The sequence below is a fragment of the Pinus tabuliformis genome, chromosome X (genome assembly GCF_031772625.1).
Source record: "Pinus tabuliformis cultivar Carrire ecotype Pingquan chromosome X, CPIR1, whole genome shotgun sequence".
In the NCBI taxonomy this organism is placed as follows: domain Eukaryota; kingdom Viridiplantae; phylum Streptophyta; class Pinopsida; order Pinales; family Pinaceae; genus Pinus; species Pinus tabuliformis.
The window spans coordinates 1282301588-1282373676 of NC_142308.1; positions in this window are offsets into that span (position 1 = coordinate 1282301588).

Genomic DNA, 72089 nt, shown 5'->3' on the forward strand with positions numbered 1-72089 from the left:
ATGCGATGGATGGTGTATGATATCCATAAAGTTCCATAAATGGGGTCATTTTTGCTACAATATGGAAGGAAGTGTTATACCACCATTCAACTAGAGGTAACCACTTGACCCATTATGTTTGTTTATCAGATACAAAGAAATGAAGACATCCTTGCAAAGATTTTTTCACTATCTCAGTTTTCCCATTAGATTGAGGATGATAAGATGAGCTATGTGATAATTGAGTACCAAGACAAGAAACTAATTTTGTCCAAAAATTTCCAGTGAAAATGGGATCTTTGTCACTCCCTATAATCTTTGGGTTTCCACGAAGCTTTTGAATTGTTTCCATAAATGCAGTTGAAAATGTACCGGCTTTAAAAGAATGAGATAATGCACAAAAGTGTGCATTCTTGGTAAGTCTATCAACTACCACCATGATGAAACTCTTTCCTTCATACTTGGGTAAACCTATGATAAAATCCATTGAGACCTATTCCCAACGTTGACTTGGAATGGGTAAAGGTTGTAATAGACCCAAGCTATTAGTTGCATCAACTTTATTTTGTTTGAAAACCAAACATTCTGCCAAAACATTTTGAATATCAGATTTAAAGCCATCCCAAAAAAATTCCTTCTTGACCCTATGGTAAGTTTGAGTTCCCTCCTAAGGAAGAGGTGTGTAATTCCAAAAGAATATTTTGTTTGAGTTGGGAATTATTACAAAGATATAAGTGATATTTGTACCATAAGGAATCATTTCTACAACTAAATGTATCAGATGTGCTAGGATCTTGATACAACTTTTGAATGAGTGACCACACCTCTTCATCATTATTGCATTCATCGCTAGCTTCAGTTATCCACTTAGGTTGGATAATACAAATGGCATGAAGCAATGCTTCCACATCCTCATCCTTTCTTGAGAGTGCATCTACAAGAACGTTTTGATTCATTTTTTGTAGATTATTTCAAAGTCATAATCCAACATCTTTGTCACACATTTTCACTGCTCTTCTAAAGATAAGCTTTGTTCGAAATAGTATTTAAGACTATCATGATCTATTTTTACCTTGAAGTTTATTCCCATTATGTAAGGTCGCTATTGCTTTAGTGCATGTAGTATTGCCAAAATTTATTTTGAGTGGATGAATTTAAAAACAAATGGATCTTCCTTCTTACATTAAAACAACACCAATTCCATTTCCCGAGGCATCACATTCCACAATAAAAAAAATTGTGAACTCTGGCACAACTAAGACTGGTGCTTGCAACATTGCCTCTTTAAGATGTTCAAAGGCCTTCGTTGCTTATAGATTCTAAGAAAATGAATATTTATTCAATAATGATGTTAGAGGTGTCACTATTCTCCCATAATTCTTAACAAACTTGCAATAATACCCTGCCAACTCAAGAAATCCTTGCATATGCTTTATGGTTGTGTGGATTTTCCATTCCTTAATGGATTTAATTTTGTTAGGGTCTACCTTAGCATCCTCATGAGATACAATATGACCCAAATATTCCACCTCCTGTACTCCAAAGAAAAATTTGGATATTTTTTCATATAATTATTTCTCCTCCAATAGTTTGAGCACTCTATCAACATGTTGAACATGATCCTTCCAAGACTTGTTGTAGATTAGTATATCATCAAAAAATACTAATCTTTTTCTTTCTAAGGAAGGGTTTGAAAATGGAATTCATTAGACTTTGAAAAGTGGAAGGTGCATTAGTAAGGCAAAAGGCATGACCAAAAATTCATAATAACACTCATGAGTTCTGAACGTTGTTTTAGGAATGTCCTTAGTGTTTATTCTAATTTGATGATATCCTGAACAAAGATCCATATTGGTGAAGTAAATTTCTCCATGTAATCCATCCAACAACTCAACAGGAATGAGAAATTTATCTTTAATAGTGATATTGTTGAGCTCCCTATAATTCGAACACATACACCATTATCCATCCTTCTTGTGCACTGATACTACTAGAGCAGAGAAAGAGCTTTGACTAGGTTGAATTATACTAGCCTCTAGCATTTCTGCAACCATACATTCAATTTCACTCTTTTGGGCATAATTATATCTATAAGGTTTGATGTTTGGAGGAACACTTCTTGGAATAAATGAATAGCATAATCATGATCACAAATAGGTGGGGGGACTTTGGGAGTCTCAAACACATTGTAATGATTGTCTAAGACTTTTTGGAGATTTGGATAAATAGATGATTTCAATGCTTGAACCTCTAGTGAGCATAATTGTGAAATTATGCCTCATTTTTATTTCTCCAGAATATTTTCATGCAATTATATATGATTATATTTCCTAGGTTCCCTGCGATACCCCTTAATTCAACTTCCTTTCCTTCCCAAAAAAATTTCAATAAAATGTCTTGAAAATTTAAAACTATTGTCCCCAAAGATTGTAACCATTGCAATGGAAAGAATTGGACTATTCAATACATATTTCCCCATGGTTAGCTTCATATTATGGCACTTTCCAGAGCAATTTATAGTTCCTCCATTTGAAACCTTCACTTGACACTCTGTGTTATGAAACCAGTTCAAGAAAAGATAGATCAACGCCTTAGAATTCAGCCTCTTCGAGGGGGAAACATCCTTTACATTACATAAATGAACAATTCTTGGATGCTACAAATGAAAAGACCTCCTTTCTATATATAGGAGTCTAAGGGGTCATAACATAATCAGAGCCGACATAACAATAATAATGTAAGGGCACAATAATAACAATAGTGGGCTTCTATGGGGCACAATAGTAACAATATGGGCACTACATGGGTACATCAATATAATAAGTGGGTTGTACTAATAACAATAAGGGGTTACACTAGTAGTATAGGGGCCTAACATGCCCCTCTCCTTCAAAAAGCATTGTCCTCAACGCTTGAGTAGTTCTTGATGCTTATGTATAAAATTCTTGTCCACCCATGTTGAATCTTCAGCGGGTAAGTTCTTCCACTTGATGAGATACTCTGAAATTGATCAATTTCGTAGCTGTCGGGTTCTTGTTTCTATGACTGCTCCAGGTTCCAATATGATTTTTCCTTCCCCTTCAATTTCTAGCAATATTCTTTGAATTGGGATCTTTTGCAACTTTTGAATAAGTGGCCATACTTCTTCATCCTTCTTCCATTCATCCCTTGCTTCATTTATCCAATCTGGTTGGATAATAGAAATAGCACAAAACAATGTTTCCACATCCTTATCCTTGAAGAGTCTTCCCATTTCGTAAGGTCGCCATTTTTTTAGTGCATGTAGTATTGCCAACATTTCCTTCTCATAAATAGCTTTCTTGAGATGTAGCAGTAAAAATACCCAATCAACTACATCAAAACAGTTTTCACTACGATGTTGATTTACTGTTGTTTCGTTTGATTTTGCATCGAAGTGGCGTTATCCTTTAAAATTTGGAGAACTTGTTGTTGATGCTCGATGTGATATTTCACTACTTGAACCTTTTTCTTCTTGATATGTCCTTCTATCTCTAGAGTTTGAGGAGTGGTAATTTCTTCTAATCCTTTACAACATATGGTCGGATTCATTTCAGTATGCTCGATGTGATCTTTCACTTCTTGAACATTTTTCTTCTTGATATGTCCTTCTACCTTGATAGTTTGAGGAGTGGTAATTTTGACCAATGAATTACAAGTTATGGTTGGATTCATTTCTTCCTTCTCGATGTGATCTTTAACTTCTTGCACCTTTTTCTTCTTGATATGCACTTCTATTTTGAGAGTTTGAGGAGAGGTAATTCTTGCCAATGCTTTACAAGATATGGTCTGATTCATTTCTTCTTTCTCTGGGGTGGGGTCCTGGTGTATATCTTCTTCTTTTGATGTTTCTTGATCCTTTTCTTCCTCCTCTTCATATTCTATGTAAAATAATTTCTTCTCAACACACTTATGACCTTTAGTGCATTTGCTATCACAATTGTAACAAAACCCTTTTTCTCTTTTTTCTTCCAATTGTTGTGCTGTAACCCTTGTAGGTTGTGGAAGGCTAGGAGAAACAACACTTCCATCTTTATAGTTGTGAGGGGTATGCTTCTTGGTTTTCATAATTTTGCTTTCCACTGTGTCACAAAACCCTTTTACTCTTTCCAATTGCTGTGGAGTTGCTCTAAAGAAGGTCTCTTTGTATCCTCATAATGTGCTATCATTTCCTCCGTGAAAATTGACCACGTAACACGTTGTTTACGAGAACAAAGCCCTTCATACCATAGAAATTGATCCAGTTCTAAATATGAAGATGCAATACATACCTTTTGTAACAACGGTACACGATGTAGATCAAAATATTGCTCCATCTGAAGTATCCAATTTACCGGATCCTTGCCATCAAACTTCCTCATCTTGCTTTTCCTTGATTTTAGGAGCTCGATCTTGAAACAGCTGTAACTCTGTACTTTCGAATCTTTAAGTTCTGAAATTGCAACCTGTAGTAGTCCTCTATGTTCTCTTTCCAATGCCACCAGTCTGATCCAAATTGGATTCTCCAAGAAAGAGTTATGCACAATCTCCCAAGATGACCTGATTATAGAGTAGTTCAGTAGAGCGAACTTGTACGACATGCCACGAGTCACTGTTTCAACCTTTGGCTCTAAAAAATATATACACGAAACTACAATCTATCCTCTTTCTATACCTTCTTACGATATTTCAATCTGATGCTCAGAGAGAAAGTTATGATGATTTTCCCCAGGTCACCTGTTTGGAATGTAATTCAGGAGTCTACAAAAATACCAACTTCCTCAGATCATATATTCGAAAATATAGCGCGAAAATATCTGAAATTCAGACCCGAGATTCACCGTGATTTCTCCTCAAATGGGTTTTTTTTAGCTTCTGAAAAATCGCAGAAAAATAGTTATAGAAAAAATGCCATGATGACCTGTTTGGAGTAGCGAAACCCTAGAATCCAAAGCTCTGATACCAAATGTTATGAAACCAGTTCAAGAAAAGATAGAAAAGATAGATCAATGCCTTAGAATTCAGCCTCTTCGAGGGGGCAACCTCCTTTACATTACATAAATGAACAATTCTTGGATGATACAAATGAAAAGACCTCCTTTCTATATATAGGAGTCTAAGGGGTCATAACATAATCAGAACCGACATAACAATAATAATGTAAGGGCACAATAATAACAATAGTGGGCTTCTATGGGGCACAATAGTAACAATATGGGCACTACATGGGTACATCAATATAATAAGTGGTTTGTACTAATAACAATAAGGGGTTACACTAGTGGTACAGGGGCCTAACACTCTGGTGCTGGATATAGGAAACAATTCAATTCCTTGGCTATCTTATAATCAATTAAATTATGGGTACTACTCGAATCAATCAACATTGTTACCTTTTTCTTCTTGATATATACTTCTATATTGAGAGTTTGAGGAGTGGTAATTCTTGCCAATTTATTACAAGATATGGTCGGATTCATTTCTTCTTTCCCTGGGATTGGTTCTTGGTGTATATCCTCCTCTTTTGATGTTTCTTACTCCTTTTCTTCATGCTCTTCACAATCTATGTAGAATAGTTTCTTCTCAGCACACTTATGACCTTTAGTGTATTTTCTATCACAACTGTAACAAATCTATTTTTCTCTTTTTTCCTCCAATTTTTGTGGTGGAAACCTTGTAGGTTGTGGAAGAATAGGATCAGCAACACTTCCATCTTTATATTTTTGAGTGGTAGAATTCCTTGTTGCCATAATTTTTCTTTCAACTTTTCTTGCCACCCTGAATGCCTTCTCCAATGAATCAGGTTCCCAAAGGTGAACCTCATGTTGTATGTTATCTTTTAAAGTCCTTATGAAGACATCAATCCTATGCTCCTCTAGAATATCAGTTACCCTAATATTCAATTTTTGGAAGTCTTCAACGTGCTCTTCCATTAAATCCTTTTGATGGAGATTTAGCAATTGGCCAAAGAAGGTGTTTCTCTTTGTATCTTCATAATGTGCTATCCTCCATAAAAATTGACTAGGTGATAAGTGGTTTACAAGAAAAAAGCCATCTATATCATACAAACTGATTGGGTTCTAAATATAAAGATGAAATACATATCTTTTGCGAGGGTTGCACATCTTGTACATCAATTTATTAATCCATCTATAGCATCCATGTTACCAGATCCTTTCCTTAAAAATTACTCATATCTATCTTTGGAATGTGGTGGTTCTTAAACCCCACATTGGACTCTCTATAATAATAATTCATATTCCTTTTTTCCTCATCATTATTTTCACGGACTACCTTGTCACCACCAGGAATCATTTCTTGAAACAACTTTGTCAACCCTTTCAACTTGGCATTCTTCACATCCATTTCTACTAAAAACTTCGATGTGTCCTTTTATACTATCTATGTTGCCTTTTAGTTCATCTTTGGTTGCTCTTTGTGAGAGCGAAATTTGTTGCACTTGGGCCTGTAATTTTGATATATCATGTTGCAATTCTTATTGGGCATGGAATCCCCCCAGGGCATGTTTTGGGGCTTAAAGCCCAAGTTTTGACCAAGTCGTTTTGTAAAAGCTTCGCGAATTGCGAGCGCGGGGTGCGAAATCATAATAGAGTCATAGGGTTGTCCACCCTAGTTCTTGTAATGTAATGTCGGCTGGATAGACCTACCCATGGTTCGTGGACCATGGGATTGTATAAATAAAGTGAGGCTCTAAGTGTATAAGATAACCAATAGAGAAGAGCATGAGAAGTCTAGGTGATTGAGGAAAAGTGTAAAGTGTGTCTTTGGGTCATAGAGTAGGGGAAGGCTCTGCATTTAAGTGCACAGAGGCTAAGTAGTCTGTAGTTGAGTTCACAGGGCAGGTCGAGTCTATAACCATTGAAAGAATCAATAAAGAGAAGTATACCACATTACTGTGCATCTTTTCCTGTTAATATATGATTGGCTATAATTTGCAAGTATACTGTTTATTTGCTGCGTGAACTCATATGAATGTTTTGTATAACTAATTATAACATAAGACATCCAAGTACGCGGAGGTAATAAAGCAGAGCGCAACTCAGAAGCTCCACAACCCCAGGTTAGGGTTGTGCAAGGGCAGTATAATCAGGTGTGAGAAAGAGGGAAGTGCGCGAAGTGACCTGTGCACAGGGACAAATAGTGGGACCAGCTAAACCTCTCAGACATCTCAAGGGTGCAGAAACCTGGTTCTAACACCCTCCCATACTACTTCGGGTGAGACCTCAGTCCGCGCTCCATGGACTAGTGCCGAAAGGGCCAGTTGTATCGGGATTTGTTTGGCTAATTAACTTCAAACCTGGGTAAGGCCCCAACAAGCCAACAAATGGTTCCATTTCTCGGACCGAGATCTAAATAGAGATGTCTGATGTCGTATCACTAGAATCCGACAAAGAAAGGAATTGAAGATTGGTTGGACAGAAATATTCACGAGTTTGCGGTGCAGGAAAACAGGAATCTGCGACTATCAAAGGAAGAGTGGTTAGACTGCTACTTATATACAGAGATCCATGAAATTTTCTTTGCATCCTTCCCCACTGAGTTGTACGAGTGGATCACAAAGCTAGAAGATAGCCAAGGAAGTTGTAAACTCGACAACCCTATTGTGTGGACTAAGGAATTAGTGTGCAGACTAGAAGCATCAGAAGATAATATCATGTGCATTGTCAATCACTGTCTTGATCAAATCATAGGAGGATTCATTACCAAATTCACGGTAGATTCTTCAGTCAGTTATAGCAAGGCGGAATGATACTTCCTCAAAGGACCATGAGGTAAGTACATTAAATCTTTGAACACTTGGATTAAAATGCTACTGGGTGAAAAACAGGTTATGCGAATAAATTGAAGTTTGGGGCTACGCGAAGTGGGAGAATCCATAGAAACGAAGGTAGCATAGAACTAAAAACTAGCCCCTTGATTTCACCTCCACGAGGGGGTGAAGAAGAGCTCACGAAGGTCTCGCCAAGAAGTGCGATCAGTCTGATAAGGCAGAGAATTCTCCACATACCACCCCCGCCCACACCACCGCCAGTTTCACTATCTTCACCCCCATCTTCGCCCATACCACCACCGTCACCACCACAAAGAAGTATGGAAAGTGCGATAAAGCTACCAGCGTTCAAGGGAGTAGGAAACAAACATTCGGACCAGTTTTAGTTTGTGATAAAAGCTATATGGGAAGCACAGGGAGTCATAGTTGACAATATAAAGAAGGCAACATTGGTCAGTGCTTTGAAGGATCACGCACTCACCTGGTACGTTAAGCATTCCAATGACAATTTGAATGCAGGGATCGCGGATATCCAAGCTGCGCTAAATAAAGAATTTAGCAGGCCAAAATCAGAGGCACAGTCAATCATTGGGTTCAAGGAAATCAAAATTCTACCAGGCGAGACCCGTGGGAGTTGGATCAAATATTGAAGTGCACAATTCGCGAAGCGAACATGAAATTAACAAATAGACAACACTACGAATGGTTTGTAGCATCATTAATGCTGCATCTACAAAACATATTGTTACAACAGAGGCTAAGCACTCAGTCCGAGGCCTTGGAGGTCGCGATGAGATTGCACGAGACCCAAATACAAGATCCCAACTTGGGAGTTCAGCAGATTCATGCGCAACTGAAAAACCTGTGCCTTGAGATGTAGAGTTGAAACAATATAGGACAACCTGCCCAGAGATGCGCGATGAGGTATGGTGCGTAAAATGCAAGGGCTAGGGGCATGAAAAGGACCACTTCCCGATGTTCCCAAATTACCTTGCGGGAGGAGGGCCAATTCCATTAAGACTGGAGGCACAAGTAATACCAAGTGCAGCACCTGCACTGTGGTGCATGATTTGTCAAATAGGAGGAAATCATGCTACAAATAATTGCCATCTATTATAGAAGTATACACAAAATTCACAACAGTTGTTTTGTAATTTTTGTAGGTCAGTAGGAAATGATGAGCGCACCTATAGAAGTTATGAGCTGATGATGGATCGAACTCCTCCCTACAGATTTCAGGTTGAAACACAGCCCCTCGATTAAAACGCAGGAATGGCGAGCACTAGATTTCAGGGGCGCATATGAGGTCGAGGTGGAGGGGGACCAGGAAGAGGTCACAGATAGCTAATATGTTACAATTGCGGAGGGCCAGGGTATTATGCCCACGATTGTACGAATCTAACGTGACCATCATGCTTGTATTGTACGTTGTTTGATCATGATATGGAGGACTGTCCCACTCTGATAGTGAGGTTGCACGATAAAGGAGCACTCCAACCTCCCCCGACTCAGAACCTGTAAATGATGAGGTCTGATTTGTGCGAGGAAGACCCTAACGTAAACATCGTGCTCTGGAGTGGAATTACAACAGGGGATGACAAAGGCAAGTAGCTTGAAGAAAGTACCTGGTTTCGTAAGCCTCTAGCAAAGGAACCGAATTTGATTTGGAGGGCGCTAAGGATACCTTCATGAAAGCTAAGATGAGCTTCGTTGATGCCTCCACTTCAGGAAGTAAAGACAGATTGGAGCTGGAAATGGACCCATCGATGCTCACTACATTCTTAAAGACATGTGTGAAGCTACTGTGCGACAACAAGGCTGTAAAGGGGCTGCAAGAACTCATAAATAGATGTGTTGGGAGCATGCTAGGAGAACCGTGCATAGTCCGGAAGCTCGGGAAGCACACGACGCGAATAGGAAGGGAGATGAGATTGACCATGCAAATTGGGGAATATGAGATGGACCAAGTGATTCTGGATCTAGGATTGAATGCGAACGTCCTTTTAAAACAGACATGGGAGTGCATGGGAAGGCCTGTGTTACAATGGTCTCCTATCCAACTACAAATGGCGAACTAGCAAAAGATCCTACCTATGGGGAGATTATAGGGAATCACAATATATATCGAAGGAGCAAGCACGCTAGTAGATTTCGAAGTGATAGAGATTGTTGATGATAGTAATATCTACCCTATGATATTGGGAATAGATTGGGCCACTGACATGAATGGAGTGATAATTCTAAAGGAGCGCAAGATGATCTTTGAGAAAAAATCTCTATGCGTAGTGGTACCTTTAGACCCTGCAGAAGGATCATGCTACACAGAGCTAATGCGTGACTACGACAATGATGATGATCTGGACTACATCTACAAGATAAACGTGTAGGAGAAAGACTGAGTAAATCCAACCACGGATGACTGAATCTAATGGGAACGCAAAAGCTCCTGCACATCAGATTCTAACGAGGAGGTAGAAAAATGGCAGAACCGGTTACACGAGGTAACCACGCTCAACTGTAACATGATGACGAGGTCATAGCAATAGAGGTAAGAGATATGCCTACGTATGATGGGTTAAGCGAGGTGCATGACTTCCTAAACAGATTTGAAAAAGAAGTGTCGGAATAACAGCGCTTCGATGCTCTGAAATGGGTACTATGCGTTATGCTCGCAAGATGCTGGAATACACACCAAAGAAGTTTTGAGGACTGGTGTGAATGCTGAAGGATGATGCGCATGCGATTTTGGAATCCTCCAATGTGATTAATAGACAAAATTGTCGGACAAAATGGCCCGCACACCCACCTATCTAGGTGGATAAAGGCATATGGTGTGAAACCTGCGCCAATGCACACATTCCTCGCGGTAGGAGACATGATCAGTAAGCAGGTGTGGGTAAGGCAATGATGCGAATGACCCCTATGGTTAGGACCATGTGCATAGAAGGATATCCATGCAGAAGACTTTAACAAAGTACATGAAGTGCTCGATAAGGTCCACAATGCGAAGCAGACTAACTGGGACTTGCGCGTACCAACAGTTCTATGGGCTTATTGGACTACGTGCAAGAACCTAACCACGTAGGCACTGCCAAGGCTGGAGTATAAAGAAAATGTTGTAAGCTCTATAGTACATGGAAATCTTAGACCAAACATGATAGCACCGGTAGATACGACAACTCGCGAAACCTTGGAAGAAGAAATCCAACTGGGAATTTCTAGGCTCCAAGAACTTGAAGAAGAAAGGGTACAATTAAGGAAGAAAAGCGCTCTGGTGGATACGGAAGTCAAGAAGCTAGAGGACGAGATAAAGGAAGATTTTCTCGGTAAAAAGACTAGGGTGATAAGGTAGGATGCGCACGATCACGATGATAGGTTTGAGGCCTATTGCCGCAAATTGATCAATCTGATGCCTTGTCTTGGACCGCACATTACTAAGTCAATCGACTAGCGTAGCACATTGCAGATGATAAAGTGAACGATGCCGCCCATAAAAATAAAAGGTGGGTATTTTCCAGGAAACATGATGGATGACAGGATGAAACTTTACACGGGTGGTGCGACCACCTGACTAGTTGAGGGAAGTATAGTCTTAGCACTCCAGGCAGTTGAAAGGAAGCGTGGGACTATAAACTATCCTGCCTGGGAGTTGCGTGATGTTGGAGATGCACGTAGAAGAAAAGAGTCACAAGGTCTGTGACCGCGCATAGGGGGTTGCGCTGCCACACGGGTTGCCTAGGAACTGACCATTGAAGTCATTATTCATGATGGGATGCTCGACTCGAGACCAAGTGGAGTGGGTAGCAGGAATTTAAGACGCGATTTATGGGCACGATTTGGGAAAATCTACCGCCAAGGGAGCATTAATGAACCAGATTTTGGGGGTACAGTTGAATTCAAATTCAAAAAGCATTATAAATTACAAGGGACTGCCCAACCAAAAACACTTGGTCATTTACAAATTTAGCTACTGAGCAGAGCCCTGTTTGTTTTGTGCCGAGTGTTGATTGAGCCCCTGAGTTCGCTAGTGATAGATTTCTGGATGGACACGATGGTAGCAACTGAGGAAGTTATGGAAATAAAAAAAATGACTACCAAAGAGGCCACGTAGGCCCTAACTATTGGGGATGCTCCAGAAGGTGCTGGGATTGTGGCAAAAATCCAGAAATCACTGTGCATGCCAAGACCCAAGAAGGACAAATAAGCAATGGTTCCCGTATGTGTGTCCCTGTAGAACCCGCTGCGCACCAAGCTATAAATAGAAGACAAGGGGAAAGTCGTCACCATAGGGACTGATGAAGAAGAGGAAGTCCTGGAGGACCTAATTATTGAAGAGGATGAAGATGAAGGCATGGAGGAGGAAACTGAGCCTGCACATCCCCCAACAAAGCTGCCCGCCTATGTCACCCCACAGAAAGGGAAGGCTAAAGTGCCCAAGGACCTTGACGAGACCAAGAGCTCACTCTAGTCCTCACTCCTCTAGACAACATTATTTTTGAAGGAACGCACTTGGGACAGATGCCGAGCTTAAAATTTGAAGATTAGGACCTCACTAACCATGAGAAGTTTCCTCACCTTCATACCTTGCACCTCATGAAGCCTAAGCAGAACATTGTGTCAGGGGTTACGAAATTAGAGCCGTGAAAATGGTTGCGCAAAGTGGAAAAGGACGGGCTACTTAACCTGCTCTGGGTGCCGCATTTCCACCGCGCCCCAATAACATTTTTTGTCATCAGGCAGCTGCTCTGCCTGGTGCATGATGGGTGTTTGTGGCTGGAGGAGCTGATCCCCATCATGGTAGACTTGATTCACCACATTACCCGGATCCCATGCAAAGGAGAGGACCCCGCAAACATCTCGGAATGGAAGAGTAGTGACTTGGCCATCGTGGAGGCCATGAAGAAGAAATACAAGCTAGCAAAGAAGAAAAGGGGCTACGCCATATCCAGCATCAACGATAAAGTAGTAAGAGTGGTGACCCAAATATTGGCTGGTAAGGTTATGTGCAAGTGCCACGCGGACGAGGTACCCACGCCAGTGGTAGCAATTGCTGAATAGTGCATAGAGGGGGTCCAGTTTAACTGGTCCGAGTTCCTCTACAAGAATTTCTTGGAGAATTTCCACGAAGCTGAGGAATAGGGCAAAACGTTCCACTATGTATGGCTTCTACTATCCATAGTGCTTGTGGCAGAGGAATTTCCAGAAGATAATCAATTCCCCACAATTGACAGGGATCTGTCGGAGGCCGCGAAGTACTTTTCGCTCTGGGCCACAAAGGATGCCAAGAGGATCCGTGACAGTAAAATATTCTAGGTGTTCATGGAGATGAACCTCAGAATGGGGATCAATCACAAGCCATGGTTGTTGCCCACTATCTACAATAGCTTGCAGATTTTTGTCGAATTTAAAGTGAACATCCATAGCATATACATCAGAGCGTGCAAGGACCCGACCAAACAAGGGAGAAAGCTACCCTTTGTAGCCACAGATGATGTCATCTTTAACGTATTGGAGACATGTCTGCCTGAGTGGCGCGCTCCAGACATCGCAAAGATAGAGAAGTCGACGGCATAGAGGAAGAAATACGAGGCCAAATTGCGCATTACACAATTGGTAAAAAAGAGAAGGAAGGAGGCAGCAGCAGCAGAAGTGTGAGTGGTGTGGGATGCTGCACAGATAACAACTAAACAGGAAAAGTCTGCAGAAGTAACAATAGTGCAGGAGGCAGTCACAAAGGTGTGCGAGTGCCAAACATCGCCTTCATAAGGGTAGGAAGCAGAGGAAGAAGAGGGAGGCATGGACCCACAAACCGTGTCATCACAGTTGAAGTGCCAACACCCAACCAAGCGGATAAGGTCACGCAAGAGGGTCAAGGCATTGAAGTTGTCTATTGACCCAATCACCCTAACCGGGGGTGATCTGCACTACATCGGTGAGACATTGCACGATGTCACCTCCGAGGCCCCCAAAAATTTGATGCAAGAGAACCAGATTATGTTGGGGGCCCTAAGAGTGCAGCTATAGGAGTTGTAGGTGCGCCCTCCCCAGGCTGGTACCCTTTAGACCAGCCTCACAGTCGAAACAACGACAACAGAACAGATGTTGCGTGCTCAGGTGACGAATACTGTAGTGCTGCCAGAAGAGGCACTAGTGACAACACATGAGCCCGATAGGCCTACGGTTAGCACGTTGAAGGGTCTTGACATCAACATGGCTGCACTCCCATGGGAGACCTTATACATTCTGCAGGATGGGATAACTACAGAACTGCAGGCTAGGGAGAGTCGCGCATTGCAAGTCCTCAGCAAGCAGAAAATCAATATGGAACAGTTGAGCTTGCAACGCGACGTAGTGGTGTCACAGAATCGATAGCTGGTACAAGTAATAGATGAGGCTTGTCAAAGCGTCCCGGAGCTGACCATCCCAGCACACACACCAGTACAGGCGCACATCCATAGGTTAGCAGCAGGGGTGCATGAGGTGTGGGAGGAAATGATAAAGGTTCAGCTGGAGCTCAACCTTCATATCACCGAGCTACGGTTAAAGGCGTAGCCATCCACCCCTCTGGAAGTCAGAGAACAGTGTGCCAACGCTATTACAGCGAGACTAGATGAGATTGGCAGTGCAGTGCGATACTGCACCAGCATGTTGGAAGAATCATTTGAGGTCCTCATAAATTTGCATGAGGACCCCAACATCCAGTGCTTAGAGATAGAGGCGTGAGAAATCTAACAACATTATGACAGCGTCAAAGGAACTGCGCATATGGTGGCCCTCACTTAGAGGCTCGCACAGATGAAACAGGCTAAAGCGCTGAAAGAACAGGTGGACGCAGCACGACACAAAGAATCAGTCCTAAAGGTGCGTGTTCAGCCTTGGATCGACGATGCCTTCACCATCACAACAGAAATTGAAAGCAAACTCGCACGCATGCAGGGTATACAAGCACAGATGTAGAGAAGCACTTCTGACACCCGGGTCTCGGAACAACGTATGCAGCAAATACAACAGGCAACAACTTAGTGCGCTACCAACCTTGCAGCAGTTCGAGCAGAGTTGGAAGGACTCCGTGCAAAGATCTCCGCGCCGATAGAGTGACTTGAGGGCAAGTCATGATGTTTGTGTTGGGGGCCTGTTGGGCATGGAATCCCCCCCAAGGCATGTTTTGGGGGTTAAAGCCCAATTTTTGACCAAGTCCTTTTGTAAAAGCTCCGCGAATTGCGAGTTCGGAGTGAAAAATCATAATAGAGTCATAGGGTTGTCTGCCATAGTTTTTGTAATGTCATGTCAACTGGATAGACCTACCCATGGTGCGCAGACCATGGGATTGTATAAATAGAGCAATGCTCTAAGTGTATAAGATAACCAATAGAGAAGAGCATGAGAAGTCTAGGTGATTGAGGAAAAGTGTAAAGTGTCTTTCGGTCGTAGAGTAGGGGAAGGCTCTGCAACTGAGTGTGTAGAGACCAAGTAGTCCATAGCTGAGTGCGCAGGCCAGGTCAAGTCTGTAACCATTGAAAGAATCAATAAAGAGAAGTTTACCACATTACTATGCATCTTTTCCTATGTTAATATATGATTGGGTATAATTTGCAAGTATACAGTTTATTTGCTGTGCGAACTTATATGAATGTTTTGTATAACTAATTATAACATAAGACATCCAAGTACATGAAGGTAATTAACTGGTATAAGAAGATAAATAAGATCTTGTGTAATAGTGCAAAGCACGACTCTAGAAGTGTGAAATCTCCACAACCCTAGGTTAGGGCTATGCAAGGGCAGCGTAATCAAGCATGAGCAACAAATAAGTGCACTAAGTGACCTGCGCACAGGGACAAACAGTGGGACCAGTCGAACCTCTCAGACATCTCAAGGGTACAGAAACCTAGTTCTAGTACCCTCCCATACTACTTCGGGTGAGACCTCAGTCCACACTCTACGGACTATTGCTGAAAGACCCAGTGGTACCGGGATTTGTTTGGCTAGTTAACTCCAAACCTGGGTCAGGCCCCAACAAGCCAAAAATTCTTCCTCTTTATGCATCATAATAGAGCTTTCTGAGGGCTTAATGGGTGTAGATTTTTTTGATTGGGAGCCATTTTAGAACCCAATATTAATATATATGATTCAATATGCCCTTGGAATCACTTCAAACTTATTTTTCAAACAGCGTTTATGCAATTTTAGAAAGAAAATACACACCTTTTTCTTACTTTTAGGAGATCGATCATTAAATGGTTGTATCTTTGTAATTTTGGATCTCCAAGGTCTAAAATTCCCTCCTGTGGTATCCCTATGATTCCTATTTCCAATGCCACAATTCAGAATAATATTGGATTCTTCAAGATAACATTATCTCAAAGCTCCCATAGTGACCTGATTATGGACTAGTTTAGTAGAGTGAACTTGCACGTAATTCCACGTGTCACTGTTTTAACCTTTAGCCTGAAATTGATACACAAGAAACTATATTCAGTTCTCTTTCTATCACGTTTTTACAAAATTCTAATCCAATGCTTGAAGAGAAAGTTATGATGATTTTCCCTTGGTCACTTGTTTGAGACTGAATTATGGAGCATGAAAAAAATCCTACCTTCTTTGGAAGATATGTTAGAAAATATAGCGAACCAATATCTTAAATTCCAACATGAATTTCACCAAGATTTCAGTTCCATGTGGTCGCAATTTCAGCTTCTGAAGCTTCATAGAAAAAAGTTATAGTAAAAATTCCATGATGACCTGTTTGAAGCAGCAAAACCCTAGAATCCAAAGCTCTAATACCAAATGTTATGAAACCAGCTCACAAATAGATAAATCAACGACTTAACAATTATCCTCTTCGAGGGGGAAACCTTGTTTATATTACATAAATGAAAAAATCTTGGATTATACAAATGAACATACCTCCTTTTTATATATAGTATTCTAAGGGGTCACAATATAATCAGAGTTTGCGTAACAATAAGAATGTAAGGGCACAACAATAACAATAATGAACTTCTATGGGGAACAACAATAACAATATGGGGTCTACATCATAAAAACAATAACAATAAGGGGGATACAATAATGATAACAATAAGGGGGATACAATGACCATAACAATAAAGGGGCTACACTAGTATTAAAGGGACCTAACAGGAGAAATCGAGGTCTCAACGGATGATGGTTTAAGGATTACCACCAATGCTGGAACACTTAGTGTAGTTCCAGGAACTCTTCCAAATATGGAAAGAAGATAAAGTATTATGCTAAAGGAAGTGCTCCTTAATGATTTGAAGAGGGATACCTTGAACCTCAAAAAGGAGGTATTCAACCTGTAGTTTTTTAAGGAAGGCCATCAACCAAAGGAACGCTTAGTGTGATTCCAGGATCCTGTTAGAGGAAGTGTTTCTTAATGATTTGGAGAGGGGGATCTTGAACCTGAAAAAAGGGAGGTATGCAACCTACAGTGGTTTAATGATGGCCACCAACCAAAGGCATTCTTAGGGGCTTCTGTGTCTCTAGGTACAACTCTGAATCTAGGTATGACTGTCTCTGGCTTTAAACTCTAGAAACATGTTCGGGTTGTGGCTCAAGCTCGCTGGATGTGTCTTTGAAGCTTGTATATGACCACCAATTACCCCATGTCAGATATAAGGTCAGAAGATGAAGAAAACTTAACTGCAAGATTCTTCAATATTAGAGAAAAAATTCTTTCATATGATTTAAATATCTTCTTGGCTATTGAAACCCATTGCCAAGAAGTGATCCATATAAGATGAATCCTTGTTCTTATAGGAGGCTTGTTTATGAACAATTTTTTTGAAGAATGAGTATGCTGACCATAATTCTTACATGAGTTAAAATCAAAACAATGATCTTTCACATGGCCAACTTGGTCACAATGTTGGAATTTTACAATATTTTGTTGTGGAGGAGGAGCAGGACATGTGAATATGAACTATCATGCAAAACCCCAGCACTATGAAACTTGATGGGCTTGTAGTATTCTAGAGTGTGAAGATAAACCTCCTTATAATATCTAAGGCTAGTTTTATGCTTGTTGTCGACAAGCTCTTCCCAAGATCTGATGATGGGTTTGGGAAGTGCACACTGAATTTCCGCACTTGCATGCAAGTCTGCTCCTGAAATGGGCATATGGTGGGAGTCAACCTTGACTTTACTGACATGGTCACTTGCTGGTTGCTGATCAGTGTTTGTTTCAACCTTAAATGGAGGATTTTTTTGAACAAAACTATGTTCAAAATGATGTCTTTTTTGTTGTAACTCATCTCGTTATAGTGATAATTCTAGCAAAGAAAATTCTATCGTGTCTTGTGCATTTTGGAGACATAATTGAACATCAAAGGGAGTGCTCTTTCTAATTTTTATTGTATCATCCATTGTAGAGAGTATCAAAGTGTTAAGTAACTCTAGTATTTCATCAACTTCGACCATTTTCTCCAGTTCAAGTAAAGAGAGAAGCAAAGAAGTTAATAAAAATGGTGATTCTTAGAGTAAGAAAACCAAATGTATTTTCACAATATCTGGGCAATAAAAGCACATGCAAATATAGTTTCCCTGGGTGAAAGGATGAACACTACCTTTGAAAATTTCGTTCCAAGTTTGTATTAACTTGAATAAAGAATTCCTGAACATCACCTGAGTCAAATTCCCCAGAGTTATGGTAAATACCATGCCAATGGTTGAAATCTAGTCTTGTCTATGCCTACACTTGACTATCTCTAAAGCCACAATTAAGGTGAGGTTTAGAGAGCTACCTCGATGAGGAACTCTAATTATCCATGGCACCCTATCTTCAACAGTAAGATTCTCGCTTTTGAATTAGTTGTATAGTTTGGAAAATCAATTCATACCCACTAAATCAAAAAGGGGAAAGGAAAACCTTAATAAGATACACATTTCGAGAAAACAATAAAGTCTCTAAAAACTAGAAACAACCTCTCTTGCTTGTAAAATAAGTCTAGATCCCTCATATTCCCTGGCAAATAAATTCATAATAAATAAGTTCCAATTAGCACATAAAAATAAATTTAAATAAAGAGTAAAGAATTGAGAAAGGATTCTTCCATAGAGAGGTGATGTGATGACTATGTCAGGGTACTGTCCAAGCTCACTGGCAGTAGAGAAACGTTTGTGATTTCTAGGGAGTGACTCCATCGGGGTACTGTCCATGCTTTCTGGTAGCGGAGAAACACTAGAGACATATAACTACAATACCAAAAACATTTACAACTCATATAGCATTATCTAGACCCCTATTCTGAGTCATTAGGAACATCTTTGATTCCATGTTATTGATAAGCCGAGTCGAAGTAGTGAGGAACTTTTGATTCATACTAAAGGTAACATGGAGACATCAGTGGGACCTATGATTTTAGGAAAACACACTCACATGGATCGACTACATCCCAAATTAAGGGAAAGTAGAGACATTGAGGTTCTACCAGTGAATCACCAATTGTTGTAGCTACTGCAACAACCCCCAAAATTTCGACCCTTTCAAAATTTTGGAGCCCCCTAACTAAACTTTTATCATCCAGCTACACCTTAAATCAGTTTCCACATCCTGACAGTAGGAAAAATTCCCTTTAACCCCTAAGAAAAGTCTAAATTTTCAACCTCCAAAGTTCAAGTCTCCCAAAAAATCACGGATCACAAAAATAGACTTACTCAAGGTGAAAAAATCACGACCTGCGACCCCCTTTTCCCAAAGCACACTTTGATTGACCTAAGTTTCCAGGATGCACCATAGTCACATATCTGGCCTCCAACCTTGCGATCCCGGATACTTTGTGACTCCGCGACCTCAAGTCTTAAGGTTGTGAGGTCACGCCATAGTTACAGATATGACCTCCAACCTTGTGATCCCTCCTACCCTGCGACTCTCAAACCTCCAACCTTGAGGTTGCATGGTCGCTAGGTCGTAAGACACATGAATTTTCACTTTACGACTTAAACGAACATGCGCCCTGATGAAATATTTGAGCCTTGCATGTGCAACCAATTCTTATAAATTCTCCCTCGCCCATAGCTCATTTGTTCAGCTGATTAGAGAACTCAAACAACAGAGAGACCTGTTGACTGAGCAATCACCCAAATCCTCTCTAGGTAAGCATCTTTTCCACTTCTTTTATAATCATTTCTCTTTCCATTTGTATTTATCTGGCCTCCAACCCTGCATATTACCTTATGGTAGGGTTTCTCTCCATTTGGGCCATTTTTAAACTCATTTCACCCCAAAAACCCTCCATACCTACTATCTTTCCATTTAGCACCCCATCACATGGGCACTAAGCCTAACCTGAAGCTTATCTCCCCTCCTCTCAGCCACTTATGATTTCCAAGGTTCAGTGAAGTATAATTTCCCATTTCAAGCCACTAAATTCTCCCCAAGCCGCCAAGAGAGCTAAGTCGCATACCAAAAAGGCATGACAAGAAAAAGCCCACAACCTTGTGACCTACCAGAACCTGCAACCTTTTGACCCCCACTACTCTGTGATCTAGCAACCTCTAGTTTCCAAGTGTTTGATCATCTCAGCCTTTGCGACCTCATATGTTGTGCAATTGAGGGACCCTCTTCTATATTGAACTTAGGCCCAAGACTACTTGTCTTATTCCCTGTGTTTCGAAGCTTGTTTTATGGTCTCTCTTTTGATTAATATTATTTATGTCATCATTATCATCTCGGGGCTACTTCTTTGAAATTTCCGGTGACGTCACTCTTGACTTTATATCAATATGCTATTTCTCTGGAGAGATGGTGCTCTAGTGGTTAAGTCATCTCGTAAAAGTGCCGATAGAAGTTTTCAAGAAGTTCCATAGGGATCACCACCACTAATTTACCAAGCATGACATATAACATCAATAACATCTCCAAACTCTCATGGTTTGATATATATTACGAGTTCTCTAAGAAAAACATTCCCTAGGACCAGGAGGATTTTAGGGTATATAATAATATCAAGAAGTCCTAGATTCACAAAGTAGTCATGCATATGCCTATCTTCCAATGTGCATATACCATTGACTATATATTGTAGAATATCGATACAGAGTGTCAGGTTATAAGGAGCCACACAATCGAAGCTTTTGCTGCTATTTCTTCCGCAGAAATTATCATCTACTAAAAGCTACCAGAGAAAGAAGATACCTTTAATACTAGGTGGATGTCAGATTTCCTAGTGGCAATTAAAGACATCCTGAAATCATGGTGGCAAGAGTCATCCAATTTCTAAGTTAAGGCCAATCAAGTTTACGGAATGGAGGGCCTCATGAAGGTCTACCAACTTATGTCAACAATGATGAACCAATTGAATGGAAGGCTGGATATCAATGCCTTTTTGGGGACTTCGGTATCGATCATGTACATTGTTGCTACGAGGGGAACTATTTTCACCTGGGCGAACATTCTAGCTTCATCTATGAATACTAATATACATGTAGCAAAGAACCTGGAGAGGGAAATCCCATTGGAATTCCATATGGCATCACACCTCTTGGATGCAGTGTGCACAAGATGCCATTTTTACAGACGGAGCTATTACTAGAACCCATAGGTGTCATATGCCATGCATATTCATTACAAAATCTTTTGGGACCCAGGGTATAAAGGTATGCATGAAACCACCTCTTAGTCATTCATCGTTCCTTTGTAATACTCTTTAGAGAGGAGGCCCCTTGTATGTCCAAAAGGGATAAAGAGACGATCATTAGAGTGGTAGACTGGTTTTATATCCAAGAGGGAACCTCTATTATAGTTTTCAGCTCATATAAGGTGCCTCATGCTCTCCCTAAGTTTGTAATAGGTAAGATGTTGCTGTAGGAATTTTCCTACCACATGATCATAGGTTTCTCTAAAACACTACACAAAAGCAAGAAAAATCCTTGGTTTGTATTCCCTTTGACTACTGGTGCCTACACCATTGAGAGTTTTAAGGAAGCTTAAATAGAAGCCGAAGAGATGAAGGGATTCTACTTTGTGAACCTGAGTGGCCACAGGTATGATCCTATTGAGAAATGGCAACAAGAAATTCTAGTTTAATTTATTCTTGAATTAAACGGAGAATTAAAATAAAATTCTATTCTCATAACAACTTGTAAATAGTTAATTAAGTTTAACTAACTTAATTAGCTTAGAAATTTCGAATTGGATGTATTTTGGAAGTCATGTAAGTGTTCTCCCTAAGTTTTAGGGGTTCAGTACGAGTTTAAATTGAGTTGGAAATTAGATCACTTAGTTTACTGAGTTAACTTCAGTTAAATTAGTTCTAAATTGTTTTTTGAACTAATAGAGGACTAACAGTCAGTTGGTGCACTAATGCATCCACTAGTGCTACTATAGTTAACTTAAGATTTCCTCATGAGAAACTCATGCATGTCAGTTCCGAGAAAGACCTAGTTGAGACTAGAGTGCAGGGACACTTTATTATCAGTTTTATTATTTACTGAGTTGGATAGCTCATGCATGCAGTCAGTAACTGGACCTAGTTTGGATTGCATAGTTTTGGAATCAATGGATTCCCATTAATATGGGATATTCAACCATAGGAATTGCATAAGGAAATAGGGGCTTGGAGAGATGCAGAATAGGCTAAGGATTTAGCTTGAGCTTGCTTGTGAGTTGAGATTTGATTATACTTGTGCAAGGATTGTTCTTATGAGAATAAGAATTGTATTCTCATATTGGATTTCTGATTAATGAAATATAGATAGTAGGGGTTTTGAGCAGTGGCTTTCCCTAGATACATCTTGTGTTATGTGCCATTGATTTATCTTCTTCTTGTTCATATTGTTTTCATCAATATATTGGCTTCCGCAAGTTTAAAGTAGAAGTATATTCTTGTCCTGTGCTTTAGTAAATTTCACGAGCTTGTGAATCTACAGGATTTTCTACAGATCCCAAGAGGATTATGGTAGCTCAATGTAAGAAAGAAGACTTCAATTGGTCATATGCACACAAAAAATATTGCCATGAGGACAAAGTCAGAAATTGATATAATCATGCCAGAGAACTAGGGGCAAGCAAGCAACAAGAAAAGAGGATGGTTGAGCAGCGACAAGAGAACATAAGCCTACAATCTAGGACAACCCTGCTCAAAAGGAAGAAGAGAAACAAAAGACAATGGAAAAATAGAAAAAACATAAAGGTGATGAACCAGAAGACCCTTTAGATGAGAAAGAAGAAGATGAAGATAATGAAACCCTAGAGGAAAGAAATGTGACTGTTTCTAGGAAGAGGCAATAATCTAGGAGGAAAAGTGAAGAATATTTGAGGTAGTCACAAAAAGCAAGAGACCAACAACCTAAGGATCTCCAACAGTAGCAGTAGGAAGAAGACAGGAAGAGAAAGTGAAAAGGGGAAGAATAATTAAATAAAGAAGAAGAATAATGAAGAGCACGAGTGGCAGAACAAGAAAAGGAAGCAAGGGGAAGAAGAAATTAAGAAAATGAAAGAAGAGGAGGAGCAAGAGATTAAACAAAGGCAGGAAGAAGAGCTCAAAATAAAAAAGGAAAAGAAAGAGAGAGAGCAGAAAAGGATCGAAGAAGAGCAAAAGAGGAAATCTGAGGAAGATAAAAGGAAGTAAGAGGAAGAGGAAACAAAGGAGCAACAAGAAGATCCCAACAAGGAAGCTGAGTTTGATCTCCAACAACAACAACAAAACCAAGAGCCTGATATGTAGGTTGACCATCCTCTATTACATGTTCCTCCATCCACACCCATTACCAGTTAAAACATGCCACTCAAATAATTGGGCATTCTAGATGAGGCAAAGAATGAGGTACTGGACCTCACTAGACTGAATTTTGACTAGGTCAAATGTAAGATCACATAGGAAAGAAGGAAATGATACACTAGGAACCATGTAGAACCACTATCTGTGATAAAAAAAAGGAGATTGTCCTAGATACCACTATGAACCCTGAGATGATCGTGTCAGCTGGAACCGCCTTTGTAACTACTACCAAGCTAAACATGAGAAGGATGAATATATATATTGTAGAGCTCTAGGGAAATCTCTACGGTTCTGAGCAAAGAGTCTCCAAAGAAAAATAATATATAAGAAGGCTAGAGGAGGAGAATAAATCTCTACACCTAACCCACTCAAGCATGGAGTTACAAGCATCCATTAAAGAAGAGGTAACAACTCTCAAAGAAGCCATAACGGTAGTCTATAAAGAGATGTTAAAGCTGCATCAAATTGTATCACCTTTCCCAATCATATAAGCTGATACTAAGGAGAAAACACCCATGCTAAAAGAAGCTACCATGGATATTAAAAACATGCATGATTGGACTATTATATATCTAGGGGCATCAAAAACTCTCCCCACAAAATATTGGATAACCACCCAAAATGACAAGTTATAGGTTAACATCAAGATCCAATCATGGGATAAGCTTGCAAAGGATGTAGATAGGGTCCTGGCCTCATACAAGCATTTGTTCAATGGGTTGGGATCTATAGTTAAAGTACATAATGTCCCTTCCATTGGTGTAGTTGGGGAAATGAGGAAGCGGGAAGAAGTCCTACGTGAAATTTAGGAATTTCTCGATCCTTTCAGACATGCTTCCACTATGGATAACTTGCAGGTAATGAAGGAGACTATTAATTAGTATGTGATAGAACAAATGAAGATATACAACAAGTTGGTAACTTTTTCAAATTAGATCAAGGTCAAGAAGAACACTCTAATACTGGTTGCTTTTGAGTGCCTTCACAAACATGATGAAGAGAAACAAAAGGTGGTTGAAGTGTTTCTTGAATACAAGCTCTGGTGCACATACCTTGTGGAGAAATTGCATATATATGTTCCTAAATTATCTATTATTAAATTATTAGAACAAGACCATTTTTTTTTAATGCATAGAAAAATAGAGACTAGGATAAATTAGATTCTAGCAGGAATATGAAAGGTCATGAGGTAGTTCAATGGTCACGAGTAGACCAAGAGTCACCTTGCTTTCTTTAAATATTCCCTCATGGAATATTGTAAGGGAATTTTACCTTTGGACTCATTTTTTGTGCATATTATTTGGAGAATGAGGATCTTCTAGAGAATGCAAGAAGTGATTGTCTATTTCCATTTATGGATTTGATGGAGATATTGTATAATGGTGCCATGGATATTATCATGTTAATGGATTAAAAGTTCCTATGAGCTTTGGTGTACTATCTCTTCATGTATCTTCATGCCTGTGGGATTTATCTTGTAAAAAATGGATGGTATATGATATGATTACCTTATGCTTATGTTAGTAAACTATTTTATTGAGATTGGAATTGTATCATTTTGGAATGTGTTCTCACTTATGGTTTCAATGTTTAACAATCACGAGCTAGTTCATGATTGCTAAATTTATCTCTTATTGTGTGTGGGTCTTATTTGAAGTCTTGCTAATAATGATTTTCTTATGATTCATGCTTTGAAATTATGTTCTTTCTATTCATGGTATCTATTTTATTGGATGTTCGTTAGTTATTTACCTACATTTGTTGAAGCTGCATTCATTCTCTCTTAAGTGGCATAGTTTTTCGGAGGCAAGCTTTAACCAATGAGATGACAATTGGGCCTAGATATCGAATGGGACTCCTAAACTAAACGATGTAGAGTCTGTTTGGGATTCTACACCGGGGAGGTGCCCTTTCTATTGACGATACATTCCATCCCATCAACAAGTATGTAGGGATTGAAATATGAGTGGTAATGGAAAATGATGCTTAAGGGTGGCTTTATTAAATTATCTGTAATCTACACAAATTCACCACTTTCAATTTTTCTTGGGCCCCAATACTAAGGGAGAACCCATTAACTATCATAGATAGGCTAGAAAAAGTCTACTTTTAGTAGCTTTTGAAGTTCTTCTTTAACTATCTCCTTCAACATTAAAGTCATATGTCGTTGAGGTTGCCTTACAGGTCTTGCATTTTCTTCTAAATAAATATAATGAATGCACGTAGTAGGATGAATACCTTGAATATCAATAATCCCAAGTGAATTATTTGGAATATTCCTCTAACACTTAAATTAATTGATATTCTTAAAATGTTTCCAATGTGGTAGTAATATTTACAATTTTTCCTAGTTCAAGTTCAAGGATTTTAGTTTTTGAATTTACCATTGAATTTATAGGAAAACTAGTTGAATGAATATTGTAAAGAATTCATTATGATATTTTCTTGAAAATTTTGTTTGTTGTCTTATATTGAGTTTTTCTTAACTAGTTTTCAGTATTAGGATTATAAGTGAAGTAATCTAATAAATATTCATTTAATGCATCCCCAAGAAATAACTTGATTAATAGTAAATGATGATTCATTCATTTCTTCTTCTAAATCATTTTTTTCAAGACATGGAAATTGTTCTAATTTATTTAAAGTTTTAGCATGGGTTATAATGTTATTTTCTTACTTTCATTCCCTTTCAAAATTGTATTTTTCCTTGATCTCGAACTAATGAATTCATAGGCTATAGCTAGCCATGGTCTTTCGAGGATGACAGGATGTCCAACCAAGTTAGATTTGGGTTGTAGAATTAAAAAGTATATTGGTATTCCCAAGAATCCAATGAGATTATTAAATATTATATTACACCTTCAAGATTAATCTTTGATCTATCAACTAATTCAATTATTGTGGGTTTTGGTCAAATATTGTGTAAATATAAACTGTGCATTGTATCCATTGTCATTACATTAATTATTGCACCTAAATCAATTAAAGTATTTGATATTAACATATTGTCAATTATAATTGTAACCATTAGAAATTCATAGATCAACATACTTTCCAGTTTCAATTAACATTGACATTAGGCTAGCTAGATTGGAATTGACATGTATTGTAGTAAAATATTTATTTCTCTTCTTAGATTTGAAACAAGATTCTTTAGTTGTATTAGCATATGTTGGATTTTATTTGAGAGATTACAACAAAGGACTTTTAGCAAATATGTTTTCTAATTTATCAAAGAAATCATGCTCAAGGGAAATCATTGGTTTTCCTACAACTAACCTCTCTAGAAAGGGAGGTATTTTAGTAGCTAATGATTGATCCTAATGCACTTTTGTGTTTTTAGATGTTTTTGTGATTTTATCTTTTTATGTGATTGCTGATGTGCCAATTTTACTATAAATTTCATTGAATTCTTATTGTTCTTCTATGATAATAGTGTATTCCTTTTGTAATAAATTTCTTGACCTTAAGTGAATACTATCAATAGAAACAATTGCATATGTGAGAAGTGTTTCTTCTTCTACATTATATACAAGTTTATCCACTTTAGCATTAGGATTTTTCACTAGTTGGGCTAGTGATAGAGTAGGTCTAGGATGAGGTTGATTAGAAGGAAAGTAAAGATATTGCGGTTGGGTTATTTTTGGTATCAAATATTGTTGTTGGAAATTTTGACATGGTTGAGATTGTTGAAAAGGCAGTTGTTGTTGGAATATTCGTTGGGAATATGGTTTATAAGGTTGTTATGGTTGTTAATAGGGTTGTTCATAAGACTGTTGAGTAATATATGGAGGTTGGTTTCCATAAGCGTTTCCTCACCGAACTTGTTGATAAGGGTGTTTCGAATTTTTCTAAGGAGGATAAGCTTGCCATGGCACATGAGTAGTATATGTATTCTATACATATTTTTTATAATAGAGAAATTGTGGATTTGGATATGGAGATGTACTTGTAGGTCAAGGTTTCCAAGGCCTTCTTGGAGGTTCAACATAGTAAAGTGACTCTATTGCTTCACCTTCTCTTCTATTGGTTGCCTTCAGTTATGCAATTGTTGGGAAATTCTCCATTGAATGTTTTTTTGTGCAAATTCCACAAACATTAATACTATCCAAAGGACATTCACATAAAGGATGCTTCTTTCTGCATTTAGGGAAACATATAAAGGGTAATTCATTTTGTTCTTCTTGTATCTTTCTAATTTTCAATGTTTAAATTTGGGAGCCAAGAGTATATAGAAGGCCTATTTTGAAGTTCTCTCATAAATTTCCAAAGTCTTCTTTGGTGACTCCTCCTGAAGTTGACTTAGTTACCTTTGAGAGTGGATCCCTTTTTCCCTTACTTGATTTAGCTCATTTTCTTTAATTTTATCATAAGGTAATTGAGAAATATTTCATGACCCCATAATATTAACTACATATATATATTCATCCCTTATTCCTTTTAAGAGGATTGCTTGTGTAAATTCAAGACTTAGATCACTTTTCTTTGAATTTTGTAGATTATATATAAATATTTCTATGTAAGTATCCATGCTTTGATCTTCTTATTGAATCATCTTAAAAATATATTCTTTAGCATTCCAAGAATGAAATTAAGGTTAATACTTTCTCATGGATGTTTTTTTTCATATCATCCCAATATACTATGGTTGATTCTCCTAATCTCATAAACAATTCTAAAGCCAATCCTTTTAGAGTTGAAATGTATAAACAAATATTTTGAGAATCATTTGTATATCCATATGTGCGACATAAACTATCAAATTCAAAAAAAAATCATTACGGTCTTTAGTAGACATACCGTAGAAGATTATAAGAAAGTAAGGTGGAATTTTCTTCATTTTTACCTTAGCTCCTAAAAATGTTGCTGCAACTAAAATAGGAAACCCAAAAGTAGTTTCATCTTCTTGATCTCCTTCTTTAGTTCCTACTCTTCTTACTCCTACATTTGATTCCCTTTTGTCATGTTCTGCTTTAGATTTTCCTTACCTTTTTTCTTTAATTCTTGTCCATTCTTCTCTTCTTTTTCTTTTTTCTTCGGATACTTCTCATTTATGTTCATGCCTTTCTTCAAATTTTTTCCCCACGTTCTCATTCTCTACTTCCATTTTCCATTTTCCTTCAAACAATTTGGCAATTCTCCATTCCAATCAAGATCTATCCTAATAGTTCTCTAGTCAATTTAGGCTATTTTTCTTATATGTTCTTGGTTCTTCAAAGCGACTAGTTGAGAGATTAATTCACGGCCTTCAAGGTTTTCTTCTTTAGGGATTCTTGTTTCTTCAAACACTGGTTTAGGGATTATTTCTTTAGATATTTCTAGTAAAGGGGTTACTTTTACTTGTTTTTTCTTAGTTTTATGTGCAAATAAACTCTTGTCTTTCCACAAGTGTCAACCTTTTTTTCCTTCGGACTGCTTTTCTTAATTTTCTCAATAGTTTTCTTTTTTTCCAATAGTGGGTGTGATTTTTCCTTCTAAATATTTTTCTCTTCTAGATGTTCATGATACCATTGAAGGATGATTAGTAGTGGGGGATTTCTTTACAAAGATACCTTTTAGATATTTAGATATATAAGAATGCACAAATGAACATTATTGAAACTAAATATAAATCAAATAAGCAAATATAAACATGACTTGGGCTTGCAGATACTCAACTAAAGTGAATGTAGAGGTTCTTACCTCTAATCTTATCACTTCCACTACTCCAAATCCTAAATGTTTATATTTGTGAAAAATAGAAAGTTTGAAGAAAAATGTAAGTCTAACTTAACCCGAAATGTGCTTCCCTGGAAATGTTACCAAAAATGTCACACTAGCTTAAGTACATAACTATGACATAACATTCATATCAATCTAGGTGTTCATAACCATAGAAGCACAATACAATCCATAAAGTTTTAAGCTAGATTAACTGTCACTTCTAGGTTTATTTCTTAAGTTGAAATCAATAACTAGGATTTCTAATGAAAAGTTAAATTTAAATCAAGGAAGCATAAAACAAAACTTCTAAACCAAGCATACTTTCTAGAAATCTAAAACACACTCAAATGCTATAAATCACTAAAATTGAAACAATGATAGAAGGGGTTTTGGTTTAATATATGGGTAATTCACTAGGGCCTCTCTTGTTGATAAAAGCAAGTGGACACTTTAGTATTCATTTAGTTAATATAATATACTTTAGCACAATACTAATTGAAAAGATGAGAATGGACTATGACCTTCTCCATTTATAAGAGTGAAAATGGATGTTCACTCCAGTGTCTTCCACTCATATTCTTAATTAGTATGTAGCTAAATCACTGATCTAGTTTAAGAAAGAAATAAATGACTGAAAGCAATGAACTATGTTGCTAATTAATTTAATGCTAAGTGAAAAGGTTGTCAAAAGGGTTGGGGCCTTTTCCATTGAGAAAGGTGGTGGATGACACTCCTGGTGCTTTGATCTCAACATTTCCAATTAGATTATCCTCATAAGAAACAACTACCCTATGATAAATAAATCCCATAAATAATACTTGATATCATTAAAAATAAACAACAATAAAAAACAAATTATAGATAATAGTTTGGTGGTGAATATACTAGTGAACTCACATAAGTATAGATAACTAATATGAACAAGAAAATTAAAGATATACAAAAAAAAAAGTATGAAAATAAAGATAATATATAGGTAGGTCATATTAACATATACAAAATGAATGAAGAACACATGGAAAGTAGTGCAATAACTTTGGTTTGTGGGGGCCCTCCATGCTTCAACATACACTAAATTGTTTACTAGTAGTTTAAAATTAGAATAATAACATATATTATGTGAAATAAACTTGGAAAAAACTTCAAAATATTGAATTTTGGGCTATAAATATATTTCTCAAAATATTATATTTACAAACTTCTAATTCACTGTTTTCCAAGCACTATTTGCTTGCTTTTATAAGGAAAAATATAACAAGCAACTCAAATATCTTCTTTGTTGTTGATTGAGGCATATTTTGAGGATGCATTTGATCAAATTGGATTTCTTTAGAACTAAAAACATGGATCAAATCAAGAAAAGTTGGATCTAAGTGAAATCTCGAAGTTGTCCTATATTTTCCTCATTGAACTAAGTGCATTGTCTAGGCATTCTAGGATTTATTTTCTGTGAGTGGATGGGAATTCATCCATCTCGAGATATTGATCTTAAAAATCCATTTCTTTAAATTTGCCAAATGTTTTTGCAAGTATCAAAATGAATAATGATTTATGAGACAGTTTTTTGTAAATTCATGTTACAATGTTTTTATTTCATAATTTTTTGAAAATTAAAAATATGCAACAAAATGCTTTAGGGAAAATGTTTATTAAGCCAAATTTGACTAAATGTCATAAAAAAACCTACGTAAAATAGGTTTCTGAAGGTTGAATAAGGTAATATCCATAAAAAAAACTTTTGTCATAAAAGAGGATTGACAAGTTTCTTCTACCTTTGCTAGGTCCACCTGCTACTTCTTCCTTCACCAAGTATAATTCTCCAAAAGCTCGTGCTTGGATATTTGGAGAAGATCTCAAGAGAATTCGAGAAGCCTAAGTTTCTTTGACCATATCTCTAAAATTTTAGTAAATCAAGGTATGGAACTTGAACCACGAGTACATGAAGATATTCTATTTATATTTGCTAATTTTCAGAGTTTGAAACATCCCAAAACAAAAGCTATAGAAAAATGCCCAATTGTCCTATTTGAAGAAGATTTCAGAAACATTCAGGAGACTTAAATTCCTTTGGTCACATCTACGAAATTATAACAAATTAAGGTATAAAATTTGAACCATAGGTAGACAAAGGTATTTTCTATATAGCCCCAGGAGTTAGCTCAATCGATCAAATCAGTGCCTCGCCAATCAGGAGGTCACAGGTTCAATTACAAAAAGATCTTGGGGTCAGGTCAGTAAATAGGCTGAGGAGTGTGACCCCCTTCGGGTGGGGTCCACCCTAGTGTTGATCTGTGGATGTAGCGGATACCTAGTGACCACGGGTATCCATGAACCACAAATGAAAAAAAAGAAGGTATTTTCTATATATTATCCAAGTTTCACAATTTGAAACATAATAGAATAAAAGTTATAGGGAAAATTCGTAACTAACTTGTTTAAAGTATATTTTAGGAGCATTTAGGAAGCTTCAATTCCTTTAACCATAGCTCTAAAATTATAGAAAATCAAAGTCTGAAACTTGAACCATAGGTACATGAAGATATTCTCTATAGCTCCTCTAGGTTTTTGGGTCTAAAAAATCATAGAACAAAAGATATAGCGAAAATTCAAAGATGAATTTTTCACTTCATAAATCTCATTTTTTATTCCACCTTCATACTTCAAGAATCATGCCAAAATATAATCCTTAGCTCCTATAGTGTTTTCACTTTCACTGATGCAGGAGCATCCAACTCAGCAATTTCATTTTATTCTAGTTAACTTAGGGGGTCTTGTGTTTTCAAGGAAGTTGGATTCCTATATCAAATTAATGTAATTATTAATGTTTTGAGTGGTTGGAATAGGAATTAATTAGATATTGTGAGGATATTTGTAAATGCTCTCAAATGTAGGAGAACATGAGTGATGATGAGTGATTAGTGGGAATTGGGAGATTTGGAAGTCAATTGTAAGTCTTAGAGTAGGAGTTGGTTTCGTGATTTTGGGGATTAGAGAGGATCCTTAGGGATTAGTTGAGTCAAAAGTGGACTTAGAAGATATTCAGGATTTAGTCCAGCAAATTAAGGATCTGAACCAAAATTGGTTAATGGAACCTTTTGTATAAATGTAAGCCTAAAAGGCATAGAGTCTGCAGTCAATCATTTAGTCAGTCAGTCAGTTAGGCAGTTAAGCCTACAGACAGGAAAGGAAAGGCCATTGATATAGAAGATCAGGCCAAGAAGAAATCCCTGTGTAAATGTTTGTTTATTAATATAGACAACTCGATTTCTGAGTTTGTGTGATGTGTATTGAGTAATTGAATTATAGATTATGTGTGAACTAGAGTAATTCTGTGTAACATAGGTTGCAGGTGTGCAAAATCAGAGAAGAAGTGCAAAGAAGAGTGTCACAGTTGTACATACATATTGTATTGAAGAAACCTTCAATGTTACAGTGAAGGTATAACTATAAGGTTTCCTAAAACCTAAGGATTTATGAAGGAAGCATAAAGGAATGAAGAAATGAAGTAATAGAACGAAGATCAAGATCAAAACAAGTAAAGACCATATGGCATGAACAAATACGCAGGTAGAAAGCTGCATGGGATATTACACAGTAAGAAACAAAAGAACGTAATAGTGCACAGGAACCATTGGATCAGTCAGATCAACGAACAGAGCAAGGGAGATAGACGACCAAGATTAAGTCGTGCAAATAAAGTGAAGAAGATGAATGGTGGAGATTAAAATCACGTGTCGACAGAAGGGTGGAAAACATGCAGAAGGACAAAGCAGTCTTTGTAAGTCGTAAGCAGTTTTTCACATGCCCTAAAGGTGGAAAGCAGTATTCTAAAATTTCATGCGATTACCCTTAGCGGCTGACATGTAGCACGAGAAAACTACTTTTCTCGTGTGCTCTCGATCTAAAATCAGTCGTGCATGAATTCACGCGAGATTGTGTGATAGCCGTTGGATCAAATGGGGTTGATCAACGGTAGAGATCGACCAAGCTAGTTGGCGAGTGGGTGAAGTGCTAGTCGTTGGATTACACGGGATTGATCAATGGTGGAGATTGGCTAAGCTAGTTGGCGAGCGAACAACGCGATAGCTATTGGATCAGATGAGATAGATCAACGATGGAGATTTGAAGCGTAGGTTGAGCATCGATATACATGCAAAGGTTTGAAGAATGGCAGAAAGGTAAGGTTTTAAGTGTGGGTTATGAAATATTTCTATTATATAATAGAAATAAGTGGTATTAATGTATTATGGTTTAAGTTTGAGTTTTAACCAAAGTCTAAAGACCAGGGTATGGTTGATAAGTCCTGGAGGTGGAAATAACCCAAAGTCGAAACCTGTGGGATAGTTAAATGAATGTTTCCGCATAGAGTTTATTTAAGGAGCCTTAAACCTTGATTTAAGAGAATTTTTCCTAAGTATGGAATTAAAATTACTCAAACATAGTGTGACATGCAATTTTATATGCATACTATGGGTATATGTGGCTTAGGTTGCATCATTTTGGTATTAGAGCAGAACATGGAAATTCTGTGTGTAAGAATTCTTTGAGAAAACTTAGAACAAAGTTATATTTTGAAGGTGTGTATGCATGCAAGAGGAGATCAGATTTTAAATCTGAAAAAAATGGCACACAGAGATAAAGTGTAGCAGAATTTGTAGATGCAAAGGAAATAGAGAACAATCCATTCAAATTGTAGTGAATGGTAGAACAATATCATGCAGAGGTCTTGAAGGTAGTAGCATAAGAAGGTGAGAAGATTGCAGCAACCTAGAGCAAGGAGTGCTCAATTGGTTCCAGAGGGGAGAACCAGAGAGATGCCAAAAGACTGAGCTTAGAGGAGAGAATATTAGTGAGGATGTGTATCAAGAAGGATATTTGTTACTACAAAGGTTTTGTTGTAGCTCAAAAGAATATCATAAAGGCAATTCCAAAGATGATGTGGGTAGAATCACTAAGGGATGAAGAAAGATGGTAAGAATTCTGAGTGAAAGAAGAGGTGACAAGAACCTAGTATTTCATTGTGATTAAAATACAAGAGGACAATTGTGTTCTTAAAAGGTGCAGATCAGTTGAAGCCTGGAAGGAGCATAGAGAAGTGCTCAAATAGGTTCGAGAGAATAGCGAACGAAGTGCTTTCCAAAAGACCAAGTACAGAGGAAAGTTTGGTGAGGTAAGTGGCAGCAGGGAGGACTTGTTGTTGCAAAGGTTTTAATGCAGCTCATAGTAAGTGAGTGAGGAACTCATGAATATAGAGAAGAAGATGACTACTGATAGTCATAACAAAGATAACAAAGGTTCTAAGGAAGACCACAATAGAAGAAAAGTGAAGAAGGAGGATGCCAAGGCAAATGGCAAGAGAATGAGTCAAGAGGAGCGTGAAAAGGAGATTGCAGAGTTAAAAGAACAAGTCAATGTATTAAGTATGCTACTAGAGGAAAACCAAAGACAAGGTTGGGTCTTGAGGAAAAGGGTAGTGAAGTGGTCTAAGTTACAAAGAAGGCTACAGCAAAAGCAAGTGAAGTGGCCAGTGGAAAAACTCAGAGAAGTTGAGTTGGAAATGGAAGTTTTCATTTGTGAAGCAGAATAGGGTGAAGTTCTGGATGAAGATAAACACTGGAGATCTGTGGAAGATATTATGAGTTATTGTGGGAATTCAACACAACAAGGAGATACGATGACTGAAGCATCAAGTGAGACCACACGGTCTTATGTTTCTAAAATTGATAATTTGTGTATGATTGTAGGTATTGCAGGAGAAAAGCAACTTTGTGAAGATGTCTTCAAAATAGATGAAGATCTTGAAGTAAAAGGTGACAAAGAAAATTTATTAGAAGAGGAAAAATTTGACTAGATACAACAGAAAGAGTCTATGGATGAGTTACTTAATGAGAGAAGACAGTGATTTAAAGTTGTCTTAGAGATGGAAGATCAGGATCTTATTCTGATGAAGAACAAATGCAGGAGAACATTAATGTAGATGATGGGGCAAGGATAGATCTTGAAGAAGGTTTACAGAGAGACATCAAGGAAAAGTGTATTGAAGAAGAAGAGAAGGCAGATTTGTCTCAAGACAAAGAAAAGACAATCACAGAATTGAAGAAAGGAGAAGACTATGCGAAAGATTTAGCAAAGGGAGAAAGGACATCTAATGATTTTTCAATAACAAAGGAAGCTATGGAAAATTTTGTAAAATTTCCAAATTCTATTCTAATTGAAATTATTGAGTTATATAGAAAATTAGACTTTCAAAGAAGGGAGTTGGAAAAGCAGAGGATGTATACTAAGGATAAATTGTTGAAAAAGGAAGTGTTGACACCTAATCTTCATGATTGGGTGAATTGTATGTAAATAATTAAATTAGGAATGTGAACAGTCATCGGGAGATGAACTAAATAGTCACTCCCTATTGTATATAACAATGACCTACCTATGGAATAATACACGAATCAGTTTTTGTTTTGTGGAGTTACTGCCTGGCCTGACATGGCATCAGAGCCAGCTCCATTTTTTAGCTCTTATGCTCCTGTAACTCCTTTGTCTGCCATATCCCATCTGTCCTGACATGGTACAGTCCTGAGTTACCTACGCTCTCTGTTCTGTCCATAACGTGCTGCCTCTGCCATATTCCTTTCCAGTGCTGCCTCTGTCCATAACGCGCTGCCTCTGCCATATTCCTTTCCAGTGCTGCCTCTGTCCATAATGCGCTGCCTCTGCCATATTCCTTTCCAGCGCTGCCTCTGTCCATATTCCAAAAAAAAAAAAAACCGATGCTAGGCGCTGTTGCAAACTCGCTATTGACCGCTCGACCTTATGCCTCTGCCTGACCTGCTCGATCTTGGACATATGGGTATCTGGTTTTGTAAATCGTCTCCCATTTTCTCCGTTTTTCAATGAAAACATTGTTGTTACAGTTATTTTTAATATGATGATACAGTTATATGCGTGGTTATGTTATTATCCTGATATGCGTGGTTATGCTAATGGATCTGATATGGAGGATTTTACTTAAGTTTCCATGATTAGCTGTGTCTGAGGAAAATCTATCTAAAACTTGCATTGTCGTTCCTTAAATTTAACGCAAGAATGGCATTGGAAGCGTTTTCACTGTTAAGACAAGCTGGAGTGTTGAGGAATTCCGCTGAGTAAAGTTTTAAAGCATCGCGTATTTATACACGCAAGGCAGTAAAGAATTGGCTGGCCGGCCATGGTGGCGTCCAGATTTAGGAAACCACAAGCTAACTTACAAAAATGAGCTGAATCGTGCAAAGTTGGTGAAAGGAGAATAGCGTGCAAGCTTTGCGAAAGAATTTACAATGGCGAGCGAAGATGACATGGCCATATTTCAATAATTTTCACCACAGTTTTATGATTGTATCAGCACAGAGGGTTAAAAGAGTAATAATTTAATTTTTGTGTGGTAGATGTTAAGACTATGAAGGTGTTTAGCTAACCTTGGTATCACTGAAAAAAAAGGGGCATTGAGCAGAAACAATTTTGCTCAAGATTTTCCTTATTTTATTAGTCATTCTGGATTTAAGGAATACAATATATTGATAATGGTGCATTGAGAAATTCCTTCTTGTCAAGGGCATGGATGCTTGATATATTGTATGAAATAAGGTTGAAATTACAAATGGTGATATTCTATATGGATAAAATATAGTTTTTCTCTTTGCTAGCAGAAGTATTTTTCTATCAGCAGAAATAATATTTTTTACAGAATGCGTTCAATCATATCCATGGTGGGAATAGTTCTCACTGGCAAGGAGAACTATCCTGAATGGTCCCAGATGATAAAACACACCCTCATCTTCAATGATTTGTGGAAAGGAGTGTGTGTCAAAGAAGGAGACAATGACCCAGTACAACCTACCTCGGACAAAGAGCTCGTCATTTGGGAAAAAAAGAACAGCAAAGCCTATGTATTAATCGCAGCATCTATAAATGAAGAGGTGAGTCGCCATATTTCATCATATTCAACTGCCTTTGAAGCTTTACAAAAGCTAAAAGAACTCTATGACTCACATTCTGCACTTGAAGTTGTTCAACTCATGATTAAACTCTTCACTCTTGAACTGCAAAATAATGATCCTCTTGCTCTTGCATCTGAAGTAAAGTCTATAATGCATGATATCAATTCCACTAAGGTTGAGCTGGATATTCCTCTTATTGCTTTTCTCAAGGCACTTTATCCTACTTATTCCAATTATCTTGAGTCATTGCAAGCAAATGGAAATCTCAAAGATATAACCTTTGACTCTCTTGTGAAAAAGTTTGCTGAAAGAGAGAAAGCTTTTGGAAATAAGACAACCCCCGAATCTTCTGAAGATACTGTGTGCCTTGCTCATAAAGAAAAGCATCCTGCTCAAGATTCTACAAGAGGAAGAGGTGGATGAAGAGGAAGAGGAAGATATTTCAGAGGCAGGGGGGGCATACATTCTCAAGGAGAAAAGGCAGATTTGCACTGCATTCGCTACAAAAGAAATGGATCACATGATGCCTCTACATGCAAGCTACCATGGGACAAAATTGAGCAGAAAAGAAACCAACAGAAAGGTAAAACTGATGATACAGACAAAGGTAAAGCACCTGAATCCACTCACTATGTTGAGGCACAATGTAACATTGGAGTAAATGAAGATTTGTTTAATGCTTCACTTGCTTCTTGGAAAAATGATTGGTTGCTTGATTCAGGAGCAACCTGTCACATGACTCATAGAAAAGATTTTTTTGAAGATTTTACTGACAATGTTGATGGAGCAGTATACTTTGCAGATCAATCAAAAATCAAGCCATTAGGGCTTGGCACAATCAGGCTTAAACTGCCTGGTCTTCCAGACTTTCTTCTGGATCATGTTCTATATCTCCCATAGCTCAAGAGAAACTTGCTTTCCTTGGTCCACATCAGCCAGCAAGGTCACTCCATTCATATGTTTGATGGAAAGCTTGAGGTAAGAAAAGCATCTGACCACTCACTTGTCATGAGGGGAATAGAAGAAGAAAGGCTTCTCAAACTGCAAGGAACATCTGCTCATGCACAACATTTCTCATAAAATTCTCATCAAGAAGAAGGTACACTTCCATCAAGTTTATTATGGCATACTAGATTCGGACATTTGAACTATGACAGTCTCCACTTATTGAAGAAAAATGGTGTTGCTGGTTTTCCTACAATTCCTAGAAAACTTAAGCTGTGATGCTTGCATTCTAGGAAAGCATAGCAAACAGTCTTTTCATGACTCACATTCAAGAGCACATAGGAAACTTTAACTCATTCATTCAGATTTATGTGGTCCAATTCCTGTTCCTTCTGCAAATGGAAATAAATATATCATGACATTTATTGATGACTACACCAGAATGTGTTGGGTTTATTTATTGAAGAACAAATCTGATGCTTTTCAAAAATTCAAGAATTTTCATAAATGGATTGAAAATGATGCACAATCTCATATTGGGTCTATTCGCACTGATAATGGAAAAGAATACACATCAAATGAATTTGAAAACTATCTTCGCCAACATGGGATCAAACATCAAACAATTGTGCCTTATAATCCCCAACAGGATGGTGTAGTTGAAAGAATGAATAGAACAATCTTGAATATGGTACGATCCATGCTTTTCTTCAAAAATGTAAAGATAATGTTTTGGGCTGATGTTGTTCTATGTGCTGCATATATAAAGAATAGATGTCCATCTAATGCTATAAGAAACAAGACTCCTTATGAATTGTGGTATGGACATGTTCCTTCAGTAAAACATCTCAGGGTCTTTGGTTCCACCTGTTATGCTTTGATACCAAAGGTACATAGAAACAAACTTGGTGCTAGAAGTCGTAAGTGTATCTTTCTGGGGTATTCAAACACCTCCAAAGCATACCGCCTCTATGATGAAGTAAATAAAAAGTTTGTTGTATCTAGAGATGTACTTTTTCTTGAATCATCCAAAATTGACAATGTTGTTGAGCGGCAACTTGATCGCTTGGATAGATTCACAAAAACAAAATCATTTCAAGAATTTGATAATCAGATTCCACATCTTGAAGGGGGGATTCCTATACTAGATCAACATGTGGAATCTTCTTCTTACGAACACTCTCCCCCGCATGAAACTCCAACAACGGATGATGCTTTAAGTGATGTAATCGATAGAATTGGGAGACTCAATCTTGATTCAGTCCCAGCTCAATGAACAGAGCAGCCTGGACCATCTCAGAAAGGTCCCCCAAAGTGGCTGACAAAGACACTTGAAATTTTTCATCCTGATGAAATTGGAAAAACAGGAACCAGAAATTCAAACCGACAAAATGGAGGTGATGTAGATGACTCTAATTCACCTGTTGATATGGATGTTTCTTATGATTGTGAATTGAACTTGTCTACAGATTTTGAACCAACTTCCTTCAAAGAAGCTGCTTCTCATGATGAATGGAAAGAAGCAATGCAAAAGGAGTATGATGCCCTCATAAAGAACGACACTTGGAAGCTGGTTGATCCTCCATTTGGAACCAAACCAATTGGCTGCAAGCGGGTCTACAAGAACAAGTATAAAGCTGATGGCTCACTTGACAAGCACAAAGCTAGGCTTGTGGCAAAAGGTTTTGCACAGAAGGAAGCTGTAGATTATGAGGAGACTTTTGCCCCCACGGAAAAATGGGCTACCATCCGGACACTCTTTGCACTAGCAGCTCAGAACGGTTGGAAAGTCCATCAAATGGATGTAAAAACTGCTTTCTTGAATGGAGATCTAAAAGAGAATGTTTTTATGTCCCAGCCTGAAGGATTTGCTGTGAAATGACATGAACATAAAGTATGCAAATTTGTGAAGTCCTTGTATGGCCTCAAACAAGCACTACGAGCCTGGTATGAAAAACTAACTCAACATCTTCTGAAACTCAATTTCAAACATTTTGATCTTGATGATGCAACTTTATTTGTCAAGAAAGTTGGCAAAACAGTTGTATATCTTGTGGTATATGTAGATGATCTTTTGATGACAGGGAACAATGAAAGCTACATTGCATCCATAAAGAAGGAATTGGGGAAAAGTTTTGAAATGACTGATTTGGGCTATGTTCATTACTATCTTGGCATTGAAGTAACCCAACATCCAAATTCCATATTTATTTCTCAAAAGAAATACATTGGAGATCTGTTGAACAGGTTTGGCATGACAAAGTGCAATCCTCTCACTACTCCAATGGAACAAAACTTAAAGCTCACATCTATTGAAGGAAAAGAATTTGAGGATGCAACAACGTATAGACAGCTTGTAGGAAGTCTCAACTACCTAACTACAACCAGACCAGACATTTCGTTTGTTGTTGGAATCCTCTCCAGGTTTATGCAAAAGCCTTGTGAGGGACATTGGTCTGCTGCTAAAAGAGTTCTAAGGTACTTGAAGGGAACTCAAGACTTTGGAATCAAGTATACACAGGTGGACAACTTCAGTTTGATTGGATACTCTGATTCAGACTTCGATGGAGACAAAGAAACTGGGGTATCAACTTCAAGATATGCTATGAGTCTTGGATCAGGAGCTGTCTCCTGGAGATCAAGCAAACAATCAGTTCCAGCAGATTCCACAACAGAAGTAGAATACGTGACAGCAGCTGAAGCAACAAAAGAAATTGTGTGGCTCAGGAAAATTCTTGAAGATTTGTAGGTAAAACAAGTACAATCAACTCCACTCATGATTGACAACACCTCTGCAATAAATTTGGCCAAGAACCCAAAGTTCCATGATCAAGTGAAGCATATCAATACTAAATATCATCTGATTCGACTTCATGTTGAGGCTAAAACAATCCATCTCTGTCATTGTTCCACAAATGAGCAAATTGTAGACATCTTCACCAAAGCACTTGGAAGGGAAAAGCTTGAACGATTCGGAATGATCCTTGGACTCACCAACATCCCTTCAGATTAAGGGGGGGAATGTTGACACCTAATCTTCATGATTGGGTGAATTTTATGTAAATAATTAAATTAGGAATGTGAACAGTCATCAGGAGATGAACTGAACAGTCACTCCCTATTGTATATAACAATGACCTACCTATGGAATAATACACGAATCAGTTTTTGTTTTGTGGAGTTACTGCCCGGCCTGACAGGAAGAGAAAGAAATTGTCGTGAAAGACAATCATAAGGAAAAGAGAATCGTAATAAAAGTTCAGCAAATTGACATTACGGAAGGAGGAGATCATTATTGTAAACCAAAATAGGGAGATATCATTGAAATAGGTGATATGGAGAGTTTAAATCAAGATACTGAAGTGTTGACAAAGGAATTGAAGGAAAACTCTGAGCAGCATACTGAGATGTTTCCAGAAAGGGAAAAGGTAATGAGGCCTTATATTTTTAATTCTGATAATTTTCTTATGATTATAGGATTTTATGATAATGAGACAGACATGTTTCATGTTGAAGAGTCAGTTTTAGAACTGAAGAAGACTGGAAGTTTCCAGGTTAGACATACTGATGAGGAAGATGAAAAGCATGAATATACCATGCTTGAAGAAGTTAAACTGATTGTCAGAATCAATCAAGGAAGTGAAGGACAATTACTGAGGGTTGTCAAGGAAGAGGAAAGAAAATATGCTAGAATCAATGAACATCATAGTGATGTATTTTAGGGGAATCAAGTACAAAGGAAATTGGAGGATAATTTTTTTTTGAAAGTAGATTTATAGATATTGAACAGAAGCTGTTTGGAAAGTCACAAGAGGGTAAGGAAGAAAGTGTGGTAGTAAGAATCCAACAAATTCAAAGAGAAGACAGTAAACAACAGTTTGAAGATGAGTGGACAAAGTACAACAACAAATGGCAAAGTAAGTATTAGTCAAAAGATAAATTGGACATAGAGATTGAAAGAATAATAAGATTGATGATGAAAGTGCCTCATAATAAAGAAGCAGTAAGAAGGATAAGCATCAACAAGAGAAAGACAACAACACACTGTGAAATCATAGATTTGGGGCAAAGCAACATAAAATGTGGAAACCTGGAGAACAACAACAAACAATAGCAACAACCAAAGACAAATTACAGAACAAAGTATGGAATCTAGGAAGACAAAGGTCAGAAGCACATGATCAGGAGATCATGATTATTTTAACCTTGGGAGTCTGATGTAGGAGCATCCAACTCAACAATTTTGTTTTATTATAGTTAACTTAGGGGATCTTGTGTTTTCAAGGAAGTTGGATTCCTATGTATCAAATTAATGTAATTATTAATGTTTTGAGTGGTTGGAATAGGAATTAATTAGATATTATGAGGATATTTGTAAATGCTCTCGAATTTAGGAGAACATGAGTGATGATGAGTGATTAGTGGGGATTTAGAGATTTTGAAATCAATTGTATGTCTTAGATTAGGAGTTGGTTTCATGATTTTGGGGATTAGAGAGGATCCTTAGGGATTAGTTGAGTCAAAAGTGGACTTAGAGGATATTTAGGATTTTGTCTAGCAAATTAAGGATCTGAACCAGAATTGGTTAACGGAACCTTTTGTATAAATGTAAGCCTAAAAGGCATAGAGTCTGTAGTCAGTTAGTCAGTTAAGCCTACGGGTAGGAAAGCAAAGACCACTGATATAGAAGATCAAGCCGAGAAGAAATCCCTGTGTAAATGTTTGTTTATTAATACAAATAACTTTATTTTTGAGTTTGTGTGATGTGTATTTAGTAATTGAATTATAGATTGTGTGTGAACTAGAGTAATTCTGCGTAACATGGGTTGCAGGTGTGCAGAATTAGAGAAGAAGTGCAGAGAAGAGTGTCATGGTTGTACACACAAACAGTATTGAAGAAACCTTCAATGTTACAACAAAGGTATAACTGTAAGGTTTCCAAAAACCTAAGGATTTATGAAGGAAGCATAAAGGCGTGAAGAATGAAGTAACAGAGCGGAGATTGAGATCAGAACAAGTGAATACTGTAAGGCGTGAACAAATACGCAGGTAGAAAGTCGAATGGGCTATTACATAGTAAGAAACAAAAGAACATAATAGTGCACAGGAACCGTTGGATCAGTGAGATCAACGAATGAGAGCGAGGGAGATAGACGACCAAGATTAAGTTGTGCAAATAAAGTCAAGAAGATGAATGGCGAAGATTAAAGTCATGTGTCGACAAAATGGTGGAAAACATGCAGAAGGATGGAGCGGTCTTCGTAAGTGGTAAGTAGTTTTTTGAGCACCCTAAAGGTGGAAAGCAGTATTCTAAAATTTCACGCGGTTACCCTTAGCGGCCGACACGTAGCGCGATAAAACTACTTTTCTCACGTGCTCTCGATCTCATATCGATCGTGCACGATTTCATGTGAGATTGGGCGATAGCCGTTGGATCAAGTGAGGTTGATCAACGGTAGAGATCGGCCAAGCTAGTTAGCAAGCGGGTGACGCGATAGCCATTGTGTTGTGGGGAAAAATGCCTATGCAGGATGATCCTATCCACCTAAGGTGTGACAGTGCCTTAGCAACAAACAGAGACAGCTATTCTAGTATTCTTCCTTTATGAATTAAGAATGAAGAGAGATAGATGGACTAACCGGTGTCTTCCGATTGTCCCTCGATCTGGTCTCTCTTCTCTTTGGGTGTTCACAGCTACTTGCCTTCTTGCTCGCCCAGCTTCAACAGGTTCATACGAGATCACAAGAGAACAGCTACTTGCCTTCTCGCTAGCCCAGCTTCAACAAATTCCTACAAGATCACAAGAGAACAGCTACTTGCGACAAGAGAAGAACACTACACAAAGACAGATATTCACATTCATAACTAGTTCAGGATTAGAAATGAACCAAATACACTAATGCAATCATACATCAAGAATACATCAGCATATAGGAGAAACCAAGATAGCTTTATTGATGAATAACAAGGTTCAGGAAGAGATACAACCCAGAGGGTTCCAATCCAGCATCTCCTTCCCAGCAAATGGAATTCCTATCTTCACCCCCTTCAAAGCTTTAAGCACCCAATGATTCCAATCTCAAACCAACAGCAATTCTTTGCAATAACAAAATTCCAGCCTCTAGATCTCATGGAGGAGAGATCCATATATAGATGTTTGGAGAGAGGATGAGTCAGCTTGAGGTCTGACTAGTGTCCTCTCCCTCTGTTAGTTCTTGATTCCACTTGGAGGTTCTTGCTTCCACTTAGAGATTTGGAACCTCTTACTCATCACCAGTCGAATTCCCTGAGGCAAGTGTCATTTTGGAAGCTTCCTGGGTTTTGACACCTTGAGAAATGAGCTTGCCACATGTCCATTCTCGTTCAGCACAGGTAGCCAGTGTTCCCTTTGACATTCAACGTAGGTAGCCAATGTTGGCTTTGACATTCAGCGCAAACAGCTAGTGTAGCCACTGAAATGATCCTGAATTGACTTGTTTTTGAGCAGTTTCTGGTGGAGAACTTCTGTGAATTGCTGTGGTTTGTTAGCTTTGTTCCTCTAGGGGTAGGAACAACATGTTTAGGGACTTTGGATCCCTTAGATTATGGACATTTCATGCTCAATGTTGTAAGGCACAAAAATGTCTATAACAGTTGCCCCCTAAAGTATGAGGCCGTTTATCGGGTGAAATGCTTTATCAGGGGGATTCGAAGTTCATCCAATGCTGGGAGGAGACCTATAATAAGATACAATACAATACATTATTTTTCATACTGCTTTCATGATCTAGCTGAGGCGGGCATTCCCATGCTCAACTTTATAAATTCATTTTTCTGTACATAGAATAGACAATCGTCTAATGGTAGACTGATAATTTTGATGAAATTATCATCCTTTGAGTAGGATGATTATCTGCTGCAATGATGTACATGTCAATGTCTTTATCTTTCCTGAACATATATCGCAGCCCGGATGGATGAAACTAGATCCGGGGTCTTCAAACTCGTTCGATCTTCACTCTAAGTACAAGTCGATCCATGTGAGAAATGTTCTGAAGTCGAACATGGAAATACATCGCTTGATTACCGGTCAATGATGTAAACCATTAACAAGTGCGAGAGGAATCACCGATAATGATAATGACCCTCAAGGTACTGCAGTACAATTCACGTGGTGTGAATAAAGGACTTGGCGTCGAACACCACGCAAAATCTTTCGGTCGAAGGTCATTGATGTATACCTGTCGCCGGAAGTGAGAAACTTGCCATTGAGGCATGCAAGCTTCAAAGTACTGAAGGGGTTGTTCCTAGATCAACTTCTTGGATAATGAGCTGATGTCGACAAGAAGTGATCCGTCAAAGGAGGGCCTTAATGAATCCCACATCAATGACACGGAACAGAGCTAATGATTTTAATGGAGGTGAAAACGATCTGTGACATATGATTCAGGGTGGCAGTCATGAAAGGATGAAGGATAATGTATGGCAGTGGATGGGACACGGTTGACTTTTCTGAACGACTTCTCTTGAACATGTGGCGACACTGATGCGATGGATCGGTAGCATTACCCCAAATATGGATGGTATGGCGAGACCATGGATGTGACCGGTGAATGAAACAACCCAACCCGATTGTGGTACGGAGGAAAAGTGTTATGTTCAAGAGCGACTTGCTACCATCAAAGTTTTCTTTAGTTTCTCCCAATTTTTCCCTAGTCATTGCTGACCAGTACCTCTTTATTTTTGTCAAGCTTGAGGAGGATAACATATGCTTGTTCTATAACCTGCCCTTCGGGCAAGCCCATCGCTATGTTTTAACGAGCCTAGCGATAGTAAAAGTCGTTCTCGTCTAAAGACAAGTTTGTCGCTATTTAGTGATTTTAACGAGTCTAACGACAAGGATAACTCGGTCCTTTTCATTTTTAGAGAGTCTGAAAAGGTACATAAAGTTAACTCCAAAAGTCCTTTTTCGTCATCTAATCCTTTTAGTCCGAAAAAGTATAAAACAATACAGAAGGGATGAGTTTTCGATAGTTTTAACGAGTCGAATAAAACAAGCGCTCGATCTTTTTGTGCAATAATTCCTCAGGTCCAAAAAGATTAAAATCTAGAGGAGGGATAGCACTTCCTGTCCCTTTAACGAGCTGGAAGGCCAAGGACTCGGCAATCTTTTCATATTTTACGAGTCAGTTGAAAAGAGCTTAAAGAAGACTCGTCTTTTGAGGAACGAGTGATAAACAGGGTTAGCATCTAATTCCAGGTACAAGTTGGAATTTTCCAATCACGGCAGTGTCACAAGGATGGCTAGGTGAAATCACTCTTCGCAGCTGTTCCTCAAAATGGGTAAACAATCATATGGAGGTGAACGATCGGCCAAATGAAAAGTGGAGGTGACGGGCAAACACGACCAAGGCTTTAATGGCTGATGAGGTTACATTCACAGTGGTTATTTACCGGGTAGGTTCATTTTTAAAATGAGCTTAAACGCTGGTGGAAACACTTGCTCATTGCTTATGTTTATTTTTTAACGAGCATGAAGTCCGCGTTAAAACTTCTCGGATCTTGTGTTTATTTTTTAACGAGCATGAACTGTGTGCTAAAACTGCTCGATTATACCAGTCATATGATAAGAGTGTCTCATTGAAGATGCTATTTTTTAGGGAGCTTAGATCTTACGTAAGATTTGCTCCGGATCCTTTCGTTATGCAAGTTTGGAAACGAATAATCCTACGAGTTTAAAGGGTTAGACCTACAGGTTTAAAGGGAGGACCTAAAAATTTTAAAAATAAATAGCCGCCCCTTGCTTGCATTCCAAAAGGTTTGCATGCCCCCAGGTATAAAACAGAGTTTCAAGGTTACCTCTACTTCACTTCCGCCAAAACATTTGTTTTAACGAGAGAGGCTTACCTCTTTCAGGTTACCCAAAGATTGTCTCGTTAGTAGTTTAAACAAAACATTTCCTCGGCAATGTCTACCGAAATAGACAAAGGTGAGCGACGATGCCCGCCAACTCACATAACTTTGACGAAAGAATCTTATTCTAGAATAACCCTCTTCCTAGACGGACGGGGTACATACTAGTCATATTCTCCTGCGGAAACCTACCTTATACCCAAAGTTTTCCTGCCGAAGCAGACCAGGACGCATGCCCCCTGGGTTCCAGTCATATCCTCCCGGATTACTCACGCTCATCAGGAGGAAGGACCGTGGGTTGAGACATTTCTTGCGTGAAGAGACCATTTAGGGATGGTATATGACTATTTGCGATGCGTGATCTGGGAAATGAAAGTTGGTCCACGAGCTTGACCACTCTTCCTTCATGCGGAAAACACATTACTCTAAAGAGTGAGGAGACGATGGCTCCTATGCAATATATATAGTCTCATACAAGGAGTAGGTTATAATCCAAGGGTCCTTGAACGACCATCATGTTCATTTGAACGGTCTTCCCTTTCAATGTTATGGGCACATTGGGGAGGATCCCTAAAGGTCGACTGGTTCCTTTATCAAAGCCTGATAGATTTCTCATTTCAGGCAAGAGTGCTGGCGAACCAAGCTCTTTCCAAGCAATAGAGGAAAGGATACTCACAGATGCCCCCTCATCAATGATAGTGCCAGCCATTACCATTCTGTATATTTGAACGATAATTCTGAATGGTATGCTTGCTGGCAACCGGGGTCTGCCTAGTTGGTTCCAGTCGAACGAGACAACTAGGTTGCTTGGTGGTGGGACCGAATAGACGGCCGGGTATGACTCTGACGAAGTTCCTTCCTGCGACAAAGGAATGGGCAAATTGCCCCCTTGTTCGTCGGAGTCTGTGTTGATGAAGAGAATTTGGACGGTGTCGTCTTTATTCTCCTCTGTGATGGTATCATTCGAAGATAGAGCCTCTGAAGGCAAAACCGGGTCAACTGCCGTCTCAACCTTTTGACTTTCGTCAGGTATGGATTCAGACGGTTCATCTTCAATGATAGGTGCTTCGGCTGACCACCTGGGCGGGCCAGCCAGGTTCTCAACTAGTGAAGGACTTGGCAGGAGTTTTTGATATCCAGGAGGAAGTTGCACTCGTAAGATCGGGCGATCTTCCAAAACTCTTTTAGCCTCGTCTAAGAAGGGACAACGGTGGATAGCATGGTCGCCTTCACACAGTTTGCATGGAAATCTAGCTTTCCCTCTCTGTCCTGGGACTTCACTTTCACTAGTCGACGGTGAGCTGTCAACATGGCTATCAGAGGTCGACTCTACCGAATTGTGCAAACGGGGAGACCAGTCCCTTAGTATCCGATGGATGCAGGGACAATCTCTGTGGAAGTGGTCTCCCTTGCATATGACACATGGCGATTTAGGCCTGGTCAGTGCTGTGTGTGGATTTTTGTCAGACGACACTTGTTTGCCCCCAGTCGCTTTTGGCTCCTTCTTCTTCTTTTCCTTCTTCTCCTTAGGAACTTGGTTTTTTGTTTTACCAGTTTCGTCAAGCGAAGAGGAAGGAGGAGAGGAAGAGTTAGATGAAGTAGAAGGCTGGTTGGCAACTCTGGTCTGGTCTAACTGTTGACTCGACTATTCAGGAATAGTGGTGGTTTGAATGACATTGGTTGAAAAGAGACAGACCGGCAGGCCAATTGTCAATCCTGGAAGTGACAATGTGGCCATATGGGGCGCACCAACATCTCCCCAAGAGGAGAAGGGACTAGGGTTTCCACCAAGGGGAATTCCTTGGTTGGTGTGCTCCATTTTTTCAACCTAAAGATCAATGCAGGAATAAGGGGTGATTGTTCCGTTTAAAATAAATTTTAACGACGCTTTAGACACAACTTGCTTTTTCACTTTTAAAGAGTCGAGAAAAAGCTAAAGATGACTCTAGTCTCCTTCGATGTTTTAACGAGCCCGAAGTGACAAATGCTCGGATGGACTTTTTCCGTTATAGAGTCTGAAAAAGGCCAAAAGGAATTGCTCTGGAGTTCTAGGCAGAGGGTGTGCCAAACTTTTCGCAAAACCGCAGAATACTTTTTAGGGTACTGGCGGTCGATCTTCCTGAATGTTGTGTTCAGTGCATTTCGATCAGTAGGGCGACCGACACGGCTTCCTAAGTATAAAGGTTTTATGCCTATAGGGGTCTCCCAATATATATGCGACGGTACATGGGAGCACAATCCGTACTGGCGCTATTGTCCCTCAGGAGGAATCACCCACCATCAACGAGATCGACAGTCACCAGGCTTTACGACGCCGGAACACGTCTCTAGCCTAGACCTCTATGTTGTGCGTTATGTTGCAAAGCGTTGTTAAGTTCATTCAATTTATTTTAGGTTGATCTTTTTAAAATTTTGCCTTTCAAGGTTCACCACGAAATGTATGATACAAATTCCTAAATGCAGTCTAAAGATGATAAGCAAGCTTTATATCTTTCAACTTTGAAAATCCTAGCTACTGAGGGAAAAGAAAGACACCATCTTTTCTCAAAGAGCAATCATCACACTCTAATGCACTTTTCCTAAATCAGACATGCAAACTATCAAGATGAAAATGCACAATGCAGGTGTTTGTTTTCCGCTTTCTTAGTATTGATGCCTACAAAGAAAGCTTTTTGCACAACTTTGAATTTTCTTTTAAATGACCAATACAAACAAGTTTACTTTTTCGAAATCAGAGAGTGTAGAAGAGATTACAACACTTAACGATTTTCGAAATGAAGACTTGTTTCGACACTTAAAAGAGACAAACTCAAACCAACAAGCAAAAGTAAATGTATAATCAACTGTAAACAGCCAATGAACTCTCTCCTAAGATCACAATCAACAGATCTGAATCAAGGGCTACAGGATGACTATTTCACTCATGCAAAGGAAGACTGCAAATGACGCCACAAACACATAAAAACACTCACAGTCTTTTTGTACAAAAGGAGGCGGAATCTAAGCAGAGAAAAGGAGTTATTAGACTGGTACCTATGCTGGTTACAGGCTGCAAAAATCAGAGATCAAAACAGGGCAAAACAGAGCAGAGAACCCCAGCTACACAAGAGCAAACTGGTTCAGCGCAACCTCAACACAGGGGTTTTGACATTCAGCGCAAGTAGCCTTCACAGGACCTGCGTTGAAATGCAAAATCCCTTCACTGGATCTGCGCTGAAGGAGAAACGAGAGTTTCTCACTGGGTTCTGGGTCACAGATTGCTGATTAATCTACTGTTTCAGGCCAAATAAAAGCAACAAGCAAGGTACAATCAAAGGGATGCTTTGAGGGGGTACTAAGATCTATCACAAAGGATCATCAAATCATTTGTGAGTCCATTGTTCAGATCATAGACAAATCCAGTGATTGGATCAAAGCAGCAGCTGTCTACTTTGCATCTGAGAAAAGCAGATGCAGTTCGATTGCTGCTGTTGAGTCTATGAAACAAACAATAATAGAGACACAAATAAAATGATTAAACAGATTTCCCCAGTGGATTCGCCAATTTGTTGTGGGGAAAAATGCCTATGCAGGACGATCCTATCCACCTAAGGTGTGATAGTGCCTTAGCAACAAACAGAGACAACTATTCTAGTATTCTTCCTTTATGAATTAAGAATGAAGAGAGATAGATGGACTAACCGGTGTCTTCCGTTTGTCCCTCGATCGGGTCTCTCTTCTCTTTGGGTGTTCACAACTACTTGCCTTCTTGCTCGCCCAGCTTCAACGGGTTCATACGAGATCACAAGAGAACAACTACTTGCCTTCTCGCTAGCCCAACTTCAACAAATTCCTGCAAGATCACAAGAGAACAGCTACTTGCGACAAGAGAAGAACACTACACAAAGACAGATATTCACATTCATAACTAGTTCAGGATTAGAAATGAACCAAATACACTAATGCAATCATACATCAAGAATACATCAGCATATAGGAGAAACCAAGATAGCTTTATTGATGAATAACAAGGTTCAGGAAGAGATACAACCCAGAGGGCTCCAATCCAGCATCTCCTTCCCAGCAAATGGAATTCCTATCTTCACCCCCTTCAAAGCATTAAGCACCCAATGATTCCAATCTCAAACCAACAGCAATTCTTTGCAATAACAAAATTCCAGCCTCTAGATCTCATGGAGGAGAGATCCATATATAGATGTTTGGAGAGAGGATGAGTCAGCTTGAGATCTGACTAGTGTCCTCTCCCTCTGTCAGTTCTTGATTCCACTTGGAGGTTCTTTCTTCCACTTGGAGATTTGGAACCTCTTACTCATCACCAGTCGAATTCCCTGAGGCAAGTGTCATTTTGGAAGCTTCCTAGGTTTTGACACCTTGAGAAATGAGCTTGCCACATGTCCATTCTCGTTCAGCGCAGGTAGCTAGTGTTCCCTTTGACATTCAACGCAGGTAGCCAGTGTTGGCTTTGACATTCAGCGCAAACAGCTAGTGTAGCCACTGAAATGATCCTGAATTGACTTGTTTTTGAGCAGTTTCTGGTGGAGAACTTCTGTGAATTGCTGTGGTTTGTTAGCCTTGTTCCTCTAGGGGTAGGAACAACATGTTTAGGGACTTTGGATCCCTTAGATTATGGACATTTCATGCTCAATGCTGTAAGGCACAAAAATGTCTATAACACATTGGATTACGCAAGATTGATCAATGGTGGAGATTAGCTAAGCAGTTGGTGAGCTGTCGATGTGATAGCCATTGTATCAGATGAAACAGATCAATGGTGGAGATTTGAAGTGCAGGTTGAGCGTCAATATACATGCAAAGGTTTGAAGAATGGTGGAAAGGTAAGGTTTTAAGTGTGGGTTATGAAATATTTCTATTATATAATAGAAATAAGTGGGATTAATGTATTATGGTTTAAGTTTGAGTTTTAACCAAAGTCTAAAGACCAGGGTATGGTTGATAAGCACTGGAGGTGGAAATAACCCAAAGTCGAAACCTGTGGGATAGTTAAATGAATGTTTCCGCATAGAGTTTATTTAAGGAGCCTTAAACCTTGATTTAAGAGAATTCTCCCTAAGTATGGAATTAAAATTCCTGGGACATAGTGTGACATGCAATTTTATATGCATACTGTGGTTATATGCGGATTAGGCTGCATCATTCACTTATGTGGATGACTTGTAAATTGGTTGGGTCATCCTACTTGTATTGTGGTTGGGTCATCTTGACAAAATATTTCATATCCCCTCACTCGTATGGAATTAGGAGGAGTTTCATGTACCATTGGAAAGGTCTTGGAATGATATTTCCAACCATATAACATGTGATTCCATTTTATCTAGGTAATTAGAGAAAAAATTCCTTCAAAGATAGTGTATCTAAATGGGGAATCAAAAGTCCAAAACAATATTTCTAGCAATCTTTATTTTCCAATATTTATCTTGGACATAAGTACTCTCCCCTTGTCTTTAACATCAATGCCTAAAATATTTACAACAAACTTCAATGTAAGGGGCAATCCTCTCTTCCCTTTGGACAAGATATTCTTTATGTTCTTGGGAATGATTAGGTGGGTACCATCAAGGCTCAAATTACCTTTGATAAGGCTTGCCCTTCTTTCCCAAAAATAATGACATAATTGCTCACACATATGTACATTACTCTGAAGATTATACATTGTCATAATCTTAGGGTAATCACACATGACTAAGGTCACTTTCTCATCCTTGTCGATGGTAGATTGTTTCTAGTTATTAAAAGTGAGGACATTTATGAGGTTCTCATCATTGCAATATAACCCAAGTTGTCCCATAATGACTTGGATATGATGTTAGTGTCTAAACTCCTATCCACAAGAAAAATAGTGTGTGATATTGTCAAATATTTTAATTGATATATAAAAAGGAGGGTTTTTCTATTAGAGCTTGAAAGAGCTAGAAAGCACTACTTTTTTCTCAAATATTTCACCTTCTTGAGGGGAATAACACTAGTTTTGGTATCCCTAGAAAGACACTAATTCGTATGCCATGAAATGATAGCCAATGCATTTTTAAGGTTCCCTTTCTACTTGGAGGTTTGTGGTCTTCAAGGATAGTCATGTTTGCTTCAATAATTGCTAAATTCATTCACAATGTTGAATAAATTGGTGCTAGGAGTCAAGTTTTGGAGGATTTTACAACATTATCAACTTGTTATTTATGGTAGAAGTATTGGAAATTATAGAGTTATAGGGGATGCTTATAATTTATTCTTAACAATAATATTTGTTTTGTTTTATTGAGGACTATTTGAATTTTTATGGGGCTTCAAAATCCTTAGTTCCCAATTGTGATAGTAACAATCATCATCAACATCAACCTAGTCAAGGGTGCCCATAATAGACATAGGTTTTACCATGCAAGTGCCATTAAGCCAATTTGAATAGTTTACAAGTGTCTATAACATGATTTTAATCACAAAACTTACACTATAGGGAAGATGATGAAAGATTTGGGTGAAAATTTTAAGGATGGACTTTGTGTAGTAACAAATTTTCCTTCAAAAGAAGTCATATGATTATTCATTTCTTAAGTCAATTGTAAAAACATAAGCCTATTAAATTTAATTTTAGGGTCTTCTAGATGCATCCTAGTTCTTAAGTTTTGTTCTTGAAATTCCAAACAAGTGTTCAAGGTAGATGAATCTAGGATAGTCACATTTTTTCTTCCTTGGTTCTAGAAAGAAAGTAGGAAGGTTTTGTTCAAACGAATCATTACTGGTTGGTGGGTCTAATTTCCTTTAGAATAATATTATATAGCTTAGTGAAGTGTAGGTAAAAAATATCTTATTAGTCTCACATGCTTCATAATCTATGTTATTGTAGTTATTCACCATGTCAAATAGGATTTGAGCATGCCCAAAGGCAGACTTGAACCAATAAGAAAGTGCAACCCAAACTAGGTAGATCAAAGAACTTAATAGAGGCTTTTAACTCCAAGGAATTTACAAACGATATATAGATATCCCATTGTCAATGGCCCTTATATTATTACATGCATTCAAGAAGGTTCTTAAGTGATGATTAATAGTGATAACACCCTCACATGTAAAACTTCATAGGTGTTCCTTAAACTTGGTTAAAGGAATGGTAGGTTGTAACATGTCGAGATTATTAATTATTCTTTTAAAAAACAACTATTTTACTAGAAATTTAATTAGTCAAACCAAGGATCAAATGTTTTCTTCAAGTTATCATGCAAAATATATGCAAGCTGCAAGTTCTTCTTTATAGTAATCATCTAATTTGTGTGATAATAAAGTGAAAAAATCATTCAACAAAAAAAAGCAAAGAACTATACACTCTATTCAATAGAAACAATCAACATTAATATACTCAACTAATCAAAACTACAATAAGCTACACACTCTATCTTGTTCACACAAAAATCCACTCAAATTAGAGTCAAAGCCATAATAAAATATGCATTAGGTTCACAGGGCAATCCACTAAACACATTCAAAACTACAATAACGAATAAAGGTACAATAAGCTACACACTATCTAGTTCACACAAAAATCCCTCAAATTAGAGTCAAAGCCATAACAAAATATGCACTAGGTTTACACGTCAATCCAGTAAACAAAAACACAGTCAAAACTACATTAAGCTATGTAATGTGTGTGGTCCATATCACAATTCAACAATAGTCATAAGGAATATAACTCAAAATTTAACACATTCTACTTGTAACGAGTTAAAATGATTTAAATTAGAAGCTAAATTAAATGCAAATTAATTGATTAACATATTAAATCATCTACAAACTATCTAAACTAACAATTCAACACCGGTTCACAATTCAAACTAACAATTCAACACCGGTTCCCAGGGGTAGGCCTGGGTCTAATGACCTCAAAAACCATGAAATCAACTAATATGATCATTATGACCAAATGCAATATGATCATTCAATTATCTTTTCCTCCCTTTCTCACCAAAGGGATGCATTGTTTGATATGAACTCTTACTTGTCTATTCCATGTTAAGAAGCCTTGAGAATCTGATTGATACTCCAATTATTCTAACAAACCGCTAGACAGCCAATAGGTTTCTAACCAGCTAAATCAATTTCTTTAATTACAGCTTGTAAGCTTGTACACACCAGAATTACAACTAGATAACTTTATAGTGACCATCCCCATAACTGTTCTAACTTCTTTCCTCAAAACAACTTAGATCCATTATGCAAATCGAGCAAGACTTCAAGGTTTTTGTGTTCAATCTAATTTGATGCGAAAAGAAACACGAGGAAAGAAAAATCACAATCGGGTCATGACTTTGCTAGAGTAATAGCACTGTAATATGCTCATAGTAGCTTTGTGATATAATAGGAACACCGACATACCCAGAGTACCAGCATGTTGATTTGATAAAAGTAGCAATGTCGTGACCAACGGGAGCAACAACATACATACTGAGTTATGGATAAGATAAAATAATAAATGGATGTAAAAAATAAATATTTACTTTAATGTTTGTCTTATAAATAATAACGAGTTAAAAAAAATTGTTATGGAATTTTTTTTAAATATGTGGGGAAAAGAGTTGAATAGAAAGAAGAAGTACTATGTTTAGCAATTCAATCCCAATTGTTATTTCCAACTAAAGAAGTACATTGGAGCTAGCATTCTTTGGAGAGCAAAGTTTCTTATTGCTTAATTAATAACTAACTCCCATCAATTTTATTGTGAAAAGGGCTTTTGGAAAAGACCTAAAGAAGCTTTGGAAGAACTAGTGTGTATTTTTTACACTTTTAACAAGTGCAATCTAAGGATAATTTTAGGGGCGAATGTTCGCCCTCTGGCGAAATTAAGGGGTTTTAAATTTTTAGTGGGCGAATATTTTGTATCATAGTACATTTTTACAAATCACCTCAAATAGCCCACCTTATTTTAAGGGAGAGGGTAAAAAAGGTAAATTTAGCCCTTGAAATTAGGACTTACAACCTTCCATTCGCCCATTTTCAAGAATAGGTTTTATTTAAGTGAATCCATTCGCCCATTTTCAAGAATGGGTTTTATTTAAGTGAATCCTATGGGCCAAATACCATATTTATAAAAGAGGTATGGTAAATTAATAAAAATATAAATAAATGATAGGTATGGTAAATAAATAAAACATTTTTTATATTTACTCCATAAATCACCTTATATACATGTAACGGTGTAAACAAATAAAAATATAAGTAAAGTGGAGGTATGGTAAATAAATAAAACGTCTTTTTATACTTACTCAAACGATATGGTAAATAAATAAAAATATAAATAAACTAGACATATTGTAAATAAATAAAACCTCTTTTTATATTTAGTCCATAACCCTCGTTCTATTTATGAAGGCTCAAGAAAGAGGTTTTATTTAAGTGAATCCTATGGGCCAAATACCATATTTGTAAAAGAGGTATGGTAAATTAATAAAAATATAAATAAACAAGAGGTATGGTAAACAAATAAAACATTTTTTTATATTTACTCCATAAGTCACTTTATATTTACGAACACTCAAAAAATGGGTTATATTTATGTGAAACCTATGGCCAAAATACTATGGGACAAATACCATGGACTAGATTGTTATTAATACCATGCAAAAAACCATTATTAACCCTAATATTAGAATTAATTAAAATAAAAATGGCACATGGTATTGACCCATGGTATTCACCAAAATGGCACATGGTATTGACCCATGGTATTCACCTGGAATGTAGCCTATTTAAATGGGGGAATTAAACCAGCATGTAGCCTATGCTAAGATTCACTAGGACTTTACAAAGTTTTATTATTTAGTGAAAGACTCGCCAAGATCTTACAAGATTTTATAATTGAGTAAAATATTCGCCATGCCTGGTGAGAGATTCGCCCAAAAATTATATATACATATTATATTATTGATAAAATCGCCTTCCATTTTTCCTATATACCATGGAGATTCGCCCATTTATTATATTTATAAATTTAGGGGGGGTTCTTGAAATTTTCCCTGGACTGCAATCCGAAAAACATTTTATTTTGGAATGTGATGCTTTGATAGACGTCAAAGACACTTATGGCAATATGTTAGCCACTGTTCCTTGGCATTGTTTTTTAGTGAGGTGAATATTAGAAAGTTTGGTAAGTAAAAAAAGGATGGAATTACATTAAATTATTATATAATTTTATGAATTAGCATTTTTTTAGCTGTTTGTATATTCCTAATTCAATGCTATAGTCTAATTAGACTTTTTTTGACAAAGATTTTTGTAGATCGATGTTATTATTGTCAAACTTCAAAATTTTAGGTGCCATAAAAAATTTTGACGGTACTAACTCTATTTACACTATAAAAAACATAATTCAAACACTGTTCTAACAAAATTGAATCTTTTTGCCTTAATTCAAGCGACTTTTAACTATACACACTTACTCACTCATTAGACTTGTCCAAATTCAATACCATGATACATGACCAAATGTGTGGGGTATGCCAATCTGTTTTTTTGGAATATTAAAGTAGATGGCATATAATGTCAAGCAGAGCAAACAATATGGCCCCAATGGAAATTTCTTGTTAGTACATATATAGTTTGATAAATTCAATTATGAATTCACATCGCATCTTTTTAGTTGTTTGTATATTCCCAATTCAATGCTATAGTCTAATTAGACTTTTTTTGACAAAGATTTTTGTAAATCAAAATTATTATTGTCAAACTTCAAAATTTTAGGTGCCATAAAAAATTTGATGATACTAACTCTATTTACACTATAAAAAACATAATTCAAACACTGTTCTAGCAAAATTGAATCTTTTTACCTTAATTCAAGCGACTTTTAACTGTACACACTTACTCATTAGACTTTGCCCAAATTCAATACCATGATACATGACCGTGTGGGGTATGCCCATCTGTTTTTTTGGAATATTAAAGTGTTTGCCGATAATAATTTTGTCAGTTGACTTTTGCCAAGATCGTTATCTGAGGTGACTTGCGACCATCGTTTCTTGGGCTGCGAGTCAGTAATTCTAGATAATAGAAAGTTGTAAGAAAGTTCATGGAAGTGTAAGAAATGAATCTTTTTAGACTTTAAATAAGGAAGTACGAGCAAAATAAAGAAAATGCGTGGATCGAACCAATTGTCTGTATGGTGGGTAATTAGATGTAACCATGATAACCGTCAAATGTCCGGAGTTGACAGCCCATTACGCGTTTTGATTGGCATGGTAATTTTAACGTTAATCTTGAGGTGCAAGTTTCAGAGTCAATATACATATAGAATAAATTGGTGGGTATATATGTTAGCTGTAGTTTAATTAGTGGGAAGAATTGTTTGGAAAGTTACGGAATTTTTGTTATAAAGAAAATGATAATCGTTTTTTGTAAATCTAATTTATAGTTGTTAAATTTTAATTTTTTTTATTATCAAAAACACTTTTCAAACAGTGACTTTACAAATTTTTTTGAATTTTTTCACCCGAATTCTAACCACTTTTAACCATCTAAACAATTTCCCATAATCCATAAACAACTTCTATGTGATACAGCTCTGGTGTGTATCGCGTCAGTGTGCGTTGTTGAATTGATGTCCCAAATCGTGATATAGGGAACCTGAGATACCTGAAACGCCCGGTGGTAGATGTCTCAGGCGTGACATTGGGAACATGAGACACGTGAAATGTCATGTGGTAGGTTGAAAAGTGATTTTATTTATTTATTTCTTTTTTAAATTTGTACCATTTTTGGGTTTGTGAGTATCATCCTCGAATAAGAACCATGTTAAATTTTTTTTTCCCTGTATTGTTTCCGTTTTATTAGATGTTTTTGTTGAAAAGTAATACTTGTGGGGTAGTGTTGTGTTTTTTCTTTTATTTGAATCGAATTGTGTTGAAATGGAATTCAGCTTCAATATTGGTTGTACAAATAATCTATTCACTTATAAATTGTTAGGCCTACTCGTATATTGTAAAATGTTAAATCAAATTTAAATTTTAATAAAAAATATTTTTTATTTTTATTTTTATTATCATTAAATATTAAAAGGTAAGAAAGACAAATGACAAATTATATATATATATATATATATATATATATATATATAATAAAAATAAAATTTTTTAACGAGCTAAAATTTTAATTTTATAATAAAGTTAAAATTTTATATTTAAAATAATAATATTAATTAAATTTAGATATAATTATCAAATATATTATAAATGATGGTAGAAGTTAATATTTTTTTTTTCAAATTTATATATTAATAATGAAATTAAAAAAAAAAAATATTATTATTATTTATTTTGAAATTTTATTTTATTCATTTTATTAAATGAGTAAATGTTAATCAATAATGTATTTAAAATAAATTTTTATTGCACATTTTAGGGAGAGATTATAGATGTAAATGTTTATAAAATTTATCATTTAACTTATATATCTTGGTTCAAATAAAAAATAATAAAATGTTAAAAGTAATATAGACCTTGAGATGTTGAAATAATAAATTGAGATGTGAAGTGGATAAGTAAATCACGTAGAAGAACTTGTCTAAGTAACCATGGTGGGTCTCTACATAACTGATGAGGAAAACATAAATAATGGTGGAAAGTAACTCCTAGTAAGCATATTTATATATTATCCCTATCCATTTTTTATGCAAGACCTTCAAGTTATGGTCTAGTCAAATGTTTAAAATTTAGTTTTTCTAATAATATTGAAAAATAAATATTTATTTTTCAAAGTTAAACATTATAATTCACATTGATCAATGTTAAACTAATAGTGATCAATAGACAACGCAAGGATTAATAATGATTCCATAACCATATCTAAATTTAATTAATAAGCACATAAAAACTCAATACTTACAATAAACTTACAATATAATAAGATTTATAACCATGGATATAAACCCCCACTTTACAATGGATATTATTAACTTGTAAACACGTTTTGTTACAATACCATGGCTTATGAATAACACATGCCCAGAAACCATAACTCATGTCACAATAAAAAATTGAATTGTAAAAGATATTAGACCTTACATTGATCATTCATTACAGAGAGTGGCAACTCTCAATCATATGGATGGAGGGAGGGAGAGGGAAAAAGAGAGAGACAAACAGAGGGAGAGGAGGAGGGGGTGAAGGAGGGAGAAGGATAATGACAGAGATGGAGAGAGAGAGGGGCAGGGGGTGGGGGGGTGAGAGAGAGAAGGAGAGAGGGAGGGCATAACAAAGTCATAAAGAGATTGAGGTAGAGAGAGACAGGGATTGACAAGGGAGAGATGGAGAAAGAGTAAGGGAGAGAGGATAGGAAAGAAGATAGAGAGGAGAGGAGAGAGAGGGAGACATAAAGATAAAGGAGGGCAAGAGGGGGAGAGAGAAAAAGAGAGAGGGAGGGAGATAGTGACAAAGTTGGAGGGTAAAGAGAGAGAGAGAGAGAGAGAGAGAGAGAGAGAGAGAGAGAGAGAGAGAGAGAGATGGGGGCGGGGGCAGTGGCAAGAAGGTGGGAGAGGAAGGGTGAGAGAGGAAGGAAGAGTGAGATTATTTGAGAGAGATAAGGAGAGAGGGCAGAGGCACAGATGAAGTTGGGGGGAGGGGGAAGAGAGGGAGGGAAGAACACAAACATAGAGAGATAGAGGTGGAGAGAGAGAGAGAGAGGAAGTGACAAGGGATAAATGGAGAGTGTGTGTGTGTGTGTGTGTGTGTGTGTGAGAGAGAGAGAGAGAGAGAGAGAGAGAGAGAGAGAGAGAGAGAGAGAGATGAAGTTGGAGGGGAGAGAGAGGGAGGGAAGAAGAAAGACATAAAGATAGAAAGGTGGAGAGAGAGAGGGTGACAAGGGAGAGATGGAGAGAGGGTGACAAGGGGGGCATGGAGAGAGAGTAAGGGATAGAGGAGAGTGAGAGGGAAGAGAAAGAGATGGATATATATTGGGAGAGTGTGTGCATGTTCGAGGGGTGAGATATAGAGACAAAAAATAAGATACAAAGGGAGATAGGGATATAGATGGAGGGTGAAGAGAGGAAGAAGAGAGAGACAAAGAGAGATAGATATATATGGAGAGAGAGAGAGAGCATATGTGTTTGGGGGTGAGATAAATAAGGATAGATGGAGGGAAATATAAATATAGATGGAAAGGGAAGAGAGAGGAAAGAAGAGAGAGGCTAAGAGAGGGGGAGAGAGGCAAAAAAAGAGAGAGAGGGGAGAGAGGGAGGGGGGAGAGAGAAGGAGAGAGGGAGGGAGATAAACACAAAGATGGAGGGGAGAGAAAAAGGGAAGACTCAAAGAGACACACATAGACAAATATATATATTATATATTATTATGTAATATTGAACATTATTGACCATAGAGAAAGAGGTATTAAGGCTTTTACGAAAGGTAAACGAGGTTGGATTTAGAAAGCCATGATATATTGGGTTTTCACTGAAATAGATGCATTGATTTTAGTGTAGATGTTGATTGCTAATCCTATTTGATTTCTTTCCCTAGATGCATTGATTTCAATGTAGAGGTTTATTTCTGATTTGATGTAACTATATGTACCATTGATTTTTGTGTTACAACAGTTTAACCATAAATAAAATACTTGAATTTTCATATTAAGTAAAATCTTCAGTTACGTGAAACATTTTCTTCTTGAAACTATAAACTATTTGTAATTTGACTACATTCCTATTATTCCCATTTTCAATCATTCAACATTATTAGTCACTTTTCATTCAAAGGAGGTAATAGAAACAACTACCATTGAAACTTACTTGGGGTTTAACACACCATAAGTCATAATGATTGAAATTGGAGAAAGACGCTATTAATCTTGGAGAACTAGAGAGACAAGGTATAACATTTACTACAATAGCTCAAGTTAAAGATTTGAATGTTTTATGACTTCAACTACCCATTTCATATTATCTATATGAAAAGATGGAAAAACTAACATGTGTGACAATAAGAACAACAAAAGTAAATAGTTTGAGAATTATTGCAATGAAGACTATCTGTAATCTGACTATATTCTTATTATTCACATTTTCTATTATTCAACATTGTTACACTGTCACTTTGCTTTCAGAATTTTTATTTCATCCTCTTTCATCATTCAAGTTATTAATAGTCTTATCATCTCAAAAAACTGAGATAATTGGGTAAATTTAACATTAAAATGACTCTAGATTAATCTTAGACATATTTAACATATTTAAAATTATTAGAATAATTAGATGTTCAAGAAATTTTGTGTGACTGCACATGATTGAAACCAACCTAGATCCATCTTAACCACAAATCTATTGAGCACCAAGAATGATCAAATCTCTCAAGGTGCAAACTTTTCCTCAAGTTTTTCACTCAAAAAATAGGTTTGCACCTCGAGATATTTGATCCCTCTTGACCCTTGATAGATCTAGGGTGAGGAATGGCTTGCACCTCGAGACATTTGATCCTCTTGATGCTCGATAGGTTAAGGGTTAATATGGATCTAGGTTGTTTCATATTATTTGTTTTATGCATTTGAAAAATAAAGTTTCAATTTTCTGCACTCTCCAAATTACTCTAAAATGTAAATGTCAAATTTAATATATACTTAAAATAAAAGGACATGCTTTTATTTTTATTTTGATGAATGTTGTTATTATATATTCAAAATTATCAATTGTATGGTTTTTTTTTAATGTTTTTTTGTAACTACTAGTAAACCTTTGGGGGTCTACGACCTGTCCTCCTCTCTGTAAACTGGGTCATAACCAAGGGGATTTGCACCTTGGATTTCTTAGTTTTCACAGATTTCACATTACTTTAATCACTAATTGAACTACCCCCTTGGAACATGAATAAAAAATGATTGAATTTTATGTTTAAAGTAACATTTTTTATTGTTAATTTTATGAATATGAAAAATAATATTTCAACTTTTTTTTCAAAGTATGTTTTCTAATAATGATGTATTTGTTTTTAAGATAATTTGTATACGTGTGAGCAATTAAATAGTGAGTTAATAAGTTGATAAATTTAACTTTTTCTATTAATGTTTTTGTTTGTATTTTATTATTATTTTCATTGATTTATTTGTGAGGTAAAGTTAATGTTGGCACTCAATTTTGGTCATTTTTGCCTATCCTAAACCCATCCATTTACCACCATATTCCATCCTATTTCACTTACATATGCTTCATTTTACTCTTATTTTGCATATTCAGGTAACTAAATTAAGTTTTTCAATTTTTAGAAATTTCTGTAAAAATTAGGTTTTAAGAGTAAATTTGGACTGCATTAAAAATTCCCGTAATAACTCCGTTAAAGTCATATGTGCAAGACACCTAGGTGAGAGCTGAGTGCATATTTGGAAAGCTTGGGAACCACAGATGGATGAATACCTATTGGTTCGGTCAAACTGAGCAAACACAAGCTCGATCAATGCTAGTCAAACTTGACATGTCATTCAGAAATCCCTATTAAAAAGGGGCAAAATATTATTTTTGGGGATTTTGCCTAATTTTGTGAACCAGTCTTGATGAGTTTGACCTGGATGGATGGATTAGGTTAGATAAATATTGTTAGAGCCATTGTAGCAAAGTTTGTTGATGATTTTCTTATTTAAATTGAGTTTATGAACCATTCATGTATGTAATTTGTATTTAGACTATTGAAGGCTTTTTAATAATTTAAAGCATACTTTCTACTGTTCTAAGTTATTGTTCATGTTGTGGATATTTTCATAACTTAGATGTAGCTGAGAGTTCTTTAGGTGTACAAGGTAAGGTTGGAGGGACGACATAAGAAGCTGAGTACACTTTGATTACATTAGCATAATTTTAATTTCAATATTTCTTGTTTCAGATTTATGATTCAACTATTTAGATGTGTGATGTTTTTTGTGTGATTTTGGGATGATGTTCTTTTAAAGTCAAATTTTCATATGAAATGACAAACACGAATTTAAGTTAAATTATCTTTCTATCATGTTATGAATCATAGCTAAAATCATCCTTTTTGCATTTTCTGTATTATTTCTTGAATTTCAGTTTTATTTGATGCAATGGTAATGTTATTAGTGTAGAACTGTGAGGAAGGAGAATGAGGACCTCCTAAGTTAGGAGCCTCTTCTCTTGCTTGCTTCATTTTGAACCAGAAACTTTTTAGTCTTTTAAAACTTAGAATATATTTGTAATATGCACTTCCTTTAACTTTATATTATTTCCTTCGTAAATTGACTTCACCTGAAATCCATATATTTTGGACATGCTTCCAAGTCTACAAAGCCAGATTGAGAAGTAAAACATATGTGTTAGTTTATTTAGTAATTTGACCTTACATTTTTGGTGCCATTGCCAGGGAAGTATATTAAGAGTTAATCAAAATAGGAAGCTTTAGACAAAAACCTAAAAAAAGAAAAAAAACATAAAAAGTAAATATGATTTTTCATTATGGTCATTTATGCCTAGACAAAGAGATGAAAAGGGTAGATACACAAAACAAGCTCCCACAATTACTAAACCAATGGTAGAAGCAGGACTACCTCCATTTAAATTAACTACACCAATTGCTGCAAAACCAACTTTGGAAGAGTTAGAGGAAAAACAATGTTCAGGACAAAGGTTAACTCTTGTTGAAAGGAAAACTTTGCTAGCTTATGAAGTGAAGAGAAAACAAAAACACATAGGAACATCTTCCATAGGAAAACAAAGAGAGACAAGAAAACCAAATGATCAGCCTATTCTTGAACAAATAGATCAACCTATCTTTGAACAAATAAAACAAGTTGAATCTCAAGTTTTTACTGAAACATTTGAAACTGATGAAAAAGATATGACAGAAGAAGGGAAAGGATCTAACATCCTCACTCATAAAAAAAGGTTACAATATGAAAAGAAACAAAAAGAATGGCAAAGAAGAAGAGAAGAATATGCCAAAAGAGAACATGATCATAAGAAAAGACAATATGTAGAAATAGAAAATGATGAAAAATCTACTTTTGGATTTCCAATTGTAGATACTAAAGCAATTCTAGGGGAAGAGGTAAAAATGAAGAACATTCCACCTTCAATTTTACCAAATTTCTATGGAATGCCTTCTGAAGATCCTGATTCATTCATGTTTGAATTTGATATCTTATGTAGAACTTATGGTTATATTGATGATACACGTAAGCTTCATCTTTTTCCTACTACTCTTAAAGCAGCTGCATTAAAATGGTTTATAGGATTACGAGAACATTCTATTACTTCTTGGGAAGAAATGAAGAAAATTTTTCTTAACAAATAGCAAGCCTATTGTAGGTCTAGAGATTCAAAAGAAGATATTTTTAGAATGTCTGAACAAGAAGATGAGGGTTTGGAAGAATATTTAGAACAATTTCTTTACAACCTGCAAAAATATAAACAACATTCTCTAAATCCAAATACCATTACAAAATTTTTTCTTGAAGGAATACGAGATGAATATCTTGATATTCTCAATGTGATGGGTAAAGGATATTTTTCTTACTTACCATTCGATGAAATTGCTGAATTATGTCAAAAGTACTCTAGAGGTAGACTTGAAATAGGAAAAAGAGATATAACTTCTAGAGCTTCTAAATCAACAATAAGAGGAGTGATAAAAGTAGAAATAGGGAGTTTGTTAGAAAAAGTTAAAACGAATATTTTGAGCACCTTGGGAACACAAGTTGATATACTAAAATGAAATAAAAACAACAACAATAAGAAAAAACATTGTCGATCGTTTCTCCTAAGTGTAGGAAGAAGCATCTTTTACGAGAATGTCCTTTGGATAATATACATGTTTGTGAACTTTGTAGAGAAAATCATGTTACAGACGATTGTCCAACATTAATAGAGTTGCAAGCAGGTCAATTAGAAAAAACTCAAGGATTTTATTATATGGCACCAAGAAGAGCTTGGAAACCATGTTTTGCACGTACATCTCAATAGTTTCCTCAACAATTCCCCAGAATTTTTAGTATCAAAATTCATGGAATACTCATATGCCATGGAAAGTTTGGCCTCCTCAATAGAACCAAAACCAAACTTCACAAAGTTAGCAAGGATATGGCTATGGAGCCCAACTTCCCCAACAATTTTACCCTCAACAATATCAATCTTATCCCCAACAGTCATATCAATAGCCGTATCCTCAACAATCCTTTCCATGCCAACAATTCCAACAATCCCCTCAATCAAATCCATTCACACAACAATCAATGCCTACACTAACTCAACCTTAGCAACTTCAACTGCCTTCTAACTAACCACCACCCATACCAATTCAATTACCAACTTAACCAGTGGCAAATACAAGTAACATAGTGGATAGGCCAACCTATAATATGGAAGAAACAACATTATTCCTAGATATTCTATTATTCTTATTCAAGATATCCACTCGAGGTCAGGAAAAGTTCTACAAAAATATTCTCCACCAATCATATAAGAACAAACTGAAAAAGGAGAACAATATGAAAATTATAATCTAAGGAATCAAATTCAGAAAAGAAAAAATATTAGGACTCAAACACCACCTTTCCCAGAAAGGGTAGTTGATCAGAAAACTTCAATTTCTCTTCCTGAATTTGATATCATAGATGAATTATAAAATTATTATGTCAAAATTCTGTTGTTGCAAGCTATCAAAGATATTCCAACTTATACAAAAACAATAAATGAATTATTCATTAAGAAAACTACTGGAAAGGAAAGAGATCCACCCACAATCCAGGTCGTTGGAAAACTAGCTAGTCTCATGTCTGCAAAAAGAACAATTGAAAAATATATTGATCCAAGGATACCTATGGTTACCATTTCAATCAATTTCCTAAAACTTTAATTAATCTAGGAGTTGCTATAAATGTCATGACAATAGAAACTATGAAGTATTTAAAATTTCGAAATATCTAACCTACTACTACAATTTTAGAACTAGCAGATAGATCTAAATTTGTACCGAAAGGAATACTTGAAGACATCATTGTTTCTTTGGATTCATGGGAATATCATGTAGACTTTATAATCCTACAACCAAAAACTAATCTAGGAGGCCATCCTTTAATTATTGGTAGCCCATGGTTAGCCACGACAGTTGCCTTCATTGGATGCAAATCAGGAAGCATGATCCTAACACATGGAGATGAAAGGAAACATATCACACTCTTTCCTCCTACTCAATTACATTCTTTACTATCATGACCTATTGATCAATAGGAAGAAACTCTACCTGTTTGAAGTATTAATCAAGCCTTTAATTTTAGAGAAGAAGAAGAAAATGAGGATTTAATAGACATTTTTATCTCATAACTTGATATTTCTGAGCAGCTACGAATAACAAAATATGAAGTTAAAAATCATCTTCTAAATCAATGCTTTCAGGAAAAGTGTACTATTTAGTCATTACAAAATTCATTTGAAAGAATTTTTCCGGTCAACTCAATTACCAATTCTCAAAGAAAAATCATTGAAATCAATCCTAGAAAGAATTTAAATATTGGTAATAATCTACAATCATCACAAGGATAATAGGTAATTGCATTATTGCATAAATATTCAAAATCTTTAATCTGAAACTATACAGATATGCAATGAATCCATCCAAAAACATGTTTCCATCACATTTACACAAATGAAACAATCAGACCAGTAATACAACCACAAAGAAGAATGAATCCAATGATGAAGGAGATAGTGAAAGAGGAGTTGCAAAAACTATTACAAGTAGGATTTATCTACCCTATCTTTGATAGTCAATGGGTTTATCCCTTAGTTGTGGTGCCAAAGAAAAATGGAAAATGGAGAATATGTATAGACTATAGGGTACTGGACAAAGCAACATTGAAAGATCATTTCCCACTACCATTCATTGATCATTTCCCACTACCATTCATTGATCAAGTACTAGACTCATTAGCAGGGAAAAAGTTCTTTTCCTTTCTTGATGTATTCAGTGGATACAACTAAATCAAGATAGCATTATAAGATAAACTACATTTTCTTGTCCATGGGAAACATATGCATATAATGTTTTACCTTCCAGACTATGTAATGCACTTGCTACATTTCAAAGAGAAGTCTTAGCTATATTTGCAGATCTTATACATGAATGTGTTAAAGTCTACATGGATATTTTATTGTTTATGGAAGTAAATTTGATGATTGTTTAAACAATCTTGAAAAAGTTCTAAAAAGATGCATAGAGACAAACTTATCCCTCAACAATGAATAATGTTTTATGATGTTAACTGAAGGGATAGTATTGGGACACCACATTTCTTCTTTTGGAATTAAGGTAGACCCAACAAAGATACAAGTCATTGTAAACTTAATGCCACCAAAAACATAGAAAGAAGTAAGAATTTTCTTGGGATATGCAGGCTACTACAGAATATTCATTGAAAACTTTAACAAAATAGCTTTACCCTTGTTCAAATTACTTGCAAAAGACATTGAGTTTCAATGGACTACAAATTGTGAAAATGCATTTGAAAAACTAAAAGAGAAATTATTTATAGCACCCATTCTCAGAGGACCAAATTGGTCATTTCCATTCCACATATCTACTGATGCATCAGACACAGCTATAGGAGCATCTCTAGGACAAAAATAAAATCAGTTTGACTATGCCATTTATTTCATAAAAAAAAATTTAACTTCGGCAGAATTAAACTACATAGTAATTGAAAAGAAATTCTAGTTGTTGTGCATGCAGTCAATAAATTTAGGCATTACATAACAAGCTATCAAGTATTTATTCATACGTATCATTCAACCATTAAATATTTAATGAACAAAACAATTACTAATGGAAAAATTACTAGATCATTGTTACTAATGCAATAATTTAATATCACTCTTCTAGACCGACTAGGAAAAGATAATCAAATGGCAGATTTTCTGTTAAGACTTAATTCTCCTGATGATCTTATCCTTCTTTTAGATAACTTTCCTGATGAACATATATTTGTTGTAACAACTAAAACCCCATGGTTTGCAGATATAGAAAATTATTTATCATATGGAATATTACCATCCCATCTCAGTAGCAAGTAGAAAAGGAAAATAATTAAATAGAGTGTTAGATATACTTGGGTCAATGGTGACCTATTTTATACTAGTCCTGATCTTTTGACAAGAAAATTTGTAGGATAAGACAAAATTATTGAGATTCTAAAAGTATTTCAGGATGAACCATGTGGTGGCCATTTTGAAGATAAACAGACAACATACAAGGTGCTGAAACTTGGCTACTACTAGCCAGCAATTTTCGAAGACTCAAAGACCTATTGCAAAAGATGTGATAGCTTTCAAAGAACTGGAAGACCTGTAGTGGAAGCCCTGTAGTATTAGATGAGATTCCATTGAAACCAAAAGTACTTATAGAACCATTTGAACAATGGGCTCTAGAATTTGTGGGACCTATTAACCTACTTTCAAATGGAAAGAAGTACATCTTAGTATGTACAGACTATGTTACAAAATGGGTGGAAGAAAAATAAGTGGCATGAGCAATAAAAGAAACAATGGTTTCTTTCCTCTTTGAATAAATATTTGTAAGATTTGGAGTTCCAGGACAGATTGTTACAGACCAGGGAACACAGTTCACTTCTAAACTTGTCTGAGATCTTATAGAAAAATACAAAATCAAACATAGAAAGTCTACTTTATATCATCCAGAAGAAAAGGAACAAGTGGAATCTACAAATAAGATTCTGGAAAACATCATGACAAAGACAATACAAATGAAAAAAAATAAATTGGTGAGATAAATTAAAAGATGCATTATGGGCATACAGAATTACATGGAAAAACACTACTGGATTCAGTCCATATCAATTGGTATTTGGTAAAGAAGTTCTTTTACCAATCAAATTTCAAATTCATACATTCAAACTTGTAGCAGAATTAGGATTGGAGCTATCATAAGCTCAACAATAGAGACTTATGTAACTAGATAAACTAGATGAGATCAGACAATAGGCAGTTGAGCATACATCACTAGTACATCAACAAAGAATCAAATGGTATGACAGATGGATCAAAAACAATTTTTTTCATAAGGGAGACTAGGCACATATTTTTGACTCCAAGTACAAAGATTTCAAGGCAAAGTTCACTACTCATTGGCTTGGGTCATATGAAATAGAAGAAATCTTTGACAATGGAGTAGTCAAGATAAAAACAATTGATGAGGCAACAATTTCATTTCTAGTTAATGGTCATAGACTCAAAGTTTATAACAAACCTATCAATAAAGAAGACTTTCTGAACAGAGTCTCAACATAAAACAATATGGAGGTATTGGAATAACATAGTAATATGCCTTCCATATTTCCAGAAGAATAAAAATTAAAAATTAAAAAGTTAAAAAAATAATAAAGGGGTTTTGTTGTGAAAACCCAGGATACTGGCACAATACAAACTCAAATTCATATTGGAAACCCAACTTGTTTGGACAATATGAATTCTCCCTTTTATGTTTTCATTTTTATTTTTGTAGGATCATCCTCCAAAATTTGAAATACCTAGGGACAAGTCTTAGGATCAACAAGGGGGAAGATTCATAATAAATCAACAAACCATGCAATAGTTTAATATCAAGAAGTGATACTACAGATGGGACTTGAGACATCATAATCAACATTTGTCAGCATGGGATCTGTTTCAAACAAGATCAATATCATATGCAGAAGGGATCTGTTTCAAATCAACATCAAAGGGACCTGAGAAGCAGCTAAAAGCATCTATCTACAATCTAGTATTGACAAGAATTCATCTTGAAAAGGTCAAGTGTTGACAAAAGAGTTAAATTAGTGACAATGAGCTATCAAGTAAAAGGAAAGTATTGTAAGTTTAATGTCATTCTTAAAGCCTTTGATTTTGAATTTTTTTCTTAGATTAATAACCTAGTTTAAAATTTGAATATTAAATAATCCTAGCCATGTACATTGTACATTATCCTACATCCATCACTTAACCATACATTCACATTTCATTACTCAACCATATCATTTTCAATTTTTGACCAATATTGTTGGCCACATCTCCTTTTTTATTTATTTATTTATTTATTTTTTTATCATGGGGAAATTGTCCATACAACCCGAAGGATTAGTTTATGCATCTACAAAACAAGAACAAGAAGTTAGTATCATTGTAAAAATATGAAGAAAATTTGATTTGAAATGACCTAAAATTATGGTCATTTCAAAATCAAATACATAAGTATATGATGAAAAAGGACAAAAGTTGCAATGATAAAAACATGAATATGCAACATGCACATAAGTATGATGGATAAGCAAACATAGTGCATGCAATACGAAATCATAAGCTAAGGTCCTAATGGTCATGAGTATTCAAAACTCTAAAATACAAACTATGATGCAACCTTAGTGGATATAAAACAAGTGTCGAAGGAGTGTACAAAAGATAGCATGGTCATAAGTAAATGAACCATGATGCATTAACACAAGTGGCAGCCAAAATAAAAAATGGACAAGATAGTTAAACAGTGAAACGGTCAAAAACATTTCAAAGGTATACTCTACATATTCTCCTTCATCATCATAGCCAAACTCAGCTCAGAGTCAGAGAGAAATACTATACATTCACCCACAACATAAGGAAGCCCTGATCAAAGGAAAAAAACACAGAGAGTAAAGGTAACTGCGTAGGAGAGAAACCCTGTGTCGTGGAGAGATTGTGTGAAAGAGAAGCTTGGTGAAATAAGGAGAAGAGAAACCCAAGCATCATGGTGAAAAAAGGAGAGAAGAATTTTGAGCAACATGGAAAAATAAGGAAAGGAAAACCTTGTGTTGCATGGAGAATTTAAAGGAATCTTGTTTGTTTAAAGAAGGAGAAAGAGATTGAGATTTCCTCTACATCGAGCTCCAACAAATTCCACAAATTATGCAGAGAATTCCTCAAATGATGGAGTGACTTCCAGTGATAAGGTAAGCATAAATTCCAAAGACTTCTCAACAACTAAAACATTCTGAAAAAATTAAACCTTAGATTTTGTTTAAGATGTGTCACAATGAGAGAAAAATATGATTTCAGTTCCG